Raw genomic sequence first — 70,973 nt, 5'->3', positions numbered from 1 at the left:
GTGGTCTTCCCGCCGCTGGCGAGCGAGCTCTGACTTTGAACAGTTCCTACGACTGAATGCATTCATCAACATCTTTGACATGATCGATGCGAAGGCTAAGGGCGGCGCGCCCGACGAACTGCAAGTCGCTCAAGGCGCTGCGCAAGTACTCCAAGAAACACAAGAAGATCTTCCCACGCGAGCAGGCGAAGCAGAATCCGTTCCTCGCCGTGCTCTTGATTCGAATGAGTGATTGAGACACCCAGGGATCGAACAATAAGGTACGAACAAGGTAATTGTTATGGAGCTTTTGTTGATGCACATAACATAGTCTTGTTGCTACACATATAGGCTTTCGTCAAATAAACATATGAATATCCACATGCACTGAGCCGTTTCCACAACTTTTCCCTGTGAAAAGTTAGCTAAAAAAATGGAAATGCTTGAATGCACTTTTTCTGAGTGAAAATTTGGACCATTTTCAGCTCTTTCAGCAGCCCTTGCCAGAAAAGAAAACTTGACATTTTTACCCAATGATTCTGAGGAAAAATAATTGACTATATATGGAGAGAAAAGACTAGGACAATAATTTTGAGTTTTTACAAGTAGTTTTTGCCAAGCAAAAAATTAGACAAAAATCAAGGTGGTTTTCAACATTCTTGTGAGTTGAATGTTTCAAATGTTTGACTAGTAGAAATTATTGCACAAATAATCAGTTTTCTCCCCATTTTTTTTTTTTTTTAGAAATTGAAGTTTCAAGGAGAAAAATTAGAAGTTTCTCTTCTCACTTGGAACAGAACAGACAGATTGTCGGTGGTAGCACAGCAGTAGTGTCACACTGCCACTAGTCACAGTGGTGTACATGTGCTCAGGCTGCTGTTTTAGCATGGCCAAAGCTGCCCTGCTGCTACTGGCTTAATTGTACTGGAGTAAACATTTGAAAGATAGCTCAGCCTGAGCTGCTCCGCCATTGTTGGCAACTTGTTGCTGCAGGCCCAATATGGCCAGTCACTGAAATGCACTGGACACTTGCACAGACACTGTGCTGGACAAACATCTTGATGGACATACATGTCTTCTGATTCCAGAGGTTTAATGCAACTGTCAAACTTGAGCTTCAAGTTGGTCTGGGTGATGCATTCCTGCTGAATCGGCGCCGACTGTGATCAATAGCCCGACTTGGAACTTTGGAAGTTCTATTGCTTATGCAACAGAGTGAACCTTAGAAACATAGGAGCCCAGCTCTCGCCTACCAGTGTCATGATTGCAGTGACAACAACAAAACTGGGCTCAGAAACCAACACCAAGCGTCTGAGACTGAGGAGTCAAAGCATTCACCGAGTCAGGGGCGCGCTGGTGACTGTGACAGCATAGAGGGACAGTGCAGCAGCAGTGCAGCAGCACCACGGTCCACAGTGGTCATTGCAGCGGCAGTGCAGTGGCCCTGCAGCAGCCGATTAGTGTAGCCCTACAGAAAATATAATGTATACACTCTAATTTCTATAGTTCACAACCCCCATACTTATATTTATATACTTTCTGGCCCATAACCTTGGATAGCCTATCCTGTCACAGGCTCATCATCAGGTAATTGATGGGAGGTGAACATATGGAAGAGTTGATATGGCCTGCCATGTGTGTTTGAAGGTTCCAGGTGTAATACACATACATAGGGCTATAGACTGTACCATATACAGCTGCGGCTGTGTATGGCTGGCCAGGTTACACGATGTGACCTGGGCCAAGGTTGGGCTCCGGGCAACCAGGCCAGGTTGAGCAGCAGTGCCAAGGATCTGCCTGCAGTGCAGGGCTGCCTGTCAGACTGCGGGTCGGCCGTGCAAGGACTCCTCCTAAGAACGCACGCCCGGAACATAACAGACGGATCGTCGGGCCCGCGAGTACGCTCAGTACGGTGAGCGGGGTAGATTGAAACTGAAAGGGCCCGTTAACTCAGTCCCTTGTCACTATCGGTGGTCGAAGGTTTGAATCAGGTCGTGTCGGGCCCATTAATGCACGGAGAAAGGTAGTTCTTCAGACGATCTAAGTGATAGAGTACATGGTATGCTATCACACATTATATACGTGGGCCCGCAAAGGGGTGATCGGACACCCTGGCCTCTCGTGCTCCTCCTTGCCCCCATTCCTGGCCACAGAGGGGATGATCGGTCACGTGCTTCCCACGTGTGCGTTCCTCCTACTGGGGTGCATGTTCCCCGTCGTCTTGTGCTGCATGTTATGGGCCCGGCGGTGGCCCGACACCAGCGCCGGAGCAATGGGCTGGGTCTTATCCGTGACACCGCCTCAGTGCTGGCCAGGCTGTGTTAGGTGACTACCAAGAGCTACTGGGCCCTAGCAACAGGAACCCAGGGGTCCGATACTGGACGGTGATGAGTGCGGAGTGGGGACAGCAAATGAGCTCTCTAACTAACCAAACCAACAAAAACAACCAAAACTCCACTTTTCGTAGAGAGAAAGTTGTATAATGTCGAGTAGGAAAAGTCATGAAAACCCAAAAATCGTCAACTCCTTGTGCGAGTACAGGCCCCTGTGAACAGAGCCTTGGCACAGATGTGTAAGGTTGTAGGGTAGATACAAGTTTCTTGCGAAAAACGTTGATTTGTTGTGCCCCAAAGTGTACTATCGACGAAACTCAGCAACAGAGAAGCGCCAATACGATGCCCGGAGAGTTTATACTTGTTGGATTAGGACTAACTGCCTTAAACCCTCTGAGTTGTCTTGAGTCAGGAACTAACTGCCTTAAACTCTCGACCAGCAACCGAAACCCAATAAACAGCAACCGGAACTCTTGTATTCAGCAACTGAAACCCTCAACCAATAATCCTTTCGACGCGATGATACTATTTCGAAAGAGCTAGCAAGATAGATTTGACGAGCTAGATCCCCAGATGCACCTAGTAAAGCGGGGCAATCCGTGAACCTGCCAAATACAAAACAGAGATATAAATACTAAACAGAAAATGATAGAATCAGGGAAAATCATGAGTAAGAAAAGTAGTCCATGTGCATAATTGTATAGGTATCGTTTCGCCATACGGCCCAGAGTTGAAAATTTGCTAATAATTATGAGGTGATGCAATTCCATATGGCTTGTCAGGGCTATGAGTAAATTGAAAGTGGAAGAGTGTGCTTGCCTTTAGTTAAGTGTTAAGAGAGTGAGGGTGTTAATTTAGCAGATATTAGCTTATGTATTCTTAAGATACTCTTGGCCTAGTCACACTTTATCTTAAGTTTCCTTATACCTTAAGTTGTTGTAAAATACCTGGATTTATTTTAGGAAGTCATGGGTCATGAGTATAAAAGATTATGTAATTTCTTTATAAAGCCATACTTTAAGTTCACCTCTTGATTTGTTGAAGCTGAAGGGTAAGATCTTAAGATATTAGTCTTACTTCTAATCAAGGTACAAGTCTTAAGTACAAACGAACCTTAGCATTCCTTGTAATTCAGAGTACTGGAAATTGATGATATAACTAGGTAACTGAAGCTAGATGAAGCTAAATGAATTTCAGGGCAACATACTTTTAAATAGGATGTGTCTTATGTAATGGAAGCTAATCGCCTAAACCCAAGCCTCTTGACACCATGCATTTGAGCTTGGAAATCTAGTGGACTATATTAAACCTATAAAGCCAATTAAAGCCAATTGAAGCTAAGTTTACAGTCTAGGAGAATAGTTGGAGCTAGTTTGATAGGGCCCACCATGATAAACCTTTGATATAAAGCTATTAAGCCAAATGAAGCTAACTTGATAACCCTGTAAATTATTTGACAATGCAATACAAGGCCAACTGAAGCTAAACTCAATAAGTGCTAATACAACCCTGAAGGTTTATATTACAGCAGAAAACTTAAGTTCAAGATTTTATGATATTATGGGACCCTCAGTTTGTATACTTAAGGCTCAGGTCTGAGGTCTTAAAAGAATTTTTCAAGTTGCAAACCAGAAGATGTATAGTAAAGTATTTGATTGAAAACTTAAGCTGTGTATTAATTCTTGTACTGAAGTTTCAGATCTTAAGATCCTGGTGTATGATAATATATATAGATCTACTCAACTAGTAATTGGTACGAATATTTCCAATATCTTCATACTTAGCTGGGCTTAAGAAATAGTTTCACCAGGCCATGGGAAACTGAAGTTATGCTCAGCTAGTTTATGAATTTAGGGGAAACAGTCTAATATGTACTGGAATGACACTTTTCTCGATTCTGGAATGCCATGAGTTTGAGCTTACTCCGAGTCCTTGAGTCTCCGGCCAGCTCCGGCTATCAACTGACAGTTGCTAGTCCGAGTTAAATATTAACAGTAACTTTAAGCTAAAATCTCGATCTCATGCCGGTGCTGGCGGGGATTCGACGGCCCTCGATTACCTCGTGGTTTCCCCCTCTTTATTTAACATCGAGCCGTTGCTACGTCGCCACCTGCTTTTCGCCCACCGCTGACCGTGACCCACGAACGTGAACCCACCACCTATCCTGCCAGTGTACTACTTGATAGTCCTGTACCCCTCTTGACCTCCGGAGTCCATGAGCTACTTCGACTTCCCTGGCTTCAGTCGCAACCCCGCTGCCTCTCTGCGGCACGAATTCGAGCGGCTGGCGGGCCAACGGGGGTGGGGCAAGCCGCGCAGAAAGAGCGAGTGGGCGCTGTGCGCGCGGATGGAGTTCGAGCGATACTTCGGCGCGGACGCGCGGCCCGACCTCGCGGCATGGCGCGCGATGATCGCCTTCTGCGGGTTCACGGAGGTCTGTGACTCGATCAAGAAGTGCAAGGCGGTGTGTGCTCTTTCGGCGCCGCGAACTGGATCCGAGTCCTAACGCGTCTGACAGTTCCTGCGGGCGAACGCGTTCATCAACATATTCGACATGATCGCAGCCAAGGCGAATGGCACCACGCCGTTCAACCGCCAGTCGCTGGGGGCGCTGCGCAACTACTCGAAGAAGAACAAGAAAATATTCCCGTGTGGAGAGGCGAAGAAGAACCCATTCCTGCGTGTTCTGCTGGTCCGGATGAGCGATTGAGTGGGCCAACGGCGGTAGACAGGTCAAGAATTCGTAGAATGCATTCACTGTTGCTGTACTCTGCGCGGCTTTGCACAAGTGAAATTATGCTCCTGGTTCACACTAGAATCATTTTCTCAGCCACATTGTACTGAAAGGACTCGAAAACAACTCACTGCGCCTTCCACTCGCCCCTGTTCCCGAAAGTCTTGTTGCAGTTGTTAGCGCTACAGCCAAACGCGACGGGCGGACTGGGCTGTGGCGGATGCGGGACCGCTGGCACCAGGGGCACCGTCGGCAGGACGAACGGAGGCAGGAGCGGACGCTGCGACGGGAGGACGATGTCAATGCCGTTTGGAAATGGAATGTCGACAGTGTAACGACTAGGTTCGCGGTACCACTCCGCCACGGCGTCGCCATCCTGGAACCAGCAGTGCGCCTCCTCCATGTGTGATCGCAGCGCGACAGAGTCGGAGAACCGGGCCGGGCAGTCGACACACGCAAAAGGCATAATTATATTGGCGCCAGCGCGTGGCGTGTGGTCGGCCTCTTCATCGCGCAGAGCGGTGTGTGGGCGCGCAGAGCGTGCGCCTAGGGAGGTAGCCGATGGTAAATATGACGATGGAGGACAGGATGCCCGCTGAAGCAGCCAGAAGGCCATCCATGCCGATTGGGCATGCTGTCACAGTCCAGAAAAGCGCGAGGGAGAGCAGCACCACAACAGTAAGGGCAGAAAGACGCGCCATAGAGATGGGAGGTGGGGCCAGGGCTGTCGGAGGGCTTAGGCGCGCACCGTCGTTTATGTGGCGGCCGTGTGTGTGGCCCTGGGGGCTTATCCATGGCAACTGGGTGCCTCATCATGATGGAGCGGCCCCGTGGTGCAGCCGCCGTGCCGTGCCGCTGCTGTATGTAGCGCCCGCCGGCGTTCGAATCGCAGCTTCCAACGGGCGTCGGCGTCTTCTTCGCAGCGTTGCCAGGGAAACACGGGCGAGAGAGGTAGGCGCGGTGGGAGTCCACCGAGAGGAGGGCATTGTACGAATAGCAGGCGCGTGTGCTGTTGCCCTTGGTACCCAGTAGAAACACCAGGCCAGATGGACGTCGAGAACATTGTAGACAAGCGCGGTGCCACGTGGAGGTTGATTGCCGCTTGAGTCACCGTCGTCATGTCACGGCTATCACCTTCTTTGCCTTCGCCTCCCATCATCGATGACTGCGATACACGACCTGCCGGTGGAGATCCTGGCGACGGTGCTGGGTTATCTACATCCTCGAAGACTCATCCTTTGCCGCCTAGTCAGTGTTTTCCCGCCGCTTCTTGTGATGGCCCCACCCCTGAGCGAACAAGTGTAGGTATCGCGCCTCTGGAATGAACTGGCAGAGAACACGCCCAAGCTGAAGTACAGCGCCGAACTGTGGCGCGATGGGCTGCTCCCTGGCAGCACTGGGGCCGCCAATCTCACCGAATGCCTCACGGACTTGGTGGCGCGTCGCGAGGCTTGGCGCCAAGTGCAAGAGACGGCAAAGCGCGTTGTCAAGATGCAGTCGCCAGATATGTGTCGCGCCCACGAGCTTGGCGGTGGAGTGTTCGTGCTGCAGGAAACACTGGGAAACAGTGTTGGCTCTAAGCTCTAAGGCTTAGAGGGTGTCTAAGCCCTAAGGCCTTAGACTAAGGCTTAGGCTAAGGCTTAGATATTGGCCGAAAATCTTTGGAGGGCTTAGAGGGCTTAGAGATCGTGTAATATGTATGATATATGATCGACGCGGCTGACAAAAAATTCATCGATTAGCCGCCGAGCTTGCAGAAACGGGACCAGACGACGACATTCCGGCAGACGACCGCCCGCAAGGCGCAATTCCGGTCTCGCAGCCACCGCGCTGTCCTCGGAAATGGGTTTCCATGTCGCTCGAGAAATTATTTGTGACTGGCGCGCCAAAGGAGCGACTGCGCACGAGGGTTTCGGCTCGTGCGCGGGCAGACGACGAGTGCTACATGCGTGTGATGGCAGAATTGGAGGCGGAGGATAATACTCTTGATTCAGGAGCTATCGAAATTGACGATTCGGAGGTCTACCAACCATAGTTTGCATGTATATTGCCAAAAATTAGAGCCATCAAAAATTTCCTTTTTGGGACTCTAAGCCCTTAAACCCGGCTAAGCCTTCTAAGCCCTAAGCCTTAGACTAAGCTCTCAGCCCTTAGACCCTGGGGAGGTCGGTTTTTAAGCCCTTAGGGCCAACACTGCTGGGAAAACTGAACGTTCTGCGCCTCTCCAAGCTTCATACAGCGGATGATGACAAAAACATTGACGACGCGTTGAAGACGTGCGAGCTGGACATTTCGATGGAAAACTTCCAGGACTTTGCCCTCGATGCGGGACAGGACTTGCTTGCGATCTTCTCGGTCCACGACGACGCCATGGGTGTACTGGCCTTGCGAAAGCTGTCCGACCCTCTAGTAGCACATCATTTGGCGAGCTCGAGCCAGCCGGAGATCTACTTTGCCTGCGCTACGAACCATGTGGCCACGATCATGACGATGCAAGTCCTGGACGACGTCGTGGCGATATACCTTCATTCTGGTTGGCGCCTGCTGCTGTTCGACTGGCAGAAAGGGAGAGAAGTGCTCTTGCTGGACTTCGCTGGCGACCCCGAATACGCGCCATGGGAAGTGTTGGACTGCTATATGCTCGGCCCGCGGTTGATGTTATTCGTCGGCAAAGGCTGTGTGAGCGGAGGCGAGCATTCATACACCGGATCATTGCGGCTTTATCTGATTTCCGACTCCCTCGAGCCTGCGGAGGTCAAGATCGAGCTTTTTGCGTCGCTGCATCTGCCATTGCTGTCGAATGTGTACTGCTCGCTGCTCGCTGACGCAGGTGACAGTTGAAGCTGGGCCTTACATCTCCCATCCGCCTCCGGATGCGCCGTACCACCAGGCGAACGACCGCAGAATCATCTCCTTCGTGATGCGATACGAACCGGGAGATTAGGTCCGCCTTTTTCTCCATATTCGGACGGTGTTGGCGCTGCTGGATGAGTACTGGCAAAAACGGGAGGTTGTCGAGCATGAATAGGAAGGGTAGGGCCCACAGAATACGAGGATGCTACGGGGCCTGCGTAATTGGCCTCCCCGGTATGTCTCCATCTTCAAGGTCATTCATTGATGACCATTCACATTTTGAATAGACACGTCTATGGTGAATGCCTCATTTTGCCCACCCCCGCGCACGACTTTCGCGGACTTCGCTTTCTCGACTTCAATGTACACGTTCCACCCAGCACCGCCGTGTCTGATGATCAACGTCTTTGGAGCGGCGGCGACCCCGGCTTCATGCCGCACGTGCTTGAAGCAGCTGACGGGCCCTATATGGGCGACCCGCGGGACCATGAGCCGCTGGGGGAAATGGACATGCGGCACAGCGGCGGGAGCACTTTGCAGATAAAGATTATCGTGACGGTACCTGTGCCCGTGCTGACAGACCGAGTCAGGGTCAGACAGCGAAGGAGGCGCAGATGGCGACGGGGAAGAGCTTCAGGATGGCAACCATGAAGAGGCGGTGGCGCCAGATGGCGAGGCAGATGCATCGCCACCCGGCTCACCGAACGCGATGACGGAGTACGCCGGGCTATTTCGGCACCCGGTCTGCACGACACTTCCATACCCCGAGGTACAGCGAGTGGTTGTGGCTGAAGGCGCAGACGACGGCGAGGCGTATAATATGTTGCTCTTGGATGAGCAAAACATCATTGCGGTGAACCGCCAGGTGAGTGCCGCCAACAGTGATCAACCTGAAGCTCCTACTAATGCACACCACAGAGTCAGGATGAGGAAGTCGTGGTATTGAGAATGTGGTGAAGGAGAATTGAACTGTATGCTGCACCTGAGATGTGGTCCACATTGGCACAGAAGTACTTAAATTGTCTTAGACACATTTTGTGCTGGTTCAATTGATTTGTGTGCCATGAGAAGAATGCCGGACAACTGTGACAGACTTAAAGTTCGTTGTGTCATATACTTCTAACTCCACCAATGATATCTGCAGCTTTCTCTGCACTGGATTGTCTATTAATTACTGGTCTTGTGGGGGCAAAATTGCAGACAAACATTCCATACACAGTGGACATAGGATGTGCACTGATTTGCAGTGGCAAAATGGAGTACTGGATCAAAGGTCTATTAGACAGGAGGGAGACAGAGGGCAGATCCACATACATCTACAACTCGGATGTTGGTTGTGCCATATACCTGTCAATCAATAAGGAAATCAATATCAATTGGACAATACTTACCTTGAAATCTGGGGCCACCACCCCACCCTTAGCCCGTGGAAGCATAGCAGCACTTCCAATAGTGTGATATTCTGGCCCTCCATGATTTTTAATATATTCTCCAGTATAGTCTTATCAGTTTGATTTAATTATTTCTTGATGTATATACCTTGGATATCTGGGTCAGATTGGACTCTGAGGCCTGGATCAATTTCAGCTCCAAGAATTGCTATATTTCATTATCAGGTTTATCAGTGTGGAGATCCCAGAGTCCTCAGAGGTATACCTTTGAAACCCCCAGTCTTTGCCAACTTGCGGATGAATTTGAGAGTATATACAAGCACTTCTAAATCTGGGCCAGCAACTGAATTAAGCACCCAAAAACAATAGGATAGAAATTGACCAAAGTCCTGCTCATAGTACCTGGGGTCAATAACAGGTGGGACTGTTGGGTCACTTGAAGTGATATGAATACTGCCTGTTGAGAAGGGGAAGTGGAGATTGCCAGTGAATGTGAGGTATTTCTTGCCGGCAACAGGTGCACCTATTGAATAGCCATTATGTTTTCTCGTCAACCAAGAGTCCATTGAACATACTGGCAGTGGTAAAGAAGCCTGGGAATGCAACCATCTCCACAAGCCCTCGATGGGCAGGGTCACGTAGCCCATGGATGATAGTGTCCCACTTCTCCTTCTGTGCAGCACTGCTGTTGCCGACAGCAATTTGTGCGGCTTGCACGTTAGTGAGCCTGGTGGCATCTCTTGGCCCAGTTATTGTTTGGAGTGGTACAAGGGCAAAGCCTGTAACTCCAATAGTCATGATACCAGTCTTATTTGCAGCACTTAAAGGCCTGTTAGTGCACACCAAAGAGCAAGGTAAACATACTATTCAGCTAGTGCAGATGTAAGGAATTTTGGGTTACGGAGGTCATCGAGGGTAACAATGGAGCTATTAGCAAGCTCTGGGTGACTAATGAGTACTACATCAATTTAGAGAGGAAACATACCATAACTAACACCAAAGAATACCTGATCAATAACACCTTCTCCTACTCCTGGCAGATTAACCACAGTCTTGATCCCAAGAGAAGAAAGGATGGCAGGATCACCAACCCCACTGAGCTCAAGCAGCTGTGGTGTCTTGATAGTCCTAACCCAAGTCAATAAAAATATTAGCTGTTGTACTACAACTCACCCTGCGCAAGAAATGACCTCTGCACCGGGCTTCACCTTTATCGAATGAGCTTTCCGCCCAGCCTTGTCCTCAATTAACACAGCAACTGTAGTCGCAGTAGCCCCCTCCTTGGCCTCTGTGAATGCAATCCGCGTCACCTCGGCTCCAGTCAGGACAATCAAATTTGGGCGATGTGCAACGGGCTGGTAATAAGCGGAAGCCGCATAAGAGCGTGTAATAGCGTCGGGCCGACCATCTATAGCAGCGGGTGCCATCCAGGCGCCAACGTCTCCTCCGGACAGCTGCGTCTGGGGTGAGCAATGGAACTGGAGGGGGATTCAAGTAGGTGCTGACCGCGTCTTGGATGTGCGGCACCCCAAGTTCCCTTAGCGCAGACAGCCACGGCTTCTGGGCGTCGGAGATGAAGCGCGAGAAGCTGTTGTGGAGGGGCCCAGTGGTGCCATGTGCGCTCGGGTTGAATGTGAGGTTGTTGGCCGTCGCATAAACCGGATCCGGAGCGGTGAAGCTAGACAACGTCAGCGGCTGTGGCGCACGTTAATACACGTAGAAAATGAGCAATCAAGGAGATCACCAGGACCTTCAACCCAACTAATCAAATCCTAATTTTGTGCGGTTTGTGTTCGGGGTTCGAGCCGCAGGAAACGGCTAACGGATTCAGATGTTCCTATTGATATCAGTTGTAATTTGGGATGTTGTATAAGCTTGTATTGAAGTTTTCACTGTGATGAACAGAAAACAGCAGATGTTGGTGAGGAGTTAGATTTGAGAGGAGCAATATGGCTCTACTCTCCTAGCACTTGCACTTGCACTTGCACTTGCACTTGCACTTGCACTTAACCTAACCTGACGTTTATCTTAACCTGACAGTATGTGAAGTGTGACAAAACCCAACTGATGTGACGATGGTAGTAGTCACACCCAGGGGGGCTAATCTATTAATCTAGGGTTTTACAGGCCTCCTTATATACTACTCTCAAATTAATTACATAATCTGTGACGATGTGACTTGATCCGCTGATCCGGTTCTAGAATGTTCTAGTTCAGGCTTCTGGAAGGTTCTAATATAGGTCCTGGGTCAGACTTGCCAAATATGGACATGTTACCCTTGGTTCGGTTCAGAGTCTAGACTGGTCCCTGGCCTAGAGCAGGCCTAGACCTTGTGGCCGGGTGCATATAGATTTGATTCAAAGGTTTGCAACATTTATTCTGAGATTCTTCATATGTTCCATAGCTATTGTGCATGAAAATGAATTTATGGGGTCCATATGTTATCATTCATATGGTGGTCATATTGACGGCTTATTATCTCCCCTTTTCATAAATCTTGACCGTCCTCGGTCAGTTCAAGCAACAATATCTGACTACATTTTTCATCACTTCCAGCTACATTTTTCACTGGGTTTTATTTTTATGCTATGCAAAATATGAAGATCAAGTCCCAGTTTCAACTAGGTGGAGTTTCACCATTAATGTCCTTGTTTCCTGTTTGAATCTATCATTATCACTGCACTATAGTACCTCTGTTGTGCCCTATAACTTGGTCTGGTTATCTTTGCAGGTTCCCTATATGTATATTATTATTTCCTAATTTTTCCAGCTTTTTCTCTGATTTTCTAGCAATTTTCTGTCAATTTCTCTGTCACTTAATCCAATTTTTAATGTTTCCTTCAGTTATTCTGATATCTGGTTATCATAGATGGTTTCGTTGAAGCCTAATGTCCTCTTACATGCCAAACCTCTCGAATGACTAGGACTTTCTAGGTTTTTTAATGTTTTTATCAGAGCTTAGATATCGTCTGCGAGCGTTGGAATCCTATCTTATCTCGCTCGGCGATCGAATCTCGTTATCTTGGGTAGATCTCCGAACGGATCGTCGGTCGTCGGTCCGATCCGGCTTCGGTCCGGTCGGGCTTCCGTTCTGCCGATCATGAGGCGGTGCTTCGTGCTTCTTTCTTCTTGACCACCACCACGTCGTCTTGCACGACCTCTGGCCCTGCCCTACGAGCCTCGTGCGCTCGTCGGGGCGCTTCTCCTGGCTGCCTCGCGCCTCTCTCAGCGCCTTCTTGCTGCCTGGTGGCAGCGCTTCTCGCGGCCGGCCCGATATGCTTGGGCGACGCGTCATCGCTCGACGCGTGCGATTTTCGCGCGTTCATCGTTGTTCTGGGCGGCGCCTCGCACTCACATCGTCGAATCTGTCGGACGGGACCACTTAGATGGTGGGGTTGAAGGAGCTGGGGACGGGCAACGGTGGTTCCTCGCTGTTTGGGGTAGCTTGGGGCGGGGATCCAGGTGAGTCCTGTTGTCCCATCCCTGCCCTATGAGCACGAGCCTCGTGTTGCTCGTTCGGCGGTCTTCTTTCGGTGGCTCCACTCGTTCCCTGGCTGCGGCGGGCTTCCGCGCGGCTGGGTGGCCTCGTGCTGGCGACGCGTCATCGCTCGACGCGCGCGTTTTCTCGCGGTCGGCGCCGTTCTCGGCGTCTCATCTCTGTGCTCTGGCGAAATACGACCTGTCTGGAGTGTCGGGCGGCTGGCCGTGGTGGATTTTGGGGCGCAAGCGGCGGGGAGGAGGGCGGGATGGCGGAACACGGGGCTGGGCGGCCCAAACTAGGTAGGTCTGTGCCATTCTTTCTTCTGATCCCTTTCCTAGCTCCGCCTGTCTCTTTCGTTGGGTGCTAGCCGTATTCGGCGGTACTCAATCGTCCGCTTGATGTCGATTGAGCCTTGCTCTCGTCTTCTACTGCGTGAGAGCGTTTGCGTGTCGTGTTGCTGTGTGCGCGCTGCACAGGCAACTCGGCGTGCTTCGCTCGTTGTGTCGACGCTGTCCTGTGTTGCTGTGTGCGCGCTGCGCAAGTAACTTCGGGCCGGACACTTCTTCTGTACCGCTCTGTGTACGCACTTCTTTGTCAATATAGGCTCTTGTCGTGCGTCTATTGGGCCTTGAGGCGCGCCTCCAGGCGCGAAAATTGCCTTCTTTGGCCTTGTGGACGTCGCGTGGCAATTGGTAAGCCACGACGCGCCTGCGGACCCTCCCGTCCCTTTTTTCAGAACCCAGAACTGTCCCCAGTTCTGCGGGGGGAGGACGACGCGTCATAAGGCAAGGGTCCGGGCTGCAGCTATAAAAGCTGGCCTGCTGCTCCGGTAAGCCCCATCGACTCGTCGACCCCTCTACTCTGCTTACTCATCCTTACCATGGTCTCTAGCCTCAAGACTGCCTCCCTTTCGACTCCCGCCATCCAGGTGTGGAACCCCGACGTTCACCGCATGCCCGCGGCTGTTCGCAAGTGCCTCTTGGCCTCCGCCAAGTTCAACGCGAGCCCTGTCTTCAAGGACCTCAACGCGCGCGACACCCACTTTGCGAGCGAGCGCTGGAAATGGGTAAATTTTAATTTCCTTGTTCTATTCTGCCTGTTTGCTAACATATTTCTAGGGCCAGCATTTTACTTACGCCCACCATATTGCGGACGACCCTGTGTTGCTTCAGGCTGCGCGGGACCTGTTGCTGAACTCCATGGACTTCGTGTCCCATGGCCAGCCCGACGCGGATACGGCGGCGCTGCGCCGTCTCAACACGGAGATCAATCTGCGTCTTGACCAGAACAACCACGCGTTTGGCGTCGGTCGGTTCAGTCGGGGCGCCAAGTCCGTGGCCGCGGCCTTCAACAGGGCGCGCCAACATCCCAAGTACGGCGACGCGGCTGCGAGCCGCCGTGGCCGGCCTTTGCAGGTGTGCTATTCTTTCTATCTTGTTTATCATGTTCTAAATTGTCCTTCTTGTAGATCGCGAAGGGGCCTGGTCGCTCCCGCGCGGCTCGCGTTCTCAGCGCGCCAATCGTTGTCAGCTCTGACGACGATAGCTCGGCACCCACGTCTTCTGCATGCGCGGGCGCTTCGCCTCCGCCACCTCCGCCGCCCCCTCCTTCGCGTTCCAACACTGTGCCCGACTCCGCGTCGAACTATGGTGAGGGTGGTGCGATGGATGTTGATGACGCCGCTGATACGGTATGTTTTGACAGCTTCTGTCAATATGTGGATTTAACTCTTTTACAGGCTTCCGCTGCTAAACGTGACTCTCCACCTCCGCTTGAGAGCGTTGATGCCTCTTCCGAGGAGGGGTCTGATGCTGGTATGTTGCCTTTCTCATCTGCTGCAATTATTGATAGCTTATTTGAATTTTCAGCCATGGTAAGCTGTCCTGCTGGTGCAGACATATCAATACTTATTGGGCATCTCAGCCTGCAGCCCAGCCCACTGGTATGTACTCTTCTGATTTTTCTGGATTAAACTTATTCAGACATCCAGGCTCTGCCTCTGAGCGCTCTGGAGCCGCTCCCTTCTCCTCCAGCATCGATGCTGTTCTCTCCGACGCCGCCCGGGCTGCGTTGGCATCAATCCGCGCGGCCGGCCCGATCACGCCCGAGCGCGTCATCGCCAGCGCCTTGCCTCCACCCGTTGCAGGTGCACACATTCTTCTGGTTGCTCTTGGCTTATGCTTATATTTTTCTCAGCGCCCCGCTCACCCGGACAGATCCGGCACGACATCGAGGATCAACGCTTCCAAGTCAAAGCCTTGGAGCGCCGACTCCGGGAGCAGCAGCTCAACCCGATCTCCGAGCGCACTCCGCGCAAGGACCTCGAGGCCCAACGCGATCACGCCACCGCGAGACTCAAGGTCGCGGAAGCCGAACTCTCGGTTGCAAAGCGTGAGGTCGCTCGTTCGCGCCGACACGCTGATGAGACCCCCAACTCCGTTTGTTATCTTCCTATATTGGGTTTTCTCACTTATCTCATTTTCAGGCGCCCAAAAAATTGTGAATATTGCAAGGATATTCCCCACACCAGAGGGGTTTGTTGCTGAATCAAAGGAGTGATCCAATAATGTACTATCATCCATGCTTTTCCTTACTTGTTCCAATTTACGGCCTGTTTACGATTTCTTCTTGTGTTTGGGTTCACCTTATAGTGTCTAGTTGAAGTAGGAAGTTTAGTAGCACATTTCTTGTACTTTCTTCCTGGTTTGCAATCATATGACTTCAACTGTATTTCCTGGACTGTATTCGGTCCAATTGATCTATTGATCGATCCTGATCAATTTTGATTGATCTTGTGATCTAACCTCGCCCAGCTAAGTACATTTATAGTGTGACTATGCCAGTTCCAACTCAGACTCAGAGTTAGAGTCGGATTCTGTTTCTGAATCAGCAGTTGGATTAATTGTGATATTTGGAAATTGCAAGTCTTTTCCTTGATACTTTTCTGTCTCAGTGTGATCTTCATCTTCCTCTATAAGTTGTTGAAGCCTTTCTTGGGACACATCAATCATCTCTTGAACTCTTTTACCAATTGACAACTTCTGTCTTTGAGCATAGGGGATGACCCTGAATCTTGCAACCTTTCCATGAAAGAGCGCACCATTAAGTTCTGATATGATATATGATCCACCTTTGCTTCTGGCAATGACCACCATAGGTCCATTCCATCTGTTTTTATTACGACTATTGAGTGAACTCTCCACTGCCATATCTCTGACTAGAACCAAGTCTCCTGGTTCAAATATATAGTCCTTGATAACATGTTTATATTTCTCAGCATATTTTTCAACATCTTTCTGTTTCCATTCTGCAACTCTTTTCCTCATTTCCTGTACATGGTAGGTATGTTTGGCCAGTGCTTGTGCTCTGTAACCAACCAACTCTTCAGTAGTTAGAATTCTATCTGGATATTCAACTAGCCAAGTAGCTTCTTCTAGGTCTAGAGGCACTATAGGGTGTGCCCCACACACAGCAAAATAAGGTGAGCATCCAAGTCCTCTCCTAATTGTGATCCTGTCTGACCATAATACTTGGGGTAGGAACCAAAACCATTTCTTTAAGTCACCTCCAGTGGCTTTACTGATGGATTGTCTGATGTCCCAGTGGCCTCTCTCAACTACACCATTGGCTTGAGAGTTATATGCAGATATACGGATTCCAACAATTCCATATTTAGATTTGAGCCACTCAATGGCTGCTATGAATGGAGATCCATTATCTGATATTAACCAAGCTGGACAACCCCAACGACAAATTATCTCTTCAAGAAGAAAACGGCCAATTGATTCCGCATTTTGTTTACGTAATGCTCGACCTTCTAGATATCTTGATAGAGCACATCTAGCATCTACAATATAAGAGCACCCATTTGACTTTTCACTCATATGCATAACATCAGTGTGTATTTTCTGGAACAGACTTGGAGTTGCAGTAATGACTGGCGGACTACGAATCAATGCCTGCTTACGAACTTGACATTCGTGACATGTTTTGATGTACCACTTCACATCACGTTCCATATCTGGCCACCAAAATCGCAATTCAATCAATGATTTTGTAGCAAATACCCCTTTATGGCCTAGTGAGTCATGTGCTGCTCGCATCATATACATTCGATGTTGCTTTTCAACGACCAATTTATGCATTGAATTGTCTCCCCGCAGGTAAATCTTTCCATTTGTACTTCGGAAAAATCGTTTACTAAATTTCATAAATCTTTTATATTTCAGATTTTCTGTTTCTCCAATTGAAATAGGTCTCTGTAATGGATTTTCAAGCCATCTCCTGACCTGATCAATTTTCTGATCCTGCATTTTGGAACCTTCACTTCTATGAGTTTCATCATAGGGTTCTTGTTTTATCTCATTATTACGTAGTTCTAAATCAGGCAGTAGTTTGCTCTCTGATTTTGAGTATACATATGCAGGCATCTCTAATCCTTCTGAGTGGTACACTGATTGAACATAATTGACTCTGATATCTTCCTGTTCTCTGGCCATATCACATTCAGATTTGAATGCAGTTATGTCCTCAGCAGCTCCTTTGAGTGTTTGAACATAACCTCCGCGTTCATCAATATCATCTTTGAAACTCTCAAACTCCAGAGGTTGTTGTGAGAAATAGTCCCAGTCAGGATGATCTTCAGGTGGTTTGCTGTCTTCAAATTCATCTTCATCTGGGAACCATTCTTCATCTCCTGGTTGTGGTTCTCTTCTAGACAAACCATCTGGAGGGAAGTTTGCTCCCCTTACATGTTTCAACTTGAAGTGGAACATCAATATTTGTTCAATCCAACGATTGATTGTAGCATTAGGTCCCATTCCTGGGTTGTTCAGCATGCCCTTGATATACAGTGCATCTGTTTCCACTACCAGACGTCTGCATCCTAGCAGCCAGTACTGCATAGCTTCTAATGCTCTTTTTAGACCATAGAGTTCCCTTTTTGGTTGAGAGAATCTGGCTTCTCTTCTATTTAATGTTATGGATGCAAACTTTGCATAGTATTTTATTTTTGGATCTACTGGGTCCAACTGGTATATTTGTATGCCAATTGCCATCCATGATGTGTCTACTGCCAGCACAATATCTGAGTCCCAACTATAGTTCAGAGGTTTGAGACATGGTGCAATAGCTATTGCTTGTTTCAACCTGTCCATAGCTTGTTGCTGTTCTGGTCCCCATTCAAATGTCTCATCATTTCTAGTTAATTTCTGAATTGGTCTGGCCAGAGTACCATAATCTTTTATGAACATTCTCATGACTCCAATTGTTCCTAGAAATTTTCTCACATCTGAGACATCCTTAAGTGGTCCCCATCTCAATATCACACCTACTCTGTCTGTATCAGGTTTCCTTCCTTCAAATGAACAAAGGTGACCAACAACATGAAACTCTTCAGCACAGATTATTGACTTGGCACCTGATAGGGTTCCTCCACAATACTTGATTCTCTGAATAATTCTATTTATATTTTCAAGATGTTCCCAGACAAATCGTCTTATTCCTGGGTTTTCAGGGTGGGTTTCATAAGTTCCATCTTTCAATTGATATCTGGTTCCTGGTCCTCTGACTGGAATATCATCAATGTATGGAATTGTTATATGAGGAATCTCATCTTGGAGAATAAAAGTAACATCATCATGAAATATTGGAACTGAGTTGGTCCAACCTTGTGGTAGTTTCACAAGTCTTAATGCACCAAAGGGTGTTTGAAATGTAGTAAAGTCTCTTGAGCTTTCTGCAATATCTCTGTGATCATACCCAGAGTACAAGTCAAGACATCCTCCACAAGCTCTTCCTGCAAAATGATTTGCTAGTTCTTCTGTTGCTGGTGGGATACCAGAGTGTGCAATGGTTACTGCATTCAATGGTTCCAAAGCATGAACTAAGCGGATGCTTTTGCCATCTTTCTTAACAACACCAAAGAATTTACTTCTGTAGGCTGCATTTGATGGTTCATATACCCCAGCATCAATTTTCTTCTTGATGATTTTCATAAATTCCTCTAGTTGTCCTCTTGGTATAGGAATGTTTTTCTCTACCCAAGTTTCATGTTCTATAAGTGGAAATTCTACTGGTGGGAAGAAATCATGTCTAAAGCTTCCCCTTTCTTCATCATTCCATGCAAATCCTCCTTCTTGGTTGCTCATGAGATGATGGAGGACTTTATATTCCTCTGGTTGCAGGAATTTATTTCCATGTAATTTTTCTACAGTTTCTTTCCTTTCCTGAGTATACCTACCAGTTGGTTTGAATTCAGGAGGATTAGGACTTAGCTTTGGCATATCCTGAAGAGGGTTACCAATTATTTCCCGTTTTATCCGGTATTTATCAGGTAACTCAGTGTAAACTGGTCTCACTTTGAGTCCCACGGGTTTATATTTCTTGCCTGCAAATACTGATTCAGAGGGATATTTCTCTGACTCAGCATATGTACTCTCATTTTCGCCAGTGATCATGTCTATAGATTGACAACAAGCACATCTCACATCCTTGTCAAAGACATGTGATGTTTTGTCTTTCTGTGCATTACCTTTGACAGTACTCCAAGTAAACACTTCAAGGTTTCTGCCATTCTGTGGCTTGGATACTGTTGATCCTGAATGGAATTCATTGAACAAAACTGTAGCAGTTTTATCTTGTTTCAGTGCTTGACACTCTAGTGATGCACTAATATATGCCTCTCTTACTTCTGTTGGAGTAAATTTATTTTTCCTTGGTCTAAATATTCCTGTAATTTTTCCACCATTTTCTGGGTCATATTCTATTTGAATTGCCAACTCTTCTCCTTCTTGATCATTCAGGAATTCATTGAAGATTGGTGAAAACCCTCATTTGACTCAGCAGTCTTATGATATGGTAATGGATCATCTTCATCTGGCACTGACTCAACTGTGGCTTTTGGTGTCTTAGTTGACTTGGTATCTTTAACCCTATCATAGGTTTTCACAAACCAAGTTTTACCAGTATTTGGGTCAGTCAGAGTCAATGTTTGTCCATTTTCTGAATTATTGATTTGACTTCTAGTTAGTGTATCAAATGGCCTTCCAAGGAGTATCTTGTATGCAGGGTTCCTGATAACATGAACCTGTAAGTATACAGTCATTTCTCCCCATTTGAATGGAACATTTCGGGCCATTCCCACTGATAATTCCATGTCTCCATTGGCACTTTCCATATATATTCTAATATTTGGATCCCATAAAAGTTTCAATCTCTCTGCAATTTCCAGAGACATGGAAACAATTTGTGAACCAGAGTCAAGTAGACCTTCTACTTTTTCCCTATTGTTTACTAATGGGAATGTTACACGTAGTGGAGCTGACTCCCTAGCAACATAAACTTGTTTGGGCGTTTCATCCCTTTTCAAGTTATCCAGATATTCCAAATATGGATCTTTTGCAATGATTGATCCAACAGGAATGTCAGAATCAATGGAACTTGTGATAAATACACCATGAACTGAAGGTAATTCATCCATATTGAGTGCGTCATCTGTCAATTCTGAGCCTCCTAATTCAGGAAAAGGAAGTGAAATTTCTTTTACTTCCTGAATAGGCTCAGGGTTTTGTGCATCATTTTTCTGTCTAACTTTGGTGAGTTTTCTTCTTTCACCTTCTCTCAATTCCTGAGAAATTCCAAGCAGGTCTCCCAACTTTATTGAAATTTCTGTGTTATGAATTTGATTTATAACTTCCTCAGTGAGTCCCTCCTTTTCAATTGGTGCACGGATTTTATATAATTTTTCATTAGATCCTGACTCCAATTGTTTGAATGGAAACTCCTCCTTGGATACTGCCGGAGTTCGGGCCACAGTATTCAATGGTACCACTGATTTGTATGGAAGTTCTAAGAGAGCTGGTGATCGTGGAATCTCCTCAACTGTGTCTGATATTTTGACACCTTTCTTCTTAGAAGTTAATGGAACATATTCTGCAATAATTTTGGAAGATCCAGCTTCCTGCATAGTTTCTGATCTTTGGCCTGATTTATCTCTCCAATTAGCTGACAAGTCTGATTTTCTTGTTCTCTCCGGAGGCTTATTTGACTTGTTTGCCTCCATCCTTGAGCTCTTCAAAAATCCTGACTATTATCAGAGGATGAATTTCTGCCACTTCTTGTAACAGCAAATTGTTCTTGAATTTGATTCACCCCATTTTGATTCATCATCAGAGACATAAAGGCACGGACAACTTCCTCTGGATTGTTGGCCTGCGTAAAGGTGGGTTGAACCACCTGATTGGATACTTGACCAGGTGTTGAAACCTTGTTCATTGCTTTCTCATATTGATTCATCTTGACCTGCATAGTATGTATCTCATCTCTGAGAAGATCAGTTTCAGACATCTGATCTGAGTCTAATATCTCTTCTTCTGTTTGGAAGAAACTACTATGTCGTCCTAGCTTTTTGGCCCAATATCTTTCTACTCTATGCCCTAGGTATTCTTCTCCCAGGGGTAACATGTTTCCATCACCTAACCGCTGTTTGCCATTTTCAACTCTCAGCCATCCCTTTTGAATATGAACATTCTTCAAAGTGCAATCTCTAGTGAAATGATCAGTATCACCACAATAGTAACATGCATTAGAAGCTCCTGGTGCCCTTTGCATAGATGATCTTCCAGACCTATTTACTCTTTCACTAGTTGGATGCATATGGGGAGGTGGGTCCCTTTGAGCTGATTTCATATTTTCTTCCAGTCTCTTCAACATTTCCTCATGATTGGTCTGTATCTGCTTCTTCAACAATTCAGTTGAATCTCTTGAATTTGCAAGCTCCTGTTCAATAGCTTCAATCCTCTTATCAGTTTGCTCAGTAACCTTTGCAAAGGCAAATGTGGATGTTGAACGCATATTATTATACCCTGTTTGAGTACTTGATGCTCCAAAACTTGGATCCATTTGTCCATTTGCAGCAAGTTTTTCTGCTAACTTAACAAGTTCTTGCAGCCTAATTGGATCTTCCTTCCTAGGATCCACTTGCTGAGTTGTTCCAGCAGAACTACCTGTTGTAGTAGCTTGGAACTCCCCTTTCAATAAATTCCTAGTAGAGATTGTCATACGTAAATTTAAAGCAAAAGTTGCTTCCAGTGTATTTAAATAGCGTTGGCATGCTTCTTTATTCAATAAGATGGCTGGAGCAGTCATCAACTTATCTGCCAGACTCAGAAACTCAAGCCCAAATCTTCTCAGTTTACCTTCTTCTGTAACTGAGATTCCTTGATTTTTGGCACAAAGTTTCTCTAGCTCTGATAATTTTCCAAGCCTGACTTCTTCCAGTTCAGGATAACATGATTTGACTTCTTTGACAAATGCATCATAATCCTGGGCTGTATCCTTGTAAGTGGGCAGGCCTTTCCAAATATCACGTTTCTTAAGTGGCAGATAGCTTGTTAACAACTCTTTCTGTTCATCTACAGGTATGTTCCCTTTGATGATGATTCTATTGATCTGATCAATATATTCTTGTAAATCATCAGGATCTTCAGTTGTGAACTTGGGTGCACTTTGATCCCAAGGTTGTGGAACTTTAAAAGATGCTACAGACATTCTTGGTCTTCTTGTTCTTACTCTGGGTAAGGGTGTTCTGGGTAAAGGTGGTGGAGGTGGTGGTGGAGGTGGAGGTGGTGGAAAACTTGGCAAGGGTATTGATCCTAAAAGAATAGGTGATTGTGATTCTGACTTAGGTTGCTGCTTCACTGATGGTGTCACAGGTGGTGCTAAGTCTGGAAAGGGGATAGGTTCAAGTCCTTGGAAGTTTGGAAGCTCTGGTGCAGAATAAGATCTTTGAACTCTTGGGAGCTTAGGTGAGCCTTGAGAAGATTCACTCTTTGTATCTGCCAAGTAGTTTAGATCTGGTTCTGGTTCAGTGTCTCCACCAAACAAATCTGGGTCACTGATTTGTGTTTGTGGTGTTTCAGGGGGGCGTCTTTCAGATAAGGATTTTGCAGATAACACTGAGATAACTTCAGCCCAAGCAGAAGCTCTTTCTTCTGTTTGAACTCTAGTTTGTTCTCTAGCAGTATCAGCAGGTGTTGAGGCCTTGCTTTTGCCTTTGTTCCTGTTTCTGGGACGCTTGCGGTGAGGGGTAATGGAAAGGGGTTCAACTAGGTCAGTATTCTTGGACCTCCTAGTTGTTCGGGGTGTGGATGGCTCGCCTAAGTTCGACCAAGCCGTGTTGACAGGTTACTTCTGAGTTAGCACCCAGAAGTATGTGAAAACAACAAGTTTTGACAACAATGAAACTGATTCAATTTGGATATCTGAATGAACCCCTCGCGGTGGGCTCCAGATAATACACGTAGAAAATGAGCAATCAAGGAGATCACCAGGACCTTCAACCCAACTAATCAAATCCTAATTTTGTGCGGTTTGTGTTCGGGGTTCGAGCCGCAGGAAACGGCTAACGGATTCAGATGTTCCTATTGATATCAGTTGTAATTTGGGATGTTGTATAAGCTTGTATTGAAGTTTTCACTGTGATGAACAGAAAACAGCAGATGTTGGTGAGGAGTTAGATTTGAGAGGAGCAATATGGCTCTACTCTCCTAGCACTTGCACTTGCACTTGCACTTGCACTTGCACTTGCACTTGCACTTAACCTAACCTGACGTTTATCTTAACCTGACAGTATGTGAAGTGTGACAAAACCCAACTGATGTGACGATGGTAGTAGTCACACCCAGGGGGGCTAATCTATTAATCTAGGGTTTTACAGGCCTCCTTATATACTACTCTCAAATTAATTACATAATCTGTGACGATGTGACTTGATCCGCTGATCCGGTTCTAGAATGTTCTAGTTCAGGCTTCTGGAAGGTTCTAATATAGGTCCTGGGTCAGACTTGCCAAATATGGACATGTTACCCTTGGTTCGGTTCAGAGTCTAGACTGGTCCCTGGCCTAGAGCAGGCCTAGACCTTGTGGCCGGGTGCATATAGATTTGATTCAAAGGTTTGCAACATTTATTCTGAGATTCTTCATATGTTCCATAGCTATTGTGCATGAAAATGAATTTATGGGGTCCATATGTTATCATTCATATGGTGGTCATATTGACGGCTTATTAACGTTTGACGCGACACACGTTTCTGCCTTGCGCATGTACTTGAAGAGTTCGTCTCCGGACCACCCCGGGTTGCCGAGCCGCGCGATATCTGTGTCGCGAAGGATTCGGAAGGACATCGATTTAGCAAGAGAATGCAGAAAACCCGGTGTGGAAGTGCCATATGGCTTCCACGTCGCCAACGCGATCACGTACTTATCACGCGTCAAGCTCTTACGGGCGTTAACAGCCATCCCCTTCTCATCTCCCTCTCCAATTTCCATATCTTCATATTCCACAATATCCAAAACCGAACTCACAGCGGCGTGCAATAGCTCGGCGGGACTTGGGTGTGCAATAACACAGGTCTGGTCAACCTGTTGTTAGCGCTGACGGCGGCAGCGTCGCCATCCTATTCGACTTGTCCTCAACCCGGCTGTTGTGTGTGGTTGGGAACCAGGTGGAGGATCTCGGCCTCTGTATGTACTCATATTTCATATGTCATCTCGCTACCCCTTCCGATCAGTAGATACCGTTTCACTGTACTCGGATAGGAGAATCATCTCATCTTACCTTCCACTCTCACCTCTGAGTTTGAGCAGCGCGAGCGAAAGCGCAAAAAGTCGAGCCCGAACCCTCCATTTGATTCACGAGCTGAGTACACCTTATCTTATCTCTTCACACCCTCTACTCCACCACCAGCGCATATCTCGATACGACCTCGGCCCCATCGCTGTCCTCGCTTGGACAGCATAGCCCTTCTTCAGTGGAGCCCACCGCGAGGGGGCTGGTATTCCGTTATCGAGAGCTACAAACGCTGCGTTATCCATCTCAACCCCTAACTTCATTACTCACCACAGCCGCTAGCAAAAATGGCGACTCCAATCGCAACCGCGACTCTTCATACCCCCATGCCGATCCCGCGTTCTCAGAATGCGCCCAAGTTCAACGGGCAGTACGCAAAAGACTTTCTAAATCAGATCGCCGAATGTGGAATCCAAGCGGGTATTGTCGACAAAGACCAGCTAGTCGACCACATCTACAAATACTCCAGTGACAGAGTCAAGGACATAATTAGGTACATACCTGAGCTCGACACCGAAGCGGCTGGCAAGACCTGGATCGCTGCTTCGAAGGCCCTACTTGCCGTTTATCCTGACGAGGAATCAGCACAGAACTATACGGAGCAGCAACTGAAAGACTTCTGCCAGAACAACGCCGCTAAGTCTCCCTTTGTTTCCAAGACAGCCATTGACACATATTATCGCGAAGTTTTTGCGCATGTCAGGTAATCTCGTTAAGAAGAAACGGATTACCCAGGAGACCGCGAACTATATGTTTGTGAGCGGCATTCCGACGACCATGAAAGACTGGTTTTATCAACGCACGCCAACTTCCAATCGTACACGAGATACCGCCCCAACGTTGGCAGCGACAGTCGAAATCCTGAAGAAGCGTTTTGACCCAGATTCGCTAATTTTCGAGCCTTGGAGCAAGAGAGCCTATAACCCGAATCAAGCCAGCTTCGACGAATTCGGAAATCGGTTAGAAACCACACAAACCTTGGAGCCCCCAACGCAACAACCAGCTCAACCGCGCCCGATCCAAATTCAGCAGCGACCCGCTCAAGACCATGCGCCCGAGGTGCCGACGACCACAACAGACTCCCAGATAGCGGACTTAACGCGCCAGCTGGAGCAAATGCGACTGCATCTAGCAGAGAGACAGCTTGCAGCTAATACGGGTAAGCGCTGTTTTGTTTGCGGGAAGATCGGCACTCACCAACTTCACCCGCGATACTGTCCGGATATGCGCGAGCTCATCGAGCGAGCGCTCGTGAAGATCGACCCCAACACTCAAAGGTACGTCCAGATGGACGGCTCTGACCTCCCAAAGACTCCCCAAGGATGGCGCGGAGGTGTCTCCTCCTACATGCGAGCGCGAGCGGACGGTGTTCAAGCCGCCGCAACCCATGCAGCAGGTCTCGTATTGGGCAATTCGCAAGTATTAGACAGCGAATACTTCGCTGTCTCATCGCTCAGCTATGACGAGCAATTAGCGAATCCAGTAACCCGAAGCGGGAAAGACACGAACCGCTATAACCCCGTAGGGGCAACGTCCGAATGCGCCACCAGCACCTAAACCCGCAAATCGAGCGCCACAGCAACAACAAGTTCCTCCAGTCGTGTCAAACGCCCCCACCGTTGAAGCCCCAGTGCCACCGACAAACATTAACAAGATACCAACTCCTCCCAACCCGATTAACCGCAAGGACGGGTGGAAGAATGCGCGGGCGCCTCGAGCTGGCGGACAGGGAGAAGATGTCGTTATGAGAGACGCAAATAAGCCTACAAATGATAAGTACCATATTACCTCTGCAATCCAAGAGCGCGCTAACCCACCTGGTATATTGGAAACTATCCTCAAGACAAACATTTCGTTGCCCATCTTCGAGATTATTGGCGCGAGTCCAGCGCTACAAAAGCTCATGAACGACCAGACCCGCGCCAAACGAGAGTATACCTCCAAACAAGCTGAGTACTCTCTCCAGGATGCTGAAGAGATGATTCGTTTGTCGTCCCAGATACAAACGAAGCGAGCAACGAGAGATGGTCGTCGAGCCATCCTATGAACTGGAAGATTTTCTCGTTCGCTACAGTAACGCCGTCGCGAAGGCCCCTCCAACTAGCCGTTTCTTTGCGATGTCGACTGGATCGTTGACAGTCACCGTTGGCGGTGTAGAGCTCAAAGCGATGATTGACTCAGGCTCTGAATTAAACCTGGCAAGTCTGTCAGTTCCGACGCGTTGTTCACTCGCTGTCGACTACCAGGGCACGAGATGGGCCTTGAAGGGCATTCACGGCGACCCCGAGCAGCTGCGAGGGTGTGCAACTGACGTACCGTTGAGGATAGGCCAACACGAGTTCTCTCACCACCTCTTCGTCTCCCACCAAGAACTCGGCCCGCACGACTTGATTCTGGGCCAGCCATTCTTGCAATGGTTCTGCGCCGGTCTCGACTACGAACGCGGAGGGGCCGTAAGCTTGTTTTTGTGGAAGGAAGGTGAGCGTCGAGGACAGCCTACGATAGGCATCTCGATCACTAACCCCGCCGACCCGCGGAACGCTGTCGCGATGACACGTGGCCACGGCCACTCACATCAATCCGCCTACGTCGAGGAGCTCCCAGAAGGGGAGGATTTTTGGTGCTAGGGCGCGCGACAAACGACTTCCCCGCGCCCCGTGCAAACACCTTGGGAAGATCTATCGAAGCACTGATGGGCCAAGCTGAGTTTTCCGACCATGATTCATTATACCACATTTCACCTACTCCAGAATTTGACTCTATTCTAATGGACTATGCAATTTCTACCGGAATCAACTTAGATTCTGTTGTATCAACACCATGGACAACGCGCCTCTTCTCCGAAGGCCGCACTTACACCACTAGCGCCGGCGCCAAGGCGCCAATCGTCTCCAAGAGAAAGTACAAACCCGTTGCGCGCAAGATACGACCTGTTCCGACATATCAACCCGACCCGCGGAAGCACCTCTTCCGCGAAATACCCCGCGCCAAGCCGACAGCCCTCCCGACAAATCCACCAGACTACAAGATCTTGCCATATGGACAACGCGTCACCCGCGAACGGCTCGAGGCGATGCTTGCAAATATTCAGCCAGGGATACTCAGCGAGGAAGAGAGGAATCTCCTCGCTTTCATTGTAGTAACCCTACTACCCGGACTATGAGTTTCCGGTTATCGAGCACACTCCTTGGCAAGCAGCTCCAATCCGCATCCCACGCGCCCTCGAGCCAGCTGTCCGAAAGGTAATCGCGGATGGCGAGCGAGACGGACGGTTTGAACCCAGCGTCTCATCATATCGATGCGCTATGTTCCCAGTCGCAAAGAAACCAGGTTCGGACCCTCCGGTCCGTGTCATCCTCAATCTTGAGCCTCTCAACGCCGTCACCATCCTCGATGCTGCGATGGTACCCAACATTAACGAATTCGCTGAGTCGTTTGTTGGTTACGCGATATATGGAATTGCCGATCTCTTTTCAGGTTTTGACGCCGTTTGGATTCACGAGAATTCACGGGCAATGCAGTCTTTTCACTCACCGCTGGGTCCGAAACAACAAGTCACGATGGCCCACGGCTATGCAAATGCACCCAACGAGTTCAACCGCCGATTTGACCACGCACTCAAACCGATCGCCCCGCACAAAACGCGTGCCTTCTTCGACGACGCCGGCATCAAAGGGCCCATGAGCCGCTATAATGACGAACCGATACAGGGAAATCCGCACATACGACGATTTGTGTGGGAGTATGCGCAGAACTTGGATGATTTTCTCGGTACGTTGATTGCAGCTGGTATTACAGCTTCTGGCGCTAAGACAGTGTTGGCGGCACTCGATCTCCACATCGTCGGCACTGTCGTATCGCTCGAAGGCTGGAAAATAGCGCCCAAACTGGTCCAGCGCGTCTTGGATTGGCCACTACCCACCTCAATCTCTGAGCTCAGAAGCTTCCTCGGCCTTGCCGGAGGCAGCCGCCGTTGGATACGGGGCTTCGCATTAATAGCTAAGCCACTCACTGCTTTATTGCGAAACCCTACTACTGAGTTTCAGCTGAACGACGAGGCAAGAGAAGCCATCGACATCCTCAAACAACGAGTTACCACCACCCCCGTACTTATCCGACTCGACTATGATGCGGCCCGCACCATTCCACGCCAACCCCGCGAAAGTGACGAGGGCCTGCTGGTCTTCGGCTGCGATTCCTCCTGGATGGGAGCCGGCTGGGTTTTGTGTACCAGGTCCGCGATGGCGAGAAGCATCCCGCAATATATGGGTCATGCACGTTTGGCTCGGCCCAAGCGAATTACGGCCAGCCAAAGACAGAGGTTTACGGCCTCTTCCGAGCGCTCAAGGAAATGCGTCATTACCTCTGGGGAGTACATTTTCGCCTAGAGTATGACGCAACATCGCTAGCTAAAATGATTTCAGCCCCAGACGACGTTCCGAACGCGCCAATGTTGCGATGGGTTGCATATATACGCCTATTCGACTTCGAGTGGAACCACGTACGAGCCGAGTCCTTCAAACTCGAAGATGCCCTGTCGCGACGCCCGCCAGCACCTGAAGATCAGCACTATGATCAACCCGATGACTCTGAAGAAGTGCTAGACGCTATGCTCAACGCAACACTGGCCGAGACAGCGGGAAAAGCTAAGTCCATTCTTGATATCTACTACAACCAACTGCGACACATCACAGACACCTATTGGCGAGACGCCGACGAGCAAATGCCCATCTACCGCCAGTCGTTGTCGACCGCGGTACCTCGCCTGCCCCAACTCCAGAAGACAAGTCCGGCCTTTGACCCGGCCGGCCGGGGATCATTTTTGATCGCCGCGCAATCGCGTACGCAAGATGACGACACCCGACAATTACCTGAGTTCTTCCAACGAAGTCGACCTATCGAAGTTGAGTCTCTATTCTTACTCGGAGACGAACGCGTGCTGCTTACATATACAGCGAGCGAGCGATACTCTCAAAGTATCCCCCTCGCTGAAGTGGTTTCTCAGGAATCCGAGATCAACAAGGGCCATCGCCACGGCGTTCCGGACGATGATTCGCCCGAGCTCTGGATAGAGCTGCGCAGGTTTCTGCGGGATGGAGAGTACCCCCAGCGATGTTCCGATAACCGAGCTAAGTCACAATTCATTAAACGAGCTCGCCGCTTCCTTTTTCACCAGGACAGGCTCTGGCTGGCGCCGAAGAAGAACTCGGAGCGTTTACCGCGCTTGGTTATCGATGTGGAGTCGAAGCGCGGAGAACTTATGGCCCAAGCTCATATAGAATGCGGCCACAGAGGACGTGATGCTGTCTACGCGCAGCTACGTGACCGATTCTATTGGCCGAACATGTACTCTGACATTTCATTTTTTGTCAGATCTTGCATCGAGTGCCAAAAATCAATCAAGCGCATTCCCCACTTGCCGTTCAACGAATCCTGGCAATCACCACTCCTTCGACACTTTGAACTTGACTGTATTCACATGCGCGAAGGCCTAAACGGACTCAAATACCTCATACATGCCATCGAGTCAACAATAGGCTGGCCAGAAGCTCGTCCTGTTAAGTCGCTCACCTCTCACTACGTGGCCAAGTTCATCTACGAGGTCCTCATCTGCAGGTTCGGGGGCATCCCCATTATCTCCTTTGATGGCGGCCCCGAGTTCAAAGGCGAGGTGCAAGAGCTTCTGCAGACGCAGTACAACTGCCGCATCATCTTCTCAACAGCGTATCACCCCGAAGGCAACGGGCGAGTCGAACGCTCCCATCAGCCGCTTGTCAGCGCGCTCTACAAGCTCTGCGGTGACAAGAAGGGTAACTGGCCCCGATACGTCTACCCTGTGCTGCTCGCGATCCGCGTCACGGTCTCACGTGCCACGGGCTTCACGCCCTATTTCTTGCTCTATGGTGTTCACCCGCTATTCTCATACGATCTGGCTGAAATCACATGGCAGACCCTCGATTGGGACGCGGTCTTCACGCATGACGACCTGATTGCTATGCGCGCGCGCCAACTCGAGCGACGGGACCCAAAGATGGCGGAGGCCAACGCCAAACTCCGCGAGTCACGACGCCGCGCCATCGACGACCTTCACAAGAGGAACCACTACCACTTCGACTTCAAAGACTATGAGGTCGGGATGTATGTGTGGCTGCGCGAGTCGGCGTTGGACGAGACCAAGGGCGACAAAGATAAGTGGACCTATGCGGGCCCATATATCATACACGAAAAGCGGGCTAACGATTCATTCATTCTGCGCGAGCTTAGTGGTGCAATCCTCCGCGGCCACGTTAACATTCGGCGACTCCGACTCTTCTATTTCCGGCCCGACAACCAAACTCTCAAGACAAAACTGGCTGCGCCGATCCGCCAAGCCGAAAATCCGGACCTTCGGTACGACGTGGCTATGTCGCGGATCACGGAAATTAAAGCTGAGTTTTCAAATTGATTCTCGATCGCTCACAGCCTCGATTCAGTCAATCGGAGCATTTATACCCGACTCTTTCCCCCCTTTTCTTCCTTTCCTTTCCTTCCCCCTTGTCTTCTCTACCCATCACCCAGCCTCATGGAGCGCGAGCCGTGTAACCGCACCCATCGAGGGTTCCACCCAACCGAAGACCGCTGGCTTGGAGCTCCCCACTTGCCGCGTCCCCTACGACAATGCAGCGCGCGACCGGACTGTCATCAACGAGTTTGTCGACAACCATCCGTACACGTCATACGAACGGACCGACTTGGCTTTGCAGTATTGTTACGAGGATTCCCAAGAGTACAATTTAGGAGGTGAGTTCGTCAACCTTCCCATTTGTGTTTATGTCTATCGTCGGGACTACCGGCTCACATGGATCGAAATCAACGCCGCGGTTTGCTGGGGTGAAATTCCCTCTCGATACCCGCCTCGCTTGCGAGTGGACGGAGGCGAAAATCATCCTATGAATGCGGAGAAGTTCATGCAACAGGTGAGTCGATTCATTCACGAGGATCGTCGCCGCGAAACTGCTTACCTCGAACCACCCCTTCGCGAACGTGGTTCTGGGCATTTCGTACAGACTCGACACGACGACTGGGAGCAGGCCATCAAGATTTGCCTGTGCTACGACCCGATGAACATGTCGGTTGTCATCCATCAAGTTGCGCCAACCGAACTCGCTCGTATCGTCCAAGCGATGCACCAGACGTGGTATCTCGACGCCTCGAAGAGGGCAGAAGTTTATCAAGACGCCATTCGCTCGCGAGCGTCCGAATCTATCCAGCAGTTCCGATACCCCATTCCACCCTATTGTCTCCATCCATCGAATTAATACGGCGATGACGGGGGCGTCATCCAAAGTATCCCCCTCTGTGGAAGTGCCATATGGCTTCCACGTCGCCAACGCGATCACGTACTTATCACGCGTCAAGCTCTTACGGGCGTTAACAGCCATCCCCTTCTCATCTCCCTCTCCAATTTCCATATCTTCATATTCCACAATATCCAAAACCGAACTCACAGCGGCGTGCAATAGCTCGGCGGGACTTGGGTGTGCAATAACACAGGTCTGGTCAACCTGTTGTTAGCGCTGACGGCGGCAGCGTCGCCATCCTATTCGACTTGTCCTCAACCCGGCTGTTGTGTGTGGTTGGGAACCAGGTGGAGGATCTCGGCCTCTGTATGTACTCATATTTCATATGTCATCTCGCTACCCCTTCCGATCAGTAGATACCGTTTCACTGTACTCGGATAGGAGAATCATCTCATCTTACCTTCCACTCTCACCTCTGAGTTTGAGCAGCGCGAGCGAAAGCGCAAAGTCGAGCCCGAACCCTCCATTTGATTCACGAGCTGAGTACAGCTTATCTTATCTCTTCACACCCTCTACTCCACCACCAGCGCATATCTCGATACGACCTCGGCCCCATCGCTGTCCTCGCTTGGACAGCATAGCCCTTCTTCACCGGGCCGCGCACCGTCGATCTCGCCCTTTGCTGGCCGACCCCAGGCCATGAAGTTGATCGCCGTTGACCCGCCCAGCACCTTTCCGCGGTCCATCACGAATCGATTTCCGTTGGCATGTGCCTGCGGGACCGTCCGGAAGAGCCAGTCGTACGATGCGTTCCCAACCGTGCTGCCGAGGAAGCCGGGGACGTCGATGAGCGGGTCGCCGAGCCGAGACTGGCCTGCCTCAAGCACGAGGACTTGCTTGCGGGGGTCCGCGGAGAGCCGGTTGGCGAGCGTGAGTCCGGAGGGCCCGCCGCCGACGATGATGTAGTCGAAGTCGGTGCGGGCGATGACAGCGAGGGTCGATGGTGGAAGGGAGAGGGCAGGTGGGAGGAGGGCGGCCAGATGTAATGCGATGGGGAGCCGCATGGTGGGGAAGAGCTTCAAGTTGACACGCCAGCTTGACGCGTTAAATGCACTCTAAAGGCCGTTTTTAGTAACGCGTGCCCGACGATGGCCGCAATCGACGCATATAAGTGGGATTAGCGCGGCTGGGGTGATCAGGCTCGAGAGGATCGTTGCCGGGGCCGTCGGCGACAACACCGAGGTCGATGTGGTGGAGAGAGTCAAGCATGGATTGTATGAGTCAGCGCCACGTCACCTGCGGCTCGCGTGATTGTCAACAACGCGTGCCGTCACGCGTGACTCTCCTTCTCCCTCCACATATACAGCGGCTCGTTGCGACTCAGGGCTCTACGGATCTGGCTAGCTCGGATGATAACATCGACGCCCGCCCGCCGAGCTTTATCTGAGCTATTTGAAGTACCGTATACCTACGCTTCCCACGTCAATGGTCATAAAAAATACGTACGGTCACGGTCACACGGTCACACGTCATCGGCTCTTCATCTCTCTCCCCCATGTTGCCCCATGGTTAGTCTCCTCGCGATTCCGCCGGAGGAAGCAACGTTCATGATGGCGCTGTCCGGCACTGACCACTTCCTGCATGAGTTACTCATGTCGTCGCCGCGTCGACGAATAATACGCGGGTGCCAGGGGGGGGGTCCATTCACTGTGCGTCGACCCCGAATTCCGACCGCCGATACGTATACGTCGCCGAACAAGGTCAAATCGGCGAACGTTCCGTTGAGAGGCGGCCACCGTGACGGCCACGACTGTCGTCGATTACAGGCTGATTCCCCGCCGACCACGCCGCGTCTCTGCCGCCGATCCTTCGCCGTTGCTGCACCGCAGCTCCGGAGTTCGTCCCGCATCCCGGGACGAGCTCTCACGCTGCTCCACGCCCAAGCCGCCACCACGTCTGGGCAGAGCGCAGGTGTTGAAGGATGAGATGTGCGCCAATTGTTCCCCTGCTTGTGGCCATCACTGATTCATTCCAAGGCTGAATATGTTGTTGGGTACAAGTCCCTGGGAGTTTGCGGTCACCGCTAACGCTTACTAGCCAGACGTGACACTACCATGCATACTCTCGCCGTCTGCGGCTACTTGTGCGTATTTCGCTTATACCTGTTTCCACAGCTGATATCTATCCGCTGGCAGCTTCACCATGTACCCCGACATCTATCGCCGTGCGCGGGAGGAAATGCTTCCTCGACGACCGCGTGAAGTGCCATACCATTCTCAAGAACGCATTCACATTTCAGTTCCTCCCGTGCGTGCCTTCCCTTGTTTGCCGTCCGCTTCCCGGACATCCCGCACCAGGTTCAACACTGGCCCGCGCATCTGCCTCGGTCAGCAGTTCGCGTACAACGAGATGGCGCTCATGCTCGTGCGCTTCATGCAGGCGTTCGCCGCGGTTGCGCTCGACGAGTGCGCGTTTGCGCCGGGGCACTGCCCCCGGACGCATACCAGTGGAAGGCGTGTGCGGGCCTGAAGGGCGGTTCCGCCCGAAACCGCAAATGACGATGTCGACGCAGGATGGGTTGTGGATCAAGGTTACGGAGAATGGTGTTAAAGCGCAGAACCCTAAAGTCGGGTCATTCAGCTTGAATCATTATGACAGCCACAAATAAGTTGAATGGGTAGATCTGCCAGTGTCAACCGGTTGAATGATACACCAGATCGTAAGTAGGAGATTGTGCGGATATCATTCATCCTGCTGTCCAACACCAAGGCAGCACCTTGTACTGCATTCCCTCCTTCCTTACAACTACCACCACCCAAGCCTACATGAGCTCTTGGCTAACCAATTTGCCTTTTCACCAGCAGAATGTGTATATGAATATCAGTGGTATGCCACACTGTGATGTTCACTGCCAATGGCACCATGAGGACTTATACAAACTTGCAGGGGGCATCGGTGGCGCTGGTGGGCCTGCACAAGGGGTAGGCGGGACAGGTGGCACAGCCTATGGACCGAGCCTTACTGTCCGTGCTAAGCATGCTACATTTGAGCTGTATGTGGTTACAATCTTGATGATTGATCAATTGATCTGATATGACAACTGATGTTTACTCAGTGCGCCATGTAAGGACTATCATCCAGACTTGTGAATCCGCTAATATATCTGATTTTTAGCAGCAGAAGTCGCTGCATACCATGGATGTCCAGCACCATCTGCATACTTCTGTGGGCGGCAGGATCTGCTCAGAAGCCTCAGGGATTATTTTGGAACAACAAGTGAGGGTGGTCAGAAGATTGTGCTTCTTCATGGCATTGGGGGAGCTGGGAAAACAGAGACAGCACTCAAATTCATTTCCGACTCAGGATCACGGTATAATTGTTTCAATAATGAGCTATTCCTCTGACTGATGACTCATCAGATTCACAGAGCAATTCAAGGTGGATGCTGCAACTCAAGATACTATTGAAGCAAGCTTCAAAGAGTTTGCTGTGGCCAAGAAATTAACAGGGTCTCATCCTGTTGCTGCAGCTCAAATGTGGCTCAGGAGTAATGCAACTGAATGGCTGATGCTCTTTGACAATGCAGACAATCCTAGCCTCAACTTAGGGAATTATCTTCCCAGAGGTGCTTATGGCAATATCATAATCACATCCCGCAATCCAGATATCAAAATGCTTCTTGGACCTGAAGGAACCTCCTTTGAAATATCAGACTTGGCCCCAAATGATGCTTTTGATCTTTTGACAAGCATTGGCAGATTATCACCAGATAAACACAAGGAGATCTTGGAGATTGTAACAGTATATTAACTTTTTTATTACAATAATTATTATAGACTCATGTTTTTTAGGAGCTCCACTACTTTCCATTGGCCATTGTCCAGGCTGCATCATATATTGCTCAGGATCCAGTTATACAACAAGACCCTTCAAAGTATCTTTTAAGGTACAGAAAAGATAAAGTCAGATTCTGGAAGCAACTGCCACAACAAACTGCATGGGAATATACTCTCACAGTTTATACTACCTGGCAAATGAGCTTTGAACAACTACCACCTCTTGCTCAAGAGTTTCTGAAGCTCTGTTCATTTCTTCACTTTAACCAGATTACAGAAAGTATATTTATCAGGGCTGCAGAATATCAAGCACAAATACCTAAATATCATAGAAATTCAGGCTGTTGGTCATATGTGAAAATGCTGGTACAATCCACTGGTCTACTTCATATGTTCTCAAAGGAAGATATTCTCTACATCACAGAGACACAGTTGGCCTCCAGCCTTGATTTTCTTGCCCATTTCCAAGATGAAAATAAGAACTGGAATGAGGAGGCATTTGGAGAAGTTACAAGAGTCATTTGTCAATATTCACTCATGAGCTATTTGGATGGTGAATACTCCATGCATCCACTTATTCACCAGTGGACCAGATTGAAAATAATTCAGGAAGATATTCCAACTAAACACAAGCTTGTAATCCATCTGTTGGGAATGGCTGCCTCCACCAATCCAGATTATAAATTCAAGCTTATCTTGGCCTCTCATGTAGCACAGATCACTGATGATTATAACACTATACCCTATCTTTTTCAAATGAGATTTATGGAAGTCTTCACTGGCACTGGTTCTTTTGATAGGGCACACTTGTTGGCTATATGTGCATTCAGGAAAGGCTCTAGCATCATGAAGGCAGACCAAGATGAAATGATCTGCACAAAGGGTGATCTGGCTCTAACCTATTATAATCTTGGCAAATATTATCATGCTTTAGTCTTGCAGGAAGAGGTTTTTAAGCAGTTCAGCAAAGTATCAGGTTCAAGGCACCTAGATACACTACATGCGGAAGGCAACTTGGCGGCTACATACCAGAAGCTTGGCAAGTTCAAGACAGCTCTAGAGCATCAGGCTAGAGTGGCAATGGAATTTATTCAGATACTAGGTTCAGAGCATCCTATAACAACCTCTGCTATTAGCAACTTTGCTATAATATGCAATATTCTTGGTGAGTCATCCAGAGCCTTAGAGATTCAAGAGCATGCCATAGAGATGAGTACTAAAGCTCTGGGTCCTCACCATCCTACCACAGTCAATCTCAGAAGGAATGTTGCTGTTATATACAGAGATCTCGGAAGATCTGATAAAGCATTGGAACTAGAGCAGGATCTTATTAAGCAGCTGCATAACACCTTGGGTCCTATGCATCCCCAAACCCTGTCTGCAAAACACAGTTTAGTAGTGACATATTCTTCATTGCATAGATTTGATAATGCACTCTCCCTTGCAGAAGAGGTTCTACTATCTCAAACAGATATTTTAGGAGAAAAACATCCAGATACTATAAAATCAGAGGCACAGATTGTCTTGATACTCTACGAACTTGGTAAATTGGATGAGGCATTGATGTTACAGAAGCAGCTTGTCAAGAAAAGTACTGAACAGGAAAATACCTATATTGCAAAAATTTATCTTGCAAATATTTATGTCGGTATGGGAAAGCTAAATGAAGCCTTGGTTATACAAGAAGAGATATTTGCACAGTTGTCCCAAAAATTAGGACCAAAATCTCCTCAAGCACTGTCTATTCAAGGCAATCTTGCTATCACTTACAAGAAACTAGGTGATTTTGAGACAGCCATGACAATAGAAGAGCATATATTAAAGCAATATGAAAAAACTTTTCCATTCCCAGAGCATCCCCATATCATGGCTGCAAGAACAAATCTTGCAAATACTTATGCTCATTTTGGGAAATGGGATCAGGCATTGATGTTACAAGAGCAGGTAGCAATTATACAAGTTGAAAAGTTTGGATGGCATGATTCTCAAACCATTGCTTCACAGACAAATCTGGCCTTGATATACTCTGAGCTTGAGAGGTACCAGGAAGCTTGTGATATACAGGAGAAGATCTTATCTAATCAGAATCAGACTCTTGGGCAGGCAAGTTATGGAGCAGTAGCTGCGAGGGGAAATCTTGCAGCTACATATATCAATCTGGGGAAGTTTGAGAAGGCTCGTGCAGCCTTAGACTTACAAGAACAAGTGCTGGCAGAGCAGATCCAAACAGTAGGACTCACTGACAAGATAACAATTTTTACAATGGAAAATGTGATACATCTTCATGACAAACTAGGTCAAGTTTATGAAGCAAATATTTTACTACATATCCTTAACGCAGCTAGGAAACAGATGACTGAGAATGTTGTTGCTACAGAGTAGGAGTCATCTGTTCTAAAATTTTAGAAAGCTATATAAACATAAAATATGATATAGCATGTGTTTATCTGACTGATGGGATTATCTTACCCTGTAAAAAGCAAGATAATGCTTTGTATCACAATTTTACAAATTGGTAAGGTGTCAGAAGTCTAGTAAAGGCTGTCAGAGAGCCTACCGTTTGGAGTTTTGAAGGGTAATAAACATTTCCTGGTTACGTTTTGAAAAAAAGAGAAAGAAGAGCTTAGAATTGATTACTGACATATTTTAATCCATTTAACAGGGTCCAACGGCCATGACATGCCTGACAAACTTGGGAATTCATCAGGCTATCCCCACTGAGAAATTTTGGCACCAGAGGTGCTGGCATAGCTGAACAATTACCTTTTTGAGACAACTTTAGCGGAAAAATTACACGAAACGCCAAAAGGGATAATATATGGCAGGGAATACTTGCCCGTAGCTGCCAGGGGGCCAATGCGATTAACATTGACGTGCTTGCTTGCCAAAAGACAAACAAGGACTAAGTGTGCAAGTGCCTTCAGAGCTAACAAACTCCTCAGGAAACTCAACACCAAGAACTCAAGAACTCAAAAGAGAACTCAAACTCAGAAGGGAAAGACTGGGAGGGGAAGCACTGGGGAGGATGATGATAACTACTAGCTATGGACAGGCTTTTATAGACTAGATAAATAAGGGCTAAATGAAATAGAAACTAAAATCAAATGGAAAATGAGCAACAAAGTCAGGAAAGATAGGGAATGGAAACTAAGGTAGGAAATGGCAACTAGAAAAGGAAGTGGAAACTAAAATAGGAAATCAAACTGGGTGACAAAGTGTGACTTGTGACAAGCAGGCTCGTCACCTCCTCTCAACTCAAAAAGTGACTGTCCCCAGTCACTCACTGGAAAGAGAACACTAACAACTTGAAGGAATAAATCAGAAAAGTAAAAAGTGAAACAGAAATGGGGGAGAGTGTCAATAGACTTCATCAAGTCTGGCAACTTTCCAAAAAGGAAGTCCTAAGGCAACTACACCACTGCCTGACCAGGCAAACATGGGCCTGCGAATCAGGGCAACAGCGGAAATGTAGTTCAGAAGGTTGATCCGGATCAGAAGCAGTTGCCAAGCGGTCAAAAGTGTAGAAGGCGGTGGTGGCGAGAGCAATTCAGCAGCGTAAAACAGCGTCTCGGGGGGGAATGTGGCAGGCAGGCAACAATATCGCGGGTGGGCTCTCAGTTCGAAGTTCAATCAGCAGCGTGGGTAATTCGTGGATCGCAGGGTAAGCAGCTCAGGTTTCTTAAACTTATGCAGGGAAGGTCGCAGCGCAGGGTGGAGAATCATATTTCTCACAGGCAATTCAGCAGGTATAGTTCGCATCGCGGGAATAATTCATCATCAGGGGTAGCGGGGAGTAGCACCGCGGCGTGAGTCCGTTGCTAAAGCATCGCTTGTCGCCCGGCGCAGCTCGGGGATAGTCGTGGGATGTGGAGGCGGAGTGTTTGCTTGCACAGCTTCGGCCTTCGGTCCGGTCAAGCTCCGGGCGGGCTGTATTGGACGGCGTCACGCATCGGTCACATCTCTTCATTTTGCTTTTGTCTTCCATCCTCGCCGCCAGCAAGCACGATTTTTCGCGGCAAATAAGGGCAGGGAAAGCTCTGGGAGTCGGCAAAGGGCTGGACTGCGGCAACGGGCGATGCAGAGGGGTCGGGAGGGCAGGAATGGGTGGCGATGCGAGCGCGGGGGGTTTTGCGAGCGAGGGACTGGTGGTGAGTGCTCTCGACGCGTAGCGGCTTGTTGTGGGCGCAGCTAACCCTTTTTCTGGACGACTGGGACGAAACGCGAGTGTGGCGGCCGGTGGGGAGGTTTTCGAACGAAAGTCGACGCTGGTGAGTGCTCGTGGATGTGTAACGACTTGTTCTGACCCGTTGCAGCCACAGAGGACGTCTATGGGCGCCTACGACAGAAACGCGTGAGCGTGGTCGGTGGAGGAGCAATACCAGGCGGCGCGTAGATGCAAGGAGGGCAAAACCGGAGCAGAGATGAAGGCTAGTGGGTTCTCGACGCCGGTGAGTGCTTGCCGCACTCGTCGTCAATACAGCACAGTTTTCTGGGTGGGGCTCGGACAGAAACGCGACTGTGACGGCGGCTTTCCGGGCGGAAACGCGGACTGGGCAACCTGGGCAGCGCAGACGAGTACTTGTCACCATGGGGGGCGCGAGTTTGGGACGCAGACGGCGGCTCTGGTGAAGCAACGACGGCAGGCCGGCGTAAATGTCGCCACAGGGCAGCAATGTGCGGCTGGGTGAGGAAGGGCAAGCACGGACAACGCAAGGGGATGAAGGACGGGGTTTCTCGAGAGTTGGTCAACGCTGGGGAGTGCTGGTGGTGCAGCCAACCCTATGGCGGAAATGCGAGTCGGGTGGAGGTGGTCTAGGCTACCAACGGGCGTGCGGGTCGCGTCGCGCGGCGTGTGCAGCAGCTGGCGGGAATTGTATGCCGAAATCGAGGAGGATGCAGTGTTGGAGGGGATCGGAAACACCTGCGCGCGGCGTGGTGAAACTACCAAGGTGTGTCGTCGTCAAGTGGGCCTTTGTTTCAGGGCCAGGCTTGTCTCTTGCTCTCTCGCTTCGATTCAGCTTCACACCAAAAGAAAGTGAAGTAGGGAGTCGAGGATGGAGGCAGCTGTCAAGGAGAGGCGAGTCACGAGATCTTGACAGCTGCCTTCTCCCGCTCGTCACAAGACATCACACTTGCCTTCGCAAGTGTTCCACTTAGTAGCGCAAACAGGTCGCTTCGGAGAGATAGGTCGAGACAAACGAAAAACAGCAGCTGGATTGCCTCAAACGGACCAACGGAGTGCGACAGCGGGATCGGGTCTCAGCAGTACTGGTATCGCGGGCGGGTGAAAGCGTGCTGGGCGCCGCGACGGAGATTGTGGCAGGAAGGAGGGAAATGCGGACGTCGGGCTGAGGCTTAGGAAGGTGACGAGTATTTGTACAGTTTGTAGTAGTCGGCGGAATGTACAGTTCGGAGGCTTGGTTGGTCCGGTGAACAGTGAGGAGTTTCGGAAGCTGTTTTGAAGACCCCTCGCGGTGGGCTCCAAAATGACGTGCTTGCTTGCCAAAAGACAAACAAGGACTAAGTGTGCAAGTGCCTTCAGAGCTAACAAACTCCTCAGGAAACTCAACACCAAGAACTCAAGAACTCAAAAGAGAACTCAAACTCAGAAGGGAAAGACTGAGAGGGGAAGCACTGGGGAGGATGATGATAACTACTAGCTATGGACAGGCTTTTATAGACTAGATAAATAAGGGCTAAATGAAATAGAAACTAAAATCAAATGGAAAATGAGCAACAAAGTCAGGAAAGATAGGGAATGGAAACTAAGGTAGGAAATGGCAACTAGAAAAGGAAGTGGAAACTAAAATAGGAAATCAAACTGGGTGACAAAGTGTGACTTGTGACGAGCAGGCTCGTCAACATGGAGAAAAACAAAGCCTAATACACATGATAGTAAGCATAAGCGTTCATTTTACGTGGTATCATTCCATCTATCCCCGCTTCTCCACGTCCTTCCGCCCCTCCTCGCGGCCATACGTCCCGTCCACCTCCGTGTGCAGCCTTAGCCCCTTCATCACGAGACTGCTGAGCAGCCCCGCGCCGCCGAGCCCCGCGAGCACGCGCCACAGCAGCCGGAACGCGTGCGCAAACGAGTCCCGCACGGCCGCGCGCAGCGGCGGCGGCAGGCCGCCCAGCGACGGGATGATCGCGAACGCGATCTGCGTGCCCCCGGGGAACTCGGCGAGGAACGAGTCCGGCAGCGTCGACGTCAGCTTGTTCTGCAGGATCGTGCCGCCGATCGTGACGCCCCAGATCTGTCACAAATCAGCAGCCGTACCCTCAAAATAAGAAAAAACAACCCACCAGCGCGAACTGCCGCAGGAAGAAGAAGTACGCGAGCGCCTGCGTCGTCTGGCGCGGCGGGATCGGGCGCGAGCACCGGGAAGTACGCCGCGACGTAGATGATCCCGATGCCGGAGCCCAGCAGGATCTCGTAGCCGATCACGCGCATGCGGGGGGTGTCCACGTGCACGGTGCCCAGGAGCGCCGCCGCCGGCCACGATCAGCGCCCACGCGAACCACATCGGCGCGCGGTAGCGGTGTGTGCGGTTGATCAGCGCGCCCGGTGATGGCGGCCAGCGGCGCAACGGTGAAGGTGATCCCGAAGGCGTCGACGCCGGACGCGATGGGCGAGGCGCCTTTGCAGGCCTGGAAGTACACCGGTAGCCAGTCTGCAACGTAAGCAAAGGAATAAGACAAGGGAAGAGCACCTACAGCCAACAGCAGACAGAGCGACAGCCGAGAGGAAGTTCTGCACATAGCCGCTAAACGCCGTGCGGGTGGACATGAGCGACATTGGGATCTATTCACCTGGTCAACCAACCGCCACGGTCAAGAACGACCACCTACGATGGGATGCTTCGGAATGGTCGCCTCGTACGCCAACAGCGCCGCAAGCCCGACAAAGCCGACGATCAGCGGCGCCAGCCACGCGCGGGCGAGTCCCACGCATACACCGTGCCGCCCCACGTGAGCGCCAACACCATCGACGTCGTCGATGCCACGATGATCGCGTTTCCACTAGGCACCCCATTAGGCCAAGGAATCAGATCAGAAATGGGACACACATGATATCGAGCCGCTCGAGCTTCTCCCGCAGCGGCACATCGGGCACGCGCAGGCGGACGAATAGCAGGATCATGACCGCACACAGCCCGCCCGATGGGCAGGTTCATGTAGAACAGCCAGCGCCAGTGGCCGCTCTCCGCGAGCGAGCCACCGATGACGGGCCCCGCGCCGGCGCCGATGCCAAACGACGTCGCGATTATGCCGCTGAAGATGCCGCGCGACTTGAGGGGGATCATGTCGGAGATGATGATTTGGATGAGCGACACGGTGGCCCCGGCGCCCAGACCTTGTACCGCTGACAGAAAGCGGGAGTCAGTTACCGCAAGCGGAAAGCGGGGACAACGCACTTCGCCCGGCGATGAGGAAGTTCATCGACGTCGCTGCGCCACAGAGCGTGCTGCCGATCATGAAGACGAGGATGGCGGCGAGCATCACCGCTCTCCGGCCGAAGATCTGGATTGAGTTATGAAAGGCCCCACAGAAACGATGTGACGCACCCCGGCGAGGCCCCCGCAGAAGGGCAGCAGCGCGGTGGATCGGCCTCGTCCTTGTCTGCGTTGGAGTCTGTGCGCGTGGGGGCTGGGGTGGAGGTGCGCGGCCGAGCCGTGGGGGACGGCCGAGTCAGAAAGAACGGATGCCCCGGCGCCGACGTGCACGCGGGACAAAGTGCTTTTCATTCCCACTACTAGCCTTACATCAGTATGTCGACTCCAGCGCCAATTAACCCCCCGCTCGAGTGTCCCCACCCTCTGCGGAGCCAGCGCCGAACGCAGCCTCGTTACACCGAAGCCGGCCCAGTCTGGGGCTAAGACATGCAGTCAGCCGGGGGGACACACGGCTCAAAAGTAAACGCACCTCCGGCCGCCTTTCACCTCCGGCCCGTCTCAGCCAACGCCTCCCTCCCTTCCTCGCATCCAACCTCCAACGACAGCGGTCACTTCCGCGCAGACAATGGCTACGAGTCGAAAGAAGGCCCATCAGCACAACGCAGGGTGACGGGCAGGACCGAACGACGCACCTGGAAGCTACATCGCCTCTGTTTCCCCAGTCCCCGCCCAGACGACCAGCGACAACGGTCGCTACGGCGAACAACGGCTACGAATAGAAAGAACAGCCAGTTAGCGCAACACACGGTGACGGGCAGAACGGGAGGACGCACTTTGAGGCGACAACGCCCTCCGTTTCTCGCAGCCCCCGCCCAGACGACCAGCGACAACGGTCGCTTCAGCGAACAGCGGCTACGAAGCGCCTCAGCGCAACGGGAGGACATACCTGGAGGCAACGACGGGAGGCCCTGCCCTGCCGGGCGGGCAGCACGAGTCGTCTGTGGGGGCAGCGGGAAACGGGGGAATGGACGACGCCCGTGTGTGACGTGCTTCGCGTTACGCGGCTTGGCTTGGCAGCAGCACGTGCTGTCGGGCGCCGAAGGCCGCGGCCCGGAGGAGCAGTGGGAACGAGGTCCAGCCCAGCGTGGGCGACCGTGAGTCGGCAACGGCGAGCAAAGCGGCGGCGTCAGTCCAGGAAGACATAGGGTAGATCACGTGCAATCGGCCTCAACGGCCAGGCGCTCTCTTCGATCACGGCTATACCATCGAGGCGGTTAGACAGCACGACGAGGGCATCAACACAACGCACCATGGTACCCACGCGAGGAAGCGGGGCCAGAGCCCAAGCTCGAGAGAACGGGGAGGGGCAGCACCCGGCGCGGGCAACTCCGGGTCGGCAACGGCGCGCAAGGCGGGCGTCAAGCAGGAGCCAAGCCACGCGCTATCGGACCGTCACGCGGGCGGATCGGGCGCGATCATGCTGCAAAATGTCAGTACACGAGCCGGGATGGCAGCAGGCCGACGCACCGTGGCGGAGGCAATGGCTGTGGGCGGCAAAGGAGGCAGGGGGCGAAAATGGAGAGGGAGGAGGGTAAGGATCATGGCGGCGACAGCGGGTTTAAGTAACCGCCCGCCAAGCGTCAGCTGGCCCGCGATCCCACGGGCCCGGGACGTTGCTGCAATCATGTGCCGCGATCATCGCGCGTGCATGGCAACGGCACCAGGTGTCCACGCGATCACATGGCGCACCTGACACGCTGCACGCGGAGTCTCGATTGTCGGGGTCTGTGCCTGAGCAACGCGGGGGGAGGGAGGAGCTGAGGAACCAAAAAGATGCAGTATAAAGAAACAATAAAAAATGAACGGCTCACGGGGGAAAATGGACAACAACAGAAGAGAAAGCCTCAAGAGGGAAGCACAGCTGAGGCAAGGAGGCATTGAGAGCTGCTGCGGGAGCAGGATGATGTGATCCACCCAGCGCGGCCACGGGCAATTATTTCCACCGAGTACCGACGAACTAGACATTCCTGCACGCGCGGACGGCCTCATCACGCCGGTTGCCAACTGCAACCATGTGCCCACGTCACCAACGCAGCAGCCAAGCTGCTCATTTCCCCCCGGGCTCCCGATGCAGCCAACATCAAGACATTCTGATCACCCCGTGGCCGCGTTATCGGATATGGCAGGGCCTAATCCTTACCTCAACAGCCGCTGCTCAGCTCCGTCCTGCGGCAGACACTCCAGAGCACAAAAGCAGGCCAATCAAATGGAAAGAAGGAGGGAGCCAGCTGGCTAGCCAAGGAATCAGATGGCAGCAATGAAAACAAGGCGGATATCACGGGTGATTTGCTTGTTGATCCGTGCCTGGGATGGGCCCAGAATCAACAGCTCTGGGCAACCATAATCAAACAATCATACTGCATCATCTGAGCAGGCCTGGACTATTGTCTGACGAGTAGGCCACTCTGGCCCTTGCTTACATAAGCAGATCCCTATGGTTCTTCAAGTTATCTTATCCACAAATTTGTCTGTGAAAACTCTACCACACATGCCTATATAGAGCATTTTTCCTCTCAAATAACTCTTAGAGGCCCATGTTGATCTGTGAGGTGATTACATAAAACATCAATTTCATATCTTTTCTTTTGAAATTAAGAAAAACATAAAGTGTTACCAATTTGCTTCCATACATTATCATAGGTTTCCGCTATGATTTTCTCATTTATATGATACTTACTATTTTCCCTGTCAGGGAAACCCTATCAGACACCTATCCATCAATTACCTACATGATCGACAAGCGACCGTCATTTTGTCCACCGATAGGAATCAATGTACATAATTCATCAGGATCTGCAAGAAGGCCCCAGGACCTACATTCCTACTGATGTTACTTGAGACAGATATCTTGATATTGTTGTTGCCTGGCATTGATTGCTCAAATCTTGAATCAGGCATCTGTCTATTAATTACTTATCTTGCCAACTACTAACAATTTGTCCACTGGTAGCCAACAATGCACTGCACATGATATTGAAACAAATGTGAAAAATATCCTTGACTTTTAGTGAACACTAATAGCTTTAGTGTAACATGAGTTAATTGAAGATTTCAATTGGTACTACTTTATGTCTTTGGTTTGTGTGTGTGATCAGATCACCAATCTGACTGGGTTGCTATGTCAACAATGCACCTATAATATTTGGAAACTATTTGATAATCAATATTTGAAATTTCCATCAGTTTCACATTTGGCCATCATTTAACTTGAAAATTAGAATTTATATCTCTTTTTATTACACCTTTCAATCCATTTCATTGCCAACTAATCATCCTTGACATCAATAATCATGTGGTTGATTTCAATGAGTTGCCATGGCAACAATGTGTTGCAATTGAAAAATTTGAATTGAATGGAAGAGACCCCCGTACTGTATAGTTTGATCAGATTATCTGAAAATTTGAATTTGACCCACTTTTACTGGACCTTCAAATCATGCTAAAGTAGTCAATCTGCCTTGTATTAAGACATTATCAAAGTTACATCAGCCATCAACAAGTTAGTACATCACATCACTGAGTTGCCAGGCCAACAATGTGCTGTAAATTGGTTTTTGATTAGTATTCAAATATTCAAACCCCATAGTCACCCCCCCTAAATTTCAGAAACACCAGGACTAATTTTCTCATTTTTTTATACAACTTTTAACAAATTGAATTTTCAATTACACTCGGGATTTGGCAAAACCGGTGGCCCAAAGCTGTATTTATATGGCAGAGATTTGGTGCTAAAAATGGCCTGCTAATTGCCGCCAAATCAAGGCCCCCAATGTAGATGCACATGACAAATAAGGAAATTTCCTGGTCATGTGCATGAAAATCAAGAGCCTTGATTTACAGACAATCTGGACCATTGATTTTGACGAATCCCCAATGTGAGTATAGCCCTAATAACTACATTAATTGGCTAACTTGAATTTATTTCTATTGCACTTTACCATCCAATGTCACATCAGTAACCATGCTATGATACCACTACTATAAATAGAGCTATAGGATGTGCTATTTTGTTTTTTTGGGTTAATTCAGTTGACTGTAGCTCTCATAGCTGCAGTATATCGAGATTAATAGGTCAAGATCATTTTTATTGCACTTGACCATCTATTTCATTCACACAGCAGTAACCATGCCTTGATACCACTACCATAAATAGAGCTGTATATTACCCCAAATGGAGCTCTTCCATTGTCTATGTGCTATGTTGCTGTTTAGGTCTGTCGGGTCACCTAACAAATTGACTTTAGGGCCGGCTTCCCACATCTCTTAAGGGCGGGTTACCATCAACGAAGGCTGTCAGTAACTCCCATATCTCTGGAACGGAGCTGCAAGAAGACAGGTCATCAATCACAGTTCTGACTGATGAAACAATCAGCATGAGCCGTAGATTTAAACAAATCCGCAAGCCCAGATCTCATCATCATGTTCACCAATGTGCTCCGGGCAGCTTTTGATAGAGTGTGCACACAACAGCCTAGCAGCCTTCCAAGGAAAGGCAAAGTCAATGTTATTCCCAGCATGCTGGAAGGGTTGGGGGATGACAGGGATTACGCACCAGTCCATAGCACGGGCAGATTTGCCCGAAGCATGTGCTGCCATCTACACGATCACGCCGTGCACATGACACCACGGACAGATTTGCCCGAAACCCACGGTCAGGATCAATAAAATTTTCCTTCCCGCTGCGCGTTGCTAGTGAAAATATTTTTTTGATTAATGTACAGCCACCAAAACGAGGTATTTAATGACCACCTGGACGCGAGACTTGGCGAGCGGAGCGCGACGTAGCGTTGGGACGGGCGACGTGTGTGGGTGTCGACAAATAGATCATACTTTCAGTAACGTGTCAGAGAAACAAAGACTAATACACATGATAGTAAGCGTTCATTTTACGCTTCACCGCTTCTCGACATCCTTCCGGCCCTCCTCGCGGCCATACGTCCCGTCCCACCTCCGTGTGCAGCCGCAGCCCCTTCATCACGAGACTGCTGAGCAGCCCCGCGCCGCCGAGCCCCGCGAGCACGCGCCACAGCAGCCGGAACGCGTGCGCAAACGAGTCCCGCACGGCCGCGCGCAGCGGCGGCGGCAGGCTGCCCAGCGACGGGATGATCGCGAACGCGATCTGCGTGCCCCCGGGGAACTCGGCGAGGAACGAGTCCGGCAGCGTCGACGTCAGCTTGTTCTGCAGGATCGTGCCGCCGATCGTGACGCCCCAGATCTGTCACAACCATCAGCGGCTGTACCCCCAGAACGGGAAGACGACAAACCAGCGCAAACTGCCGCAGGAAGAAAAAGTACGCGAGCGCCTGCGTCGTCTGGTGCGGCGGGATCGGCGCGAGGCACCGGGAAGTACGCCGCGACGTAGATGATGCCGATGCCGGAGCCCAGCAGGATCTCGTAGCCGATCACGCGCATGCGGGGGGGTGTCCACGTGCACGGTCCCCAGGAGCGCGCCGCCGGCCACGATCAGCGCCCACGCGAACCACATCGGCGCGCGGTAGCGGTGCGTGCGGTTGATCAGCGCGCCGGTGATGGCGGCCAGCGGCGCAACGGTGAAGGTGATCCCGAAGGCGTCGACGCCGGACGCGATGGGCGAGGCGCCTTTGCAGGCCTGGAAGTACACTGGTAGCCAGTCTGCAACGTAAGCAAAGGAATAAGACAAGGGAAGAGCACCTACAGCCAACAGCAGACAGAGCCACAGCAGAGAGGAAGTTCTGCACATAGCCGCTAAACGCCGTGTGCGGGTCGACATCAAGGACATGGGGATCTATTCATCAACCAACCGCCATGCTGAAGAACGACCACCTACGATGGGATGCTTCGGAATAGTCGCCTCGTACGCCAACAGCGCCGCAAGCCCGACAAAGCCGACTATCAGCGGCGCCAGCACGCCGCGGCGAGTCCCACGCATACACCCGTGCCGCCCCACGTGAGCGCCAACACCATCGACGTTGTCGATGCCACGATGATCGCATTTCCACTAGGCACCCCATTAGGCCAAGGAATCAGACCAGAAATGGGACACACATGATATCGAGCCGCTCGAGCTTTTCCCGCAGCGGCACATCGGGCACGCGCAGGCGGACGAACAGCAGTATCATGACCGCACACAGCCCGCCGATCGGCAGGTTCATGTAGAACAGCCAGCGCCAGTGGCCGCTCTCCCGCGAGCGAGCCGCCAATCACAGGCCCCGCGCCGGCGCCGATGCCAAACGAGGTCGCAATGATGCCGCTGAAGATGCCGCGCGACTTGAGGGGAATCATGTCGGAGATGATGATTTGGATGAGCGACACGGTGGCCCCGGCGCCCAGACCTTGTACCGCTGACAGAAAGCGGGAGTCAGTTACCGCAAGCGGAAAGCGGGGACAACGCACTTCGCCCGGCGATGAGGAAGTTCATCGATGTTGCTGCGCCACAGAGCGCGCTGCCGATCATGAAGACGAGGATGGCGGCGAGCATCACCGCTCTCCGGCCGAAGATCTGGATTGATTTATGAAAGGCCCCACAGAAACGGTGTGACGCACCCCGGCGAGGCCCCCGCAGAAGGGCAGCAGCGCGGTGGACGCGAGGTTGTACGCCGAGCCGATCCAGATATAGTTCTGCCCGCTCAGGTCCTGGGTGATGACCGGGAGGGCCGTGCCGACGGAGGTCTGCGGCACGTGTTAGCGCAGGGCAGACGACGACAGCGAGCACAAGATGACGCACGAATTCGATGGCGGTGAGGAGCTGCGTGATGGCGAGCGAGGCGATGATGCACCAGAACTTCCAGTCCCACGCGACCGCGGTGTTGCCCGTCTTCTCGTCGTTCTCGCCGTCGTTGTCCTGCTCGTCCTTGTCCGCGTTGGAGTCGGTGCGGGTGGGGGCCGACTCGATGGGGTGGAGGTGCGCGGCCGAGCCGTGGGGGACGGCCGAGTCGCGGGAGGCCACCGTCGCTGAGGCGTTGTCGTCCATGGCGAGAACGAAAAGGGGGAGGAAGGACGAAAGGGAGGGAAAGTGCGGCTGTGCCATGGTGTGTCCTCTATATATGCGCCACCGCAGCGTGCAAGCGTGACGCCGATCGAAAGGCAAAAAATACGACAAAGCGAACAGAAGCCGGCGGGAACGCGGCAGCAGGAAGTGTCCGTAAAGGGCACGCTTCGGCGTTACGCGATGGGGTGGCTGGCGAGCGATGGCGTCTGCGTTGGCAGGCTAATTGACGGGTCGTATTTCCAGGCTATTAGCTCAGCCGAGCTGCAGGCCTCTGCGTGTCGCCGGTGTTCAGCAGCTATTCACGGTATTCATGGCATGGCAGGCTGCATGGGCGAGGACATCACCGTCGCGCGCGTCCCGAAATAGCTGGGCAGGCCTCTGACGTCGTGCGAGCCGCCCGCCAGTGGAGAATAGAATCGCGATACCAATGTTGGGCAGCCGAGTAGCCCAGCTCGGTGCTGCGACAGATGCGGTCAGCAGCAGCATACAATTGTGCGCGACGGTACCTGGCTGCCGCGATCCCATCCGCGCTGGCGGTGCTGTTGCTGTTGCTGTTGTTGTTTGCTGAAATGGGCGCGGGATCGGCACCCGCGGGACGAGAGCGATAGCTACCAGCGGAGGGAACGCGGGCACGAGCGCGCAGGCTCGCCAATCGCGTATCGACGACCGGATACCGAGCAAGCAACGCCAAAAGAAATCTCGACAGTCTCCGTGACAGACGCCGTCCCTCGACGCGATCGGGCTTCGGGGCCCGGGCCCGCGGGCGATTGCCCGACGCCGAGCCCGAGGCCGCCCCCAACGCCCGCAGCCCTGCCCGAGCTGCCTGCGCCGGGCGATCGATAGTTGGGCAGACTACAGATAGATAGCGCAAACGGCGCCGAGCCGGACCCCGAGCTCATCGACTGCGTTTGTCCAAGCACGCGCGCCAGAAGCAGCGATAGAGGTGGGGCGTCCGGCCCAGAAGGCGCGATGGCGCCACGGGCATGCCGAGAGTGCGGGCAGACGGGGGCCAGGGAGGGAGGCTAACAGCAGTAGGCTGTGAGGCGAGTGGAGCGAGTCCGATCGGGAGTCGGGACTAGGGGAAAATTAAAACCTTCGCGTGGGGCCCTGGCCTAGACCCATTGCACACAAGCGCAACACTAGCGTCGTCCTCTTCCCGCGAACAGGCCACCAACAGCCTCGAGAGCCTGCGAGCAGCGCTGGAAGGACGTTGGACGGGCTGCCGTCTGCGGAGAATCGCCGATAAGCACTGGCAGCACGAATCGAACCACGCACGTTGCTCGCCTGGAAGGCGCATGCGGCGTGCGCCACCGTCCACCCTGTCGCGCAGAAAATTTTTCGTCGCTGATGACGTGGCTGCGGGAGGACGTCGGATCACGCTGCGTCACGATCAGTCACGAATGTCCGGGCCGACAACCGCAGTCATGATGTGACAACGCTTCACTCTTGGTCTCGACGTCCATCTGGCTTGGTATTTCTACTGTGTATCAAGGGCAACAGCACACGCGCCTGCTATTCGTACAATGCCCTGCAACCTTTCACTCTCACCGCGCCCACATCTCCCCGTGTTTCCCTGGCAACGCTGCGCAGAAGACGCCGACGCCCGTTGGAAGCTGCGATTCGAACGCCGGCGGGCGCTACATACAGCAGCGGCACGGCACGGCGGCTGCACCACGGGGCCGCCCCATCATGATGAGGCACCCAGTTGCCATGGATAAGCCCCCAGGGCCACACACACGGCCGCCACATAAACGACGGTGCGCGCCTAAGGCCCTCCGCCAGCTCTGTCCCCACCTCCCGTCTCTATGGCGCGTCTTTCTGCCCTTACTGTCGTGGTGCTGCTCTCCCTCGCGCTCCTCTGGACCGTGACAGCGTGCCCGATCAGCGTGCAGAGTCTTCTCGCGGGCCTACTCCCTTGGGCGGCTGCTTCAGCGGGCATCCTGTGCTCCATCGTCATATTCACCATCGGCTACCTTCTAGGCGCCTGCCGTGCGCGCCCACATGACGCTCTGCGCGATGAAGAGGCCGGAATAACTCCTTACCACAAGCCACCCACTGTCGCCAATACGCTTTTTGGGTGTGTCGACTGCCCAGCGCGGTTCTCCGACTCTGTCGCGCTGCGGTCACACATGGAGGAGGAACACTGCTGGTTCCAAGATAGCGACGCCGTGGCGGAGTGGTATCGCGAACCGGGTCGCATGGATCAATGCACTGTCGATACTCCAATAATTCCATTTCCAAACGGCATTGACATCGCCCTCCCGTCGCAGCGTCCGCTCCTGCCGCCGTTCGTCTTGCCGACGGTACCCCTGGTGCCAGTAGTCCCGCACCGGCCGCATCCGCCCGTAACATTTGGTTGTAGCGCAAACAACTGCACAAAGGCTTTCGGGAACAGGGGCGAGTGGAAAGCGCAGTGAGTTGTTTTCGAGTCCTTTGAGTACAATTTGACTGAGAAAATGATTCTAGTGTAAAGCTGGAGCATAATTTTACGTGTGCAAGGCCGCTCATAGTACAGCAACAGTGAATGCATTACACGAATCCTTGAACTGCCCACTCATGATCAATCGCTCATTCGGACCAGTAAAATGCGGAGGAACGGGTTTTTCTTTGCCTCTCCACGCGGGAATATTTTCTTCTTCTTCTTCGAGTAGTTGCGCAGCGCCCCCAGCGACTGGCGGTTGAACGGTGTGATGCCCTTTGCCTTGGCTTCGATCATGTCAAATATATTGATGAATGCGTTCGCCCGCAAAAACTGCCAGACGCGTCAGGATGTTGAAGGAAGAAGGGGAAAACCAATGATTATTGTAGAGTGATACAGCAGTACTTATAGTACTCTAATCTTTCTGGTAGGTTCTAGCTAATGAGTCAATAGAATATTGTAGAACAATCCCGACGCATCGGCGTCGGTGATGGCGGTCCGGCGGCTGACGTGATCCGGCCGGTGAGACTCGGGTTCGCTACCCGATACTTCAACACTCCCCCTCGAACACGAGTCGAGCTGAGTTGGGGTGTCCGTATTTCGCAGATGGGAACTGCCTCTCGTGAGAGAGTTATTGCGCTGACAGCGCTTCAATCGCAAGGCCGCCGAAGTAAGTGGCGTCTTCGGTGGTGACAAGTGCTGCTCCGGGCTTCGCATATTTCTTTGTGCGTGGCCCGAGTATAATATTGTCGGTGGTGATTTGGCTACTGATGTCTCGCGGGGCTTTCGCTGGCTGTGCGCGTTGCTCCGGACGTGCATGAGTTGACGTAGGTGGAGATGGGGTGAGAGAACTTAGAGGTGATGGCGGCGTGGTCGGGATCAGCGCGTTGCTACGCGGTGGTGTCGAATGGGCCGTGGCCATAGCCTCGGGGGCCATGCCGGGCTTGCCATTGACTGGGGTGATTTGCTCCCCCTGGTCCTGCCGTGGTGCTGTTGGTACAGCCGGTTGCCAATTGTAATCCTCGTCGTCGCTGTCTGGTGTGGCAGTCGTCCAGTTTGGGGTGATGTTGCCAAGGGCGTAGACATTTCCGATGTTCCGGCAGTGGGCTAGCCGATGCCCATTCTTGGCGATGATGATGTCGCCGCTGTCATCGGGGAATTCGAGGCGATAGCCTGCGCGGTGGAGTCGTCCGAGTGAGATGATGTTGTGGGGTGAAGCCGGAAGGTAGAGGACGCGGAGGAGCGTGACCTTGTTTACCTTAGACCCAATTTTGAATTGCAGTCGTACCGTTCCTTCCCCCAGTGCTGGAAGCTTACCAATTCCGACTACATAATGGCTTTGTAGCGGCGTATATGTGTGGAAAAGTGCTTTGTTGTTGACGATGTGGGTGGTGGCTCCGCTGTCGAGCAGCCAGGAGCTCCGGGTCAGCGTTGGCTGCTGCCCGCTGGCCATTAGGGCGGTGTCCGGCGAGGATTCTCGAGCCGGTGATGGATTCCCGCGTCGACGCCGGTGGCGGACCGTGCGGTGATAATTCGCTGATCTTTGTTGGGCCGTATAGGCGATGTGCGTGTCGCGGCACTGAGATTCTCGATGGCCGGGCCGACCGCAATGGTGACAGGTGAGCTGGCGACTGGCGGCGTTGGCGCTGAGTCCGCTGGTATGCTGATGCGAGGAGTTGGGCGCGGGCGATGCCGTGTCGAGACGAGCATCCGGCCGGAAGTGTGGAGGCGGTCCCGAGCCGCTGACTGCTGGCGACGGCGCAGTGCTGCCGTCCGAGTGTGCGTGGGAGTTGTTGCCAAGAGAGTGGAGCGCATCGCGGGTGGTCCCGGGCCGATGGCTGTGCGGTGAGGCGGTACGCGCTGGAGATGCCGTGGGGTCATCCGGCGTGGGGGTGCTGTGTACTCGCTGTCCGGTCCGTCCCAAAGGCGCTCGTTGGGCTGTCTCCGGGGTGTAGCTAGGCAGCAAGAGTGCTGATGCGCTGGCGCTGATGAGAGGCGTGAGAGTGTGCGTCATAGCGTGAGAGTTCCGCGGAGTGGGAGGATGATGCAGGCGAGGATTGGTGCGTGTGTTAACAGTTCAGGCTAGGCGGGGCCCATAACCTGTTGAAGGAAGAAGGGGAAAACCAATGATTATTGTAGAGTGATACAGCAGTACTTATAGTACTCTAATCTTTCTGGTAGGTTCTAGCTAATGAGTCAATAGAATATTGTAGAACAATCCCGACGCATCGGCGTCGGTGATGGCGGTCCGGCGGCTGACGTGATCCGGCCGGTGAGACTCGGGTTCGCTACCCGATACTTCAACACAGGATTCAGCTAGCGGCGCCGAACTAGAGCACTCACCTCCTTGCACTTCTTGATGGAGTCGCAGACCTCGGTGAACCCGCAGAAGGCGATCATCGCGCGCCATGCCGCGAGGTCGGGCCGTGCGTCCGCGCCGAAGTAGTGTTCGAATTCCATTCGCGCGCACAGCGCCCACTCGCTCTGTCTGCGCGGCTTGCCCCACCCCCGTTGCCCCGCCAGCCGCTCAAATTCGTGCCGCAGCGATGCGGAGGGGTCGCGGGTGAAGCCAGGGAATTGGTCGAAGTAGCTGGCGGAAACCATGGATCCAGCGGCGAGAGCGGTACTATCAAGTAGTAAAGTCGCACGCGGCGGTGGGAGAAAGACAGGTGGCGACGTAGCAACGGCTCGATGCCATTAAATACGGAGGGGGAAACCACGAGGTAATCGAGGGCCGTCCAAGCCCCGTCAGCAGCGGCATGAGATCGAGATTTTAACTTGAAGTTACAGCCGTTTGCATAATTTCGTGAAAATGTCAAAAGGTTTCTCAGCCGCACGTGCCTGATGGCCGGCGCGGCGGAAGGCGGCAGTTGCTGGCAGAGCTCCCTTCACCTTCGACCGCCATGTAGTCCCCTCCAACCGATGCGCCTCCGAGTCCCATCCCAGAAGCTTCCAATTTACCCAGATGGAGAGAGAAAGAGACTACACCGACATCCCCAGCGTAGGAACCGTCTTCGAAAGTTGGGCAACAAAGGCACAGACAGGCCACAAATTGAGAGTTTGTTTTGCGCTACAGTCATATATAGGCCTCAAGGACGCACTCATCCACTCAACTACCTTCACTATGAGCGACTCTGGCCTTCCTCCTTCGTCTCCGCCTCGCGACTCGTCTTCACCTCCGCCTCGCGATGCACCGCGTACCTGGCTCGAACCAAACAACCTCCAACAAGGGACAGCCTTCCATGAACTCGTTGTCGCCCCAACTCTGGGCTATGCTCGTCCCTACTACGACTATATGGCGCGCCAATTTGTCAACATGCCTCCTGGTATTGCGCCAAACTACCAGACTGGTCTTGGAGCCTTCAACCCTGCTCCTAACAACGTAGGAACTGGTTCTGGTACATGTCTTTGTCCTCGCCAACTGTTTACTCACCGTTTTACAGCTCCTACAGACCTTGCAGCCAATCTCAGGCTCACTGCGGATGCGGAGGAGATCATCGTCACACTGAGAGTGTGCGTGCTCATATCTTTTCTTTGCGCCAAAGGCTGACTGTTCCAATAGCCTATCGCCCTCTCTTCGTCAACTCAACAGTGCAATGGAAGGAAGCTGAGGCTGTTCTTCGACGAGGCCAACAAGCGAAATTCAAAGTCCGAGAACAAAAGTTACCTACCACCGAGGCTGTCGACGTCATATCGACGTCGCGCAGTGACTTTATCGAGTTCGCGCTCACTCCTCATGAGCGAAACAACGTCTACGCCGTCACAGAGTCGGGCCCATCATTTAGTCTCCATTGGACTGGTCTTTCGTGCGTACAATTTCCATACACAATTGTTTCTTGTTTTTCTAAAATGGTTTTCAGTGGAGGCGTCAAAAAGGCGCCAGTTATCAGTACCAACGCCAACTGGAATGCTATCGTTCACCAGCTCAAAGCAGCAGTCGTCAAGTCGAAAAGTCTCAATACGGTCAATGTCACCTTTGATTTGGATGAAATGGAGAAGTTTCGTCGTCGTCCAAAACGGGTCAGCGTTTCTTATTGATTCAACTCATCTATCCCTAGCCGCTTTCACCAGGTTTGGACAATGAGATGCTATACAGAACACAGGTATCTACATGTTCCTTTCGTTGTATCCTATTCACCGATTATAGGTTCCCAACATCAACCACTACTCGCAAGATGATCTGAAGCTTGGAAACACCGTCAAGGAAATTCGCACCAAGCATCCTTGTGATCTCCATGGTGCTTGCTTCATCGACGACGACCTCATCCATTACATTATCGACCGCTTCCGGGGTAATTCATGGGGCCAAGCTGTTGTATGTTTTATATCTGCCCCTGTGTGGTACCCGCCACCGCCCGTTGATGTCACGGTCCTGCTTAGTCACCGATCATTAACAATTTCATGTAACGAGTGCATTGAGCAAAATGAGCTGCGTAGAAAGTTCAAATGATACATTTGGCTAATAATACAATGCTGAAGATAAACTTTGGCCAGAGGGATAAAATTAGAATTGTCGAGCAGTGGAGATGACCGCTATCGGCTACTTTGATCTCCAGCATCTGGCAGCGCGTTGCCTGCAGTGGTCAATTCTAAGGTCTCAAGGCGCTCGAGACAGTCCCATATAGCATCTATCATCTCCTGTTTCGTGTTGGTCTTTCCAGCCGCTGGCATTTTCGTGTCAATCTGTCGCCACAGTCTCACCTGCAGTGCCAGTTCTGTGTTCTTCATCTTCTCGAAGACCGCGGGATCCAACTGCAGCTCAACCCCGTCAAGCTGTGCATCCCTGACAGCCTTCTTATGAGCCGTTTCGGCCTGCCTCTTCCGAGCTGCTTCAGCCAACTCGGCAATATGGATACCCAAGCGACCTTGGCGCTGCTGCTCTAGCCCAGAGCTTTGGATTCGTCGGGCCTCGGGACGGAGAAAGCGGTGATCTTCATCGACAAATATCGCCTCCATAAAATTCTCGGTGTCGTTCTCCCAATACAGCGTGTAGTCCATGAAATGATCAACAGTTGACCCATTCCGCTCTCGTGCCCACTTCCGCCATCGTGCCAGTGCTGCCTCGTTGTGATCATTTGTTGTTCGCATGCGTGCAAGATCACGTTGTGCTCGCGTTGCTTTGGCAATGCGACCGTTGGCTTCAAACTCCGAGGTGAATCGTTCCCAGGTCTCGAGTGCGCCGGGTAACGCGTGAAGAAACCAAGGGATGATGTGTGGATGGGTAGGAATGTAGTCGAAGATCTTCTGCACCAGCGCGATGTCATCCCATTTGCCTCCGTCGAATACTGCTGTCTTGTATAGTGTCCGAGGGTCAGCGCTACCGTCCAGCTCTTTGCCAAAGACAATTTCGGGCTTCTCGATGATGTTGCGAATGTGATCTTTCAGCCGAGCATGGAAGGGCCCTTGGTCAAGCATGTTCAGACTCGTGTCACCTCGTATGATGCGTGCGTATGGCGCGTTGACGACTTGGTGGAGCATGGCCAAGCCACATTCTTCTGTGAGTGTAAACGGACAGCACAGTCCTTTCCAGATGTTGGCCTCCGGATGGTTCCAGCCCGGCTTCACCTTCTTGTCGCGTATAGTCGTCATAAATTGTTTGTGGTCGTCGAGGCGTTTGATGATCATTGACGCGCCTTGCGCATTTGACTGGTATCGCGACGCCGCAATGGCGGCAAATCTGCGAGAGCCTGCATCTCGTCGTTGTCCTTGTTGAGAAGTAATGCCGGTGGGTCGAGACTGTTTTCTTCCCAATAAGTTGTGCCAGCTGTCATGAAGCCGACAACTGAGTTGAGCTCCTTGTGCATAGAACACCCAGCCCAGAAGAAGAGGTCGATATCTTGTTGTTCGTTCGCCGGAAGCTGTGCGAAGACGTCCTCGCCAAGTTTGAAGGCAAATTGATCCATTCCTACATCAAGTTTCTCCGCCCTTTCAGTACTTGACAGCAGTTCCCAGGATCCAGAGCCGCCAGCAGCGTCGACGCACTTTGATTCAATATCTAGCCGCAGCTTCGGTCCGTAGTCAGTGTCAGAAAGACTCATTTCAGCGATTTTCTCGAGCCCAAGCTGAACGTGAATTGACTGCTGTTTCCAAGTCTCCAACAGGCGGACGGTTTTCTTCTGGTCGTTTGCATGATCGCCGTGAGCACCTTTGAGAATTCGGAGGAAGTGAGGGAGGTCGAATGTGATATAGGTTCGCTTTGAGAGTGGGCATTGGTTGTACACGACAGCAAATGACTCGAGTACTGTCTTCCATTTGGCAACTTGAGCCTCGCTGCTGTGGGACTCGGTTGTGTCGAGAGACAAGAAGCGGAGCTCGTGTTTTGTAGGGGTGGATAAATCTTGATAGTTTGGTACACGTAGCTCGCCGTGCATAGCTTCATAGTTGCGACCCTTGTGCGACGTGGCATCACCGCTAACGACGATCGCTTCACACATGTCAGTAAAAGCACAAATCGAATCAATATCCCCCACCGTCTACCTGTCCAAGCTCCCAAGGGACTTGAATCCGCGATGCGACTCCACCCTCGATGAGAATGCGACGGACCGTGGCACCGCTGACCGTTCTTGAAGTCGTGATTCCAGTGAAATTGAGGACAGCTGCTATTGCTCGGCCGATTTTATCTTGTCCACAGCCATATTTGTAGAGTGCGCGGACGAGAGAGCGACAGGGAGGTGTGAACACTCCTCGGGACATGAGGGAAAGTTGTCGACGTCGATAGGAAGTCTGTATAGTGTGAAGGAGTGTCTGACGGCGTCGATTAGATAAGGTGAGTTTGCGGGTTAGCGTTTTCGTTTTTTTACTTGAATATTGCAGTTTTGAGCGCAGGTGATTGATTATCGAGTCGCGTTCAGCAATAAGGCCCGTATAGCGTCGCATTTCGGTCTCTAGGAACGTTGCACACTGTGTAGACTCATTGAATTGAGTGCAGAGTTCGGCTGTTCTGGATTCCCAGCCCGATTCGATGGCCTCGTGACGCAATTTCCAGGTGCGTAGACTTCGTACCTCAGTATAGAGTTGCTCCTTCGACGTTTTGGCCTCTTTGATGGTTTTCTTTAATTCAGAGATTCGGGATCGCAATGTTGCTAGACTTTGATCTTTTGCTGCAAGTTCTTCTTCTTTCAGGCATAGCTTGGCTGAAATAGACTCGTTTTCCACCTTGAGTGCATCCAGAGCTTCTTGAAAATGCTCGTTGACAGGCCGACATCGAGTGCCACGTCGGGGAGGTGAAGGAGGTGTATGAGTGAGGTTTTCGTTGTTCCGGGCAGAAAGCAGTGTAGCATCGACATGAGAGTCTCGTTGGGCATTCCTAATGGCTCTTGCACGTGCCAGCTGGTCTAGTTTCTCAGGCTTCGGTGCTGGCATAGCAGCTTCGCGTCAAGTAGACTGGGAATGGCTAGGTCCGCAATGGACAGTCAGTACCGGCTGCACGAGCTATAACACCAGCTCATATCACTCACAGACGACCCCAGACCATGAGTAGTAGTGTTTGAGCGTGCCCCAGGCAATAGCAAGAAGAATCGAGCGAAGACGATGGACGCGTCGAAGAAGATCGTCACTGTTCCCACGCCCATCAATCCGGCCCACTGGACCGTGTCGATCTTCCGAAGCCGTTAACCAAATCCTTGCCGACCTTCTGTATTCGATGGACGTCGACCCAAAGACTCCCCATGCATGTTTTCCCAAAGTTCTGACACAAAATCATGGAGTTATTGGGTGCTTAAGTCAGAAAACTGCCATATTTCTAGTATGAAGGGATATTTTTTTAATTCATCTGACCAATCTGTAGATAATACAAAAATATTATGGGTCTCGGTTTTGACTGTGAACCCAATCTTCCCCTGTTGTCTGGAATTCAGCCGTTACACCCGCTACCCTTACACCCGCTACCCGCATCAGTGTGACGTCACGGTCCCGTCACGTCAAGACCGTTGGCGGGTACCACCCTGTGTGGTCATCTTGCTGATTATTTCAGAATGCTGGTGCTGCATCGGCTGATACCCCGCCTCCGACGCTTCTGCATTCGTGGAAGCTTGCAGATGGATCAGCCACACCGACAGCATCTCGTCCAGCTCCCAAACCACGTGGTCACTCTGGTCCTGTTCCCACCTCGTCCAGTCCAGCGGCAGCTTCTGGCTCCAGCGACGCAATGCAAGCTGCGCTCCTAGCTGTTGCGACAAGCACCTTGGCCCACATATCTGCTCCCAAAGTCTCGACGCCGCCCACTCCAATATTGCGCTCAGACAGTCCTCCTCGGTCTTCACCTCCGCCTGCCGTTGAAGATGAACTCGATGCGTTCATCACTGGATTTCGTCAGGCCCGTGGCATCACAGAGGATCTAGCTAACGACATAAAGTCCGCCCTGCGCGACCGCGACTTTAGTCCAGAGGCCATTGTTGATGCACGAATGACTGACGAGCGACTCAAGGAGATAACGGGTTTGTCGGAGGGAATGGTCTTTCAGTTGCGCTCGTATGCAGCTCGTTGGAATGATGTGGTGTCAGGAAAGCGCGTGCGACTTCGGATTCAGTACTGAGTAGCACACAATGAAGAGAACGAAATGTAAATAGTATTAACGAGTCATAAAACACTTTTGAAAGAGAAACAAACAGGAGTTAGCTTGGGAAGTACCCGCAATCTGCAAACCACCCTCTTGCCATCTCTGGAGTTATATGTGCTGTGGCTTCGGTGATGAGCCAAGGGAGCATGTCAGGGTCTGTGAATCTTGCTTCATTTCGACGTAAAAAGGCTTTGATGCTCGAGAATGCCTCCTCGATCGGATTGAAGTCGGGGGAGTATGGGGGCAAATACACTAGTCGAGCCCCTGCAATGCATGAGTAGACATCGGGCATAATGGTTATAGCGTACCACATTCGTCCTCAATCATTGACCGTACCCTCTCGTCGTGGTGGATAGTGCAGTTGTCGAGAAGCACGACACTACATGGCGATGGATATGGGTTGAGAATGGGTGCCTGGCTTTCTGCGTGAGTCGGAGGAGGACATACACACATACAGCAACGTACCACTTGGGTATCTAGGAACTCCAAAAACCTCTCTTTTGTCACTGACCCTTCGAAAATGTCAAGCGCAACAATCCCATCTATTGTGAGTGCTGGTAGGACTGAATAGCGGATTCCACGAATAAATGTTGCACGATGTACAGCAGGAGTGCCGGCGGGAGAGCGACCATAACTCCTCTGGACTGTCTTGTTGTCGACTGCACTCTCATCCAGTGCCACGAAAAGATTGGGGTTGGTGTATTGTGCCATATTAATCTCCCACATCGCCCGTAAATCCTCGTTCCGCTCCGCCGCATGCTTAGAAAGCTTCTTCTGGGTAAGTTGATGGAGAATGAGGGCTCGACTGAGTGTCGCGAGTGAAATGTGGACGTTCCGGACTGCTGCGAGCTTTGTTTGCAGCTCATCGAGGAAGAAGTTGGGGTTGGCCACGAGCAAGGCGTCCAAAAACTGAACATCGTCCGCATTGAGGGTTGGACGTGCCCCTCGACGACGCCCAGCAAACACGTTCTCCACCATACCCGTCTCACAGAACCGCGATATGACTTTTGAGACCAGCCCCACCGAAACATTCCCTCGTTCCGCAATCATCTCCATCGTGAGCCCGTCACCGAGGTACCAGTTGATTATTCGACGTTTCAAGTCGTTTGAGATGGGGGGAGCCATGGGAGAGAAGAGAGTAATTGGTTGACCATGGCAAATGAGCTTAAGGGACGCGCCAGCCGCCCCCGGCCGCGCCGGCGATCAAGCACGTGCGTCCAAAACAAAATTTGACATTTTCACGAAATTATGCAAACGGCTGTACTGTTAACATTTAACTCGGACTAGCAACTGTCAGTTGATAGCCGGAGCTGGCCGGAAACTCAAGGACTCGGAGTAAGCTCAAACTCATGGCATTCCAGGAAAATGTCATTCCAGTATAGTGCTGGCCAGAATTATATTGTGGTTGATTAAATATTGAATATATTCAGAATATTATGAATATATTATGCCCTTGGTGGATAACTTGAATATGATTATGTTTGAATATATTATATTATATTATGACTATACTATATTATAGTCACAGAATATTCAACTATAATAAGGTGGATCAAAGCTATTTTCTCAGTCCATGTACTCAGTCATAGTACTAATATTAGTCTGAGTTAGCCCTAAAATATCACATATTATCTATTATATATGGTGATTCATACATTACTCCAGGGATACTCCTAGTAGGAACAAGTGCCAGGAGTGATCACTTTGGGTTGACCCTATTAAACATAGATTAGAACCCCTGATCAAGTGTCTACTGCAATGCCCCTGATTGTATTTTGAGAGTCCTATACATCCTGACAATCCAGCATGTATCTTATGTTTTTAATTTTTTTCTAGCAGCAAATATGACAAATATATAAATAGATATGCATACTAGATTATAGTTAAATATATTCATAACATATTCATATTTTGCAGCAGAATATGATTATACTATACTACAAATATATTATTGTGTTGGAGCTCTGATTATGATATGATTATAATATACAATTCCACTTATCCTTTCGTATTAGAATGAACGGCCCAGTGTCTGCACAGTCCAATATGAAGAGATGACCCCAAATGCCCTATACTGCAATAAATACCCCCAATAATTCTGCAACATCTCTAAGTTCTCAAGTCCCTCAGTGCTAAGTCCCTTCTATGCTGCTAATAATGCAATAATCCACTGATATCTAAGTTAGTTTCCTACATTAGCAAATATGACATAAATAGGAATAATAGTCACACTTTCTCTACTTAAGCAACAACTTGAAAGTATACTGTATGAGAAGGTCAGATCCTATTGTCCTGGTCACAATGTCACATAGTATAAGTATGATATGTGTGACAAAATTCTTAAAAATGAAACTTTGTCAGTTGATAATTATGAACTGTAGGACTCAGACAAAGAAGCTATTATATAATCCTCTCCAAACTTGGGTTGAAGTTAGTTCCTCGGTCATGCTGCTACATTTGTCACATAGTGTGACAAACTTCCAAAAACGAATTTTTGCTGTTTGACAGTACAATCATCAATGAATGTCACAGATCATCACAAAAATCAAAGTTGTGTATTGTGACTATATAAACAACTTTTATTCAATGACTTATTGTCCCAGCTGAATAATTGTGCTAGCACTAGCCAATCATTAGCTGATCTATACTTGATCTAGTAATATCTCTTGAAGTACACAACTTACATAAGTCATTGAAGCACTAACAAGGGTACCTGAATGGTAAGATTGATATCCTTGTTGATAAAATCTTATCAATATACCTATATCATCTCATGATGATTCATCACATGCATTGATGCTGCAATATCTCCACCAAGTCTGTATGAATTCAGATGATTGTTGTCCTACTAGGTAGCCAGTTATCAAGGCTTGAGATGTCCTGATATGATTACAGTACGCGAGGGCACATCTTGATGGCTGGCTAGTGGTGATTAAAGCTTGGCACGAGTGCCACGGATAAATATTCGTACTCTTCTAAGCCAAACTCACATTTGCACCATCCGTCATCTGCACGGATGACATCCACGGATGGAAAACTCACGGATACACAGGTTTGCTACGAATGGAATATAATATCACAAAATGTACATAATATATAGACTATTCATCATTGAGTTCCAGAGCACCATCTTCCGACTCCTCCTTGGACTCTGTGTTACCAGCCGGTCGCTTCTGAGATGCACGCGTCGAGAGCTTTTGTACCACTTTTTCCTCTGGGATGAGACCATCTCGATGCCACACATTTATCAGTGGATTGACTCGAATGGTCTCAGCCGACAGTGCATGCCATCGTTTGGTTACCATCCCCCCACCATGAGAAAATGCTCGCTCCACATCTACCAAGGTTGCTGGTGCTCCAAGGAAATCTTCCGCCATCTGTATCAGCGCCTTGTTATTTGGCGAGAGGTTGACGCCATAAGGGGATAGTGTGGCGAACCAGAGCAACAGCTTCTGGCAATTGTCTCGAGGGATCAGAGGGGATGCCAGAAGGTGTTCTTGGGAGCTGATATCTAGATGATACAATAGTTAGTATTCAGTTGAAAGTGAAATCAGCACGCACCACTACTTGAGCTGGCGCCTCGACACGGTAGTTGTTGATCCACTGCTGGCGTGCAAGTTGTCAGACTGCGGGTCGGGCCGTGCAAGGACTTCTCCTAAGAACGCGCGCCCGGAACAGAACAGACGGATAGTCGGGCCCGCAAGTATGGCGGTGATGAGTGCGGAGTGGGGACAGCAAATGAGCTCTCTAACTAACCAAACCAACAAAAACAACCAAAACTCCACTTGTCGTAGAGAGAAAGTTGTATAATGTCGCGAGTAGGAAAAGTCACAAAAACCCAAAAATCGTCAACTCCTTGTGCGAGTACAGGCCCCTGTGAACAGAGCCTTGGCACAGATGTGTAAGGTTGTAGGGTAGATACGAGTTTCTTGCGAAAAACGTTGATTTGTCGTGCCCCAAAGCGTACTATTGACGAAACTCAGCAATAGAGAAGCGCCAATACGATGCCCGGAGAGTTTATACTCGTTGGATCAGGACTAACTGCCTTAAACCCTCTGAGTTGTCTCAAGTCAGGAACTAACTGCCTTAAACTCTCGACCAGCAACCGAAACCCAATAAACAGCAACCGGAACTCTTGTATTCAGCAACCGAAACCCTCAGCCAATAATCCTTCCGACGCGATAATACTATTTCGAAAGAGCTAGCAAGATAGATTGACGAGCTAGATCCCCAGATGCACCTAGTAGAGCGGGGCAATCCGTGAACCTGCCAAATACAAAACAGAGATATAAATACTAAACAGAAATTGATAGAATCAGGGAAAATCTCGAGTAAGAAAAGTAGTCCATGTGCATAATTGTATAGGTATCGTTTCGCCATACGGCCCAGAGTCGAAAATCCAGGTCCAGATGACTGGTATCGCGTGTATTGGAGTCAATGACCTGTGTAAATCTTCCGTGTTCGCGACCATCTAGTTTTGCTTGTGAAGAATCCCTCGATCTTGAGTAGGATAAGTGGATAGCTCTGCTTCCCAGCTTTCGATTGACACCCATAACTCGTATCTTGTGCATATGGCCTCAGCGGTGGTTGTCCCAACTCTCCTGGCGCATTTCCAATGTTCAGATGATCTGTTCCTCGACAGTGTTTTGGAGTCGCCGTTGATCACAGGTCCAGGCCCCAGTCAATTGAGTAGGTTTTCGCCGTTTAACCGTCCCTTGGCACTCTCGATCCTCCAGCATGATCCGAAACCACGTTCCAATGATGTCAGTCGTCGATACCAACAGAGATAGGGGTGGCCCTAGTCTAGGAGTTGTCGATTTCGAGTCTCCACTGAGCGCCAAACCGAATATGCCTTTTAGAATACACTCCCTTTGGGTATTTTGCATAGAATTGGATAGATTCTAGCGAGGAACGGGCTCTGCGAACTTTTCCTAGTCAAGATTTTGGAATCACTATGAGCGATTTGATAGGATTTGACTGGAATTCGATAGGTTCTTGTGCAGGTAACTCCCTAGTTGACCATTCGGGACTCATGTCAACTCTGAGACGTGCGCTGAGCAACAAAATCAACAAAAATAGTCGTTTCCTGGTCTGTCCCAGACTGCGGCTTATCAGTGGGCGGGATAGATCGAAACCGAAAGGGCCCGTGAACTCGGTCCCTTGCCGTAGTCGGTGGTCGAAGGTTCGAATCGGGTCGTGTCGGGCCCGATGAGTCGATAGCGTCTCCTCGCACGGAGTAAGGTAGTTCTTCAGACGATCTAAGCGATAGAGTACAAGGTACACTATCGCGCATTATATACGCGGGCCCCGCAAAGGGGGTGATCGGACACCCTGGCCTCTCCTCCTCCTCCTCGCTCCCGTTCCTGGCCGCAGAGGGGACGATCGCACATCCCTTGCGGGCCAGGCGCTACTCCTGACCTCCTAGCACTCCTCCCCATTCCCCTGGTGTCGAGTTGGGCTCGGCGACGGCTCGACGCGCGTCGTTCTCGGTCACGTGCTTCCCACGTGTGCGTTCCTCCTACTGGGGCGCATGTTCCCCGTCGTCACGTGCTGCGTGTTACGGGCCCGCAATGGCCCGACACCAGCGCCGGAGCGGACGGGCCGGGTCTTATCCGTGACACAAGTTCTAATGTGGTAATCCACCGCGGGTTTCCACATCACCCGGACCCTTGAGCTGCTAACCATTTCGAGCGGTTCCGCGACTGCGCACAAAGACGTTTAATTTCCCTGAGCCGGTGTATACAGTTTAAGCTTCAGAAGCGTCTTCACTGTCACGTTTTGTTCTTCACGCTTCTTCACGGCTTCTTCCTCTCGATATTTAAGCCTGGCGCCCCTCCTTTTTCGCCCATTCTGTCTTTCCCCTCGCCCACCATGTCTGCACGCAAGTCCTCCTCGTCGAAACGCACTCGCACCCCTATCGTTCCCCTCGTGCCCAACCTCTGTTTTTCGGTTTTCAACAACGACGAAGGAATCCTCTTCGTGAAGAGCCTCCGGAAGACCTTGAAGAGCGATCCGACCGTCGTGGAGCCTCCGGAAAACATTTCCAAGGCCGTCTCTCGTTTCAACGCCGTTCTCCCTGCTCTCGTAAGTCCCCTTTTTCTTCGTCCTCCTTTTATTCCATCCGCTAATGGTCCTTCCCAGCGCTACATCTTCCAGCGTACCGAGTATTTGTCGAAGTCGAAGACGTCGGCAAAGGTCACCCTCGACCTGGTCCTTTTCCTCGACCTGGTCATCCAGTTTCGCAACTGTTTGCCCACGGATCAGGTCCTCCACGAGCTGGCTATGCTGACGCTCGACCATGTGGCCGGAGTTGTGCGTTCTTTTCCTATCCTCCCGTACTGCCCATCGCTAATCATATCCTTCACAGGTTTCTGACCGTTCCGAATATGCGCTCGACCTCTCCAACCCTACCTTCCCAGCCAATTTCCCTAAATTTGACATCCCTGCCGACCTCAAAACCCTTTACGACACTCTTCCCGCTCACGATCCTCCTCCGAAGAAGTCCACCGCTGCCCCAAAATCGAAGCAGAAGGCCCCCAAGAAGGCTCCCAGCCCTGTCCAAGCCACCTCTGACGAAGACAACGAGGAGGATGTCGTAGTCGAGGACGATGGCAACGACCGACGACGAAGGTAAGCCCCTCCTATTTCCTTTCTCTTCAATTTCTAACTCCAAAAACCAGTTTCCGTCGAAGAAAAAGGGAAGGGCAAAGCCGCTACTCGGCAAACGTAGACGAGCTGAATCCTCTGGGGACGAGACCGTCACCCAGGAGGTTAAGCCCAAGTCTCCGAGTACGTATAGACGCTTTTCCCTCCTCAATTTCGCTTTTACTGACTTTCTTCCAGAGAAACCCGCCGCCAAGAAGACAAAACTCGCCACCTAGAAGAATACTGTGCTTGAATTCGAGGACACGGTCGAGATAGAGGATCCTCTGTCTCCCGACGACGATGGGTTCTTTCGCTATCGCCCTGCAGACGAAAACGCCCCGTTCGACGCAAACCGACCCTGCGCATACCCACAAGCTCAACCAGCTGTTGGTCCGCATCTTCAACCCTCGCGCAGCCTTCATGCGAGACATTATCTCTTTCACCCCGAACAATCGCCTCTGGCTCGTCATGTCTCGAGTCACCGAGAAGCTCACTTTCTCTTGGTCCGCGCTCGTGGCTCATTACTCGTCTCCGGTGTCGACCAACCCGGGCAAATCGACTATCCAGTCGAAAGCCTTCATGCCATACTACGTGGAGTCGCCTCCGGTCCCGGTTGCGTTTCTCAAGAAGGTGGTCCCAGAGAACGCGCCTCTCCCGTCGTGGCCATGCTTCCTCTGCATGATGTTCCGCCGCGATTGCACTCCCCTCGGCTATGGCGTCCCTTGCGACCATTGCACGCAAGACAACAAGAAGGGTCACCTCTGCGACCATGTCCGTTCTTCCGACGAGCTGCTCAAGATCATCGAACACTTGACTCCCCTCATCGAGGCCTCCACCCGCGAGACTCATACAACGATGATTCGGATCAAGCAGGCGTTCGAGCTCGCTGCCCAGACTCGCGAGGCACACCGTTTGGCGATGGACTCGGTCAAGTACTCCCTGGAGCTCTTCCAGCGGCACCTTGAGTCCGTCGTTCAACACTGCGCTACCGAGAGCCTCGAGAAGCGTTTCCAACTCGATACTGGCGACAAGTCCGCAACCCGAAGTCCTCAACTTCTTGCTCTTGGCCAACGCTCAGAAGAGTACGTCCACTTTTCTTCCTCGAAATCTCATTTTCTGACCCCTTCTTCCTCTAGGTCCTAACTATTCGTCGAAGCCTGTTGACCGTCAAGGCGACTCGGGTCAAGATGGTGACGGCGAGGAGGATCAACTCGACGAGAATGCGGGCGAAGATACGATGATCGATGCCCTACCCGATTCCAACGCTGCGGGTCCATCCATTTCTGGGTGAGGCCCCTTTGGTCTGGTCTCCGGTGTTGCTTCTCGATGGTTGGGCGCTCGTTAGCGGGTCGAAAGTCTACGGACTATAAATTTTTGTATTTTCACAGTGCGCGGCCGGCGTAGGGTATTTTGCTTGTACCTTACGACCGGCAAAATAATCAATATATACACATTGCCTTCCCTTCTTGTCTGAATCTTGAGCAAGATCCATCTAAGAAAAGTCTCCAATATGAGATTTTGAGTATTTCGACTCGATCCTGAACTTGAGCATCCTTCCAATCCATCAAATCAACAATCTTTGTCCAAGATCTGCGGATTTTCCATCGCGTCCAACTCCCCACATGTCTTCTTTTCAGCAATCCAGCAGTTACAGTGTCGATCGGTCGCCTAGATAACGTTCTTGATGATGTACTGTCGAATTTGTAATGGTTTTGTCGAATAAAAGCTTTTCCTTCTCTAAGAAAAGCTCGCCTTGACCCTCCACCATGACCGACAACGGTATCCCGAAAAGTACGTCAACGAGCCCATGATCCCTATCCTCTATAGCGGCATCTTCGTGGACGAAGTCTATCGTTCCATCTTCAAAATGTGTGCGAGTCTTGAAGTATGTCACTTTTCCTACTCGAAATCTTGCAGTTTTCTGACTAGGAAAAGCTCATCGGCCCATGCAACAGTTGTAAAGTCCTCAATCGCGATTGCGTCCATCTCATGGCTGGTCTCCCTTGCATCCCCTGTGGTCTAAATCGCGACGACACCTGCGATTTCTCCACCCTCGAAGGTTTCCATGTCATTTATAGCCTCAATCGTGACTCTCATTTGGCATTTCTTGGTGTGTTTGACTTTTCCTTGACAGAGACAAGTCATTTCTGACTTTCCCTTGTCAACAAAGATCATAAGAAGACGACCAACGAGCAGGAAGAGATGGCCAAGACCCTCGTCCTACTTCGCAAGTGGGAGGAACTCCGCACCAACGGTCATCTCAAAACGTTCCTCGACGCTATGCGCGTGAAAACCCAAAAACTCCTCGAATGTGGCATCCAAAGCTTGTTTTCCACACTCAACCATGACGAACTCCATCAGGCTGAAGCCATTTTCGACGAGAACCCCAGTACCATGCGTCTCTCGAAGCTTGCTCATTACTCCCGTATCCAACTCGAAGACAAGGCCGAGATTCGTCGTGAGCAGGTCCGTAAAAAGGTCGAATCCCTCAAGAACGAGTACAATTCCGCGTCTGAGCTGCTCGCTCGACTCGAATCTGCTCACTCCCAGGTCATTTTCCTCTGCGAATCGTCCATTCTCATCCATCTGACCGATTCCCTCAGGCATCGCTCTTTGGTTTTACCCAAGATAACGATTTCATGAACGAATATGGCCATACTACGATCATGAACGTCCCGATCGACTCTCCCGTGTCCTCTGCATCCTCTCTCACTGATATGCCCGCACTGGAAACGATCCCTGAGCATGGAGATCATTCCCCGGTGATCCATTCCATCCCAATGGGTATTCCTGACGCTCCTGCTTGCTCCACCTGCCCTTCCACACAGGCTCACTCCTTCCACCCTTGCCCTGCTGATCATGTCGTTTGACAATCTCAACGGCGCAAACCCCTAATCCAACTTCTCGTCTGTCGTTACCGTCGTTTACAATCATTCCTGTCGTTACAGTAGCGTTTTTGAATCACAAAGGGCGTGTTGTTCCTTGATTTCCTCTGTTTCGGCACTTTTCCTACTCAAGGATTTGGTTGATACCGAAGATCTCGTTTCCAGAAACTGCGATCAGGCTGCCTTGGCAGTCCTGCGTAAGATCCAGGTCCGGGTATATCCTTCTCCATGCTTGCATTTCATAAGAAAGTGGCAATCTCGATGGTAATAGCATATCTTTGAGGGTGGAAACATGATCCAGATCGCCAAAGTGTTTCGCTCTTTCGAGAGAACCATGCTTTTGCGGTCCACCACCATGCTGCGCTCCATGTTCTCCATGTTGTGCCAAAACGTGCACCACGTTGAGCCCATCTCCCCCATTTTTAAGATCTTGCTGTCCCAGCAATAAGCCATCGCCTATAAAAGATGTCCTGGTTCGATAACCCATTCCAGTTTCTCTCGCATCTCTATCCAAAGACATTCGCTCC

General features: G+C 50.8%; 7 protein-coding genes across 7 annotated transcripts; 3 read left to right on the top strand and 4 right to left on the bottom strand.

The window, feature by feature from the left end:
• Positions 1-6,192: 6,192 nt before the first annotated feature.
• Positions 6,193-6,633, top strand: MIND_00578000 (F-box domain-containing protein; the record flags this gene model as incomplete). The annotated part of the gene is made up of 2 exons (XM_037362541.1): positions 6,193-6,294; positions 6,352-6,633. Exons 1-2 carry the CDS (start codon positions 6,208-6,210, stop codon positions 6,631-6,633), a joined length of 369 nt encoding a protein of 122 aa, XP_037220462.1. The 5' UTR covers positions 6,193-6,207.
• Positions 6,634-9,418: 2,785 nt separating this feature from the next.
• Positions 9,419-10,717, bottom strand: MIND_00577900 (GMC oxidoreductase; the record flags this gene model as incomplete). The annotated part of the gene is made up of 6 exons (XM_037362540.1): positions 9,419-9,498; positions 9,556-9,813; positions 9,866-10,110; positions 10,155-10,230; positions 10,276-10,418; positions 10,464-10,717. 6 exons carry the CDS (start codon positions 10,715-10,717, stop codon positions 9,419-9,421), a joined length of 1,056 nt encoding a protein of 351 aa, XP_037220461.1.
• Positions 10,718-32,252: 21,535 nt separating this feature from the next.
• On the bottom strand, positions 32,253-32,744 carry MIND_00577800 (putative choline dehydrogenase; the record flags this gene model as incomplete). Its single annotated transcript, XM_037362539.1, has 1 exon — positions 32,253-32,744. The coding sequence occupies one exon, from the start codon at positions 32,742-32,744 to the stop codon at positions 32,253-32,255; it is 492 nt and encodes a 163-aa protein (XP_037220460.1).
• A 501-nt stretch (positions 32,745-33,245) lies between these two features.
• MIND_00577700 (Cytochrome P450 monooxygenase) lies at positions 33,246-34,238 on the top strand (the record flags this gene model as incomplete). Its single annotated transcript, XM_037362538.1, has 6 exons — positions 33,246-33,389; positions 33,469-33,668; positions 33,717-33,733; positions 33,778-33,823; positions 33,876-33,987; positions 34,038-34,238. 6 exons carry the CDS (start codon positions 33,246-33,248, stop codon positions 34,236-34,238), a joined length of 720 nt encoding a protein of 239 aa, XP_037220459.1.
• A 7,211-nt stretch (positions 34,239-41,449) lies between these two features.
• Positions 41,450-43,264, bottom strand: MIND_00577600 (MFS general substrate transporter; the record flags this gene model as incomplete). The annotated part of the gene is made up of 8 exons (XM_037362537.1): positions 41,450-41,773; positions 41,823-41,949; positions 41,992-42,190; positions 42,234-42,321; positions 42,369-42,539; positions 42,587-42,882; positions 42,935-43,040; positions 43,085-43,264. 8 exons carry the CDS (start codon positions 43,262-43,264, stop codon positions 41,450-41,452), a joined length of 1,491 nt encoding a protein of 496 aa, XP_037220458.1.
• Positions 43,265-47,831: 4,567 nt separating this feature from the next.
• MIND_00577500 (MFS general substrate transporter) lies at positions 47,832-49,979 on the bottom strand (the record flags this gene model as incomplete). The annotated part of the gene is made up of 10 exons (XM_037362536.1): positions 47,832-48,188; positions 48,238-48,276; positions 48,324-48,604; positions 48,648-48,737; positions 48,780-48,841; positions 48,886-48,950; positions 48,998-49,293; positions 49,346-49,451; positions 49,496-49,621; positions 49,677-49,979. 10 exons carry the CDS (start codon positions 49,977-49,979, stop codon positions 47,832-47,834), a joined length of 1,725 nt encoding a protein of 574 aa, XP_037220457.1.
• Positions 49,980-51,745: 1,766 nt separating this feature from the next.
• MIND_00577400 (uncharacterized protein) lies at positions 51,746-52,424 on the top strand (the record flags this gene model as incomplete). Its single annotated transcript, XM_037362535.1, has 3 exons — positions 51,746-52,252; positions 52,303-52,353; positions 52,407-52,424. The coding sequence occupies 3 exons, from the start codon at positions 51,746-51,748 to the stop codon at positions 52,422-52,424; spliced, it is 576 nt and encodes a 191-aa protein (XP_037220456.1).
• Between the last annotated feature and the right edge of the window lie 18,549 nt (positions 52,425-70,973).

The sequence above is a fragment of the Mycena indigotica genome (assembly GCF_014461135.1).
Source record: "Mycena indigotica strain 171206Taipei chromosome Unknown Mind.scaff0005, whole genome shotgun sequence".
NCBI classification, from domain to species: domain Eukaryota; kingdom Fungi; phylum Basidiomycota; class Agaricomycetes; order Agaricales; family Mycenaceae; genus Mycena; species Mycena indigotica.
This window is presented reverse-complemented; position numbering and strand designations above follow the sequence as displayed.